The sequence below is a fragment of the Gobio gobio genome (genome assembly GCF_949357685.1).
Source record: "Gobio gobio genome assembly, chromosome: 14".
In the NCBI taxonomy this organism is placed as follows: domain Eukaryota; kingdom Metazoa; phylum Chordata; class Actinopteri; order Cypriniformes; family Gobionidae; genus Gobio; species Gobio gobio.
The window spans coordinates 51879739-51951827 of NC_137107.1; the positions used below are offsets into that span (position 1 = coordinate 51879739).

The window sequence follows — 72089 nt, forward strand, 5'->3', positions numbered from 1 at the left end:
CAGATTAACACCGTATAGTGCCCTAGGGTGACCACTTTTGAAGTGAACAACATGAACATGCCATACTAATATATTTTATATAATAATATATAATATATTTGCCTAGAAATAATAGTAAATGCCTTACCTTTAGCAGAGCATCTTTTTTCTAGACTTTGTGCATGCAAAATCGTTAATTAAATCCTCAAAGTCCATTGCCTAGTGTCGGATTCAATAGCCAGCATGGAGAGTGTAGACGGCCACATGATGAATCAGAGTTTTCTTTTTTCAGATGTGCCTGAAGACTGTTATATTTACCAGCCATGTTACTGGTGTTGTCTTAACTTTGTCCCCGGCAATTTGACATGTCTAACCCCAGACCCATGACCTATGTGTTCTCTTAAAAACGGATCAAACGGTGCAATAAGAACCTGCAATCCGAGGTAATTGTCATAACTTAATGAGCACAAAAGTAGTCTAACATTCTGGGAAAATGGTTTGAGATAAAAACTGAAAGCGTTGTCAGAAGCTTAGTGATGGTGACTTTGAAGTCGAGCGACTGTGGTGTAGTCCGTTTATAGCTTACCTTTAGCTTTATACTTCTGGCGATTGCATTTAGGCTTCAAAAATAAATAAATGTTCTGTTCATCTGTGATAAAAGATGTCTCCCTTTACAATCACTAAAACGCTGTTGCTTTGTCAGTTCATCTCACAAAGCTCAGTTATAATCAATGAAGCTGCCTACAATGCTCAATAAATCTCTTACATCGTGTCTACACTTTGTTTGTTAATGAGAGGTTTCGTGAGCCTGCTGCATAAAAACTCTAGTGTTTTGAGCATTGGGTGGATTCTGATTGGCCATTGCGTTCAAGAGATCAACAACTATGTCTGTGATTGGCTACATTCCTCACCGCTGCAAATACACATTGTAAATAATACATTTGATTTGGCTAATCTGGTGTACAAACCAAATGTCGCTCACGTGTTGCAGCAAAAGTTTCCCAGTTATCTTGAAACATATCTGGGTCAGTTTTGGCAAAGATGTGGGACAGTAATCACTGGTGACTCTGGATCAGTTTTGGCAAAGACGTGGGACAGTAATCACTGGCGACTCTGGGTCAGTTTTGGCAAAGATGTGGGACAGTAATCACTGGTGACTCTGGGTCAGTTTTGGCAAAGATGTGGGACAGTAATCACTGGCGACTCTGGGTCAGTTTTGGCAAAGACGTGGGACAGTAATCACTGGCGACTCTGGGTCAGTTTTGGCAAAGATGTGGGACAGTAATCACTGGTGACTCTGGGTCAGTTTTGGCAAAGATGTGGGACAGTAATCACTGGTGACTCTGGGTCAGTTTTGGCAAAGATGTGGGACAGTAATCACTGGCGACTCTGAATGTGAACCTAATGTGAACAACACATGGCATAGCAAATATGGCCAGAATACATTTCACCAAAATGTAGGTGGGTGTCTAAAGTGAACCACATTTGATATGGCAAATATGACCTACATAATTAATAATAATTTGGGTCACTTTTGGCAAATATATGGTACAGTTGAGCTGTTAGGGCAAATATTCCCAAATATCATAAAACAGACGTGGCCAGAATTCTGGTTTGGATTCAGCAATAATGAAGGACAAAAATGAACTCCAACTCTTTGTGTGATACAGAAATCTGATCATTTGGTTGACAATAATACTGTACATCCCAAACATATTTATTACAGTATTAAGAAAGAGTGATGAGTGACATAAGGAACTAATACACACATGATGATAACCTAGATGACGAACAGCTGTGATGATTAGTGTTCATTAAATACATCAATCAAGACAAGATGTTGTTTCTGTTTTATTTCTCATAACTGCATGTATCAAAAGACAATTTAGTACATAATTAAATGACATAAATATATCTAATTCTAGAAAGAACTATTTAGACACAATCCAATCCGACTTTATTTACACTGTGAGAGTTGTTGACTTTTGAGTGGAAAAACTTGTCATAATTCAATTAATATTTATTTGTTCAGCGCTTTTCACAATCCATATCGTTTCAGTGCAGCTTTACAGAAACTGTCTTTGTCTACATTACAATTTAGAGTGATCTGTTATCAGAGGAGACTGTGTCCAAGTTATGTATTTCAGAAATATACATATACAAATCACGCAGTTAGCTAACAATATATTTATTTAAGCCAGAAACCGTGAGCTCATTGAAGTATTTATTACAAGTTGTCAACATAATGATTACAATATATAGAAAATATAAGCACTTGAAAGGTTTTTTTCCAGTATGAATTTGAGATGTGTAACAACATTGAGTTTCGGGGAATAATTCATTCAAATGGTATAAATATTCATGAGCCTTTAATCATGTAAAAGTAACCTCTATCCAAATTGATTTCTTCATCAATTATCAATCTTACAAACTTTAAGAAACATTAATCTGCTTGATCAGGACAAATATTTCCTATGTTTGTTAAATTTGTATTACTGAAGTAGTAATACAAGAAAATCAAGCTTGATTGGTAGCTAAGATCTTACGTCTCATTGACTTCGATCTTTGTGAGCAAAACAATACGTATTCAATTCAATTATTGGGTTTTAATAAAACAACTAAAGTATACAATGCTACGAGTCACACAGGGTAAATATGCATATATAGGTAGGAGAAAACAAACAACATGGTATAAAACAAGGAAAAATCAAACTTAACGAATAATATAAAGGGGGAAAGAATGATGGACAGAGAGATTTAAGGAGGGAGAGAGAGAGAGAGAGAGAGAGAGAGAGAGAGAGAGAGAGAGAGAGAGAGAGAGAGAGACTTTTTTTGACTTTTACAGACCCTTTATTTTACATAATTAAAAAAACAACAACACATATTTAAATCACATTACCACCAAATAAGTATATTATATTCCTACATATCCAATTTTAAAAACACTCAATAAATAAATTACCTTACCAATTAAAAACCAACCCTCCAAACTCACTCACTGTAACCAGTGCTTCCTTAACACCCCATTTCCATTTAAAGAAAAGAACATTATCAATGTGCTTATAATATGTGTATTCTATAACCACTCGTGCTTCCACTAAAGATTTAAATAAAGCCACCATACAAATATCTCTTCCTATATTTTTTTCCTGATGAGATTTCAGAATTGCTAATTTAGCTTGCCCAATTACAAAATTAGCAAGTACACATTGTTCTTGTAAGGATTTCCTATAACAACAGCCCAATATAAATAAGCTATTAGTATACAGAAACCCCAATTTTGTTATTATTTTTCTCAACAGTACAAAAATAAGATCAAGTCTAGGGCAATCACAAAACATATGAAACACCGTATCCAAAACATCACAAAATGGACAATTTGATGCAACATTTTCATTCACTTTTGCAACAAACTTATTTGTGGCTAAAATACAATGGATCGATCTCCACTGAAGATCCCCACACCTCTTAGAAATAGGAGGTTTATACAAAAGTCTCCAAGATGGAAAAATATCTTCAGATACAGAAAGTTGAGATCTCCATTTAGTATAAATTCTTCCCTTCAATTGATCCAAATGTAAAGTTTTGACACATATGAGATAATATTTTTTCCCTATACAATCAAAAAACATTTTTCCATAACCCTTTAATAAGTAGGTAAAATCAGAACTTTCATCAATTTGACAATCTTTAGGAATCACCTTTAGCTTAGGAAAATTCAGCAATATAGCACCATTCTTTAAAACATGATTTACAAAATTATCAATAGATAAAGGAAAGGAGGATTTAAGACCCCTAACAACCCCTTCTATAATTCGAACAGAATTTAAGCCAACCTGATCAGCAAGTGACTGTATAGTTCTCCATTGGCCTCTGTTTATATCAATCAAATCAATAATTCTAGTAACACCAGCATTCAAGAATCTATTAATCAAAGAAAGGGATACATTTGTTGGAAGCTCAATAAGAGGATTAAAAAAAGAGGTTCCTCCACACCATAATGTTCATCAACTGTTCTTGATATTTCAAACAATTCCCATGATTTAACCACTGACGTATAAAACCTAAAAGACATATAACAAAGCCTTTTAACAAATGATCTCTGCATTAGACACAGTTGTTTATCAATACCTATTCCCCCAATATCTTTAAGTATAGACTTCCCATACACCACCCAGGGTACATCATCTGAGCTATACAATAATTTCTGCAATGTTTGCATCCTCATTGACAAGATCTTTGACTCCAGATGTATAAGCCCTTGACCTCCCTCTGCCAGTGGAAGGTAAAGGACCCCTTGAGGAAGCCAATGACAGCCATTCCAGAAAAAATTAACCAATGCTTTTTGAACACTTTTAAGCAAATCTTTGGGAGGGTCTAAAACAGTAAACTTGTGCCACAACATTGAGGCGGTTAAGTTATTTATGACTAAGCATCTTCCTCTAAAAGAAATTTGTGATAGCAGCCATCTCCACCTCTGAAGTCTACCATTTACCCGATCGACTAATCCCTCCCAGTTCTTCTTTTCATATTGATCATTTCCAAAATAAACTCCAAGCAATTTGAAACCTTCCCTGCCCCACCTACACTGGTTTGGCAATTTAGGATGTTCAAAAACTTGCCAGTCACCCAGCATAAAAGATGTACACTTTTCCCAATTAATGCAAGCAGATGATGCTTTTTGAAAATTATTTAAACATGCCATTACTGCGTTGACATCCTCAGAATTTTTTATAACTATCGTTACATCATCTGCATATGCAATAAGTTTTATGGGAATTATTTCAAGGGAGCCAGGAAGAGAAAAACCACATAACTGTTTCCTCAACATGATTAAAAGAGGTTCTAAAGACATTGCATAAAGGAGACCTGATAGAGGACAGCCTTGTCTTACACCTCTAGTCACCGAAAATGATCTAGTCAGAGATCCATTGATCTTAAGCATACTATAAATATCACTATACAGCAACTTAATACATGAAACAAAATATGGACCAAATCCAAAAGCTTCCAGAGTCCTGAACATGTAGTGGTGGTCCACTCTGTCAAAGGCCTTTTCCTGGTCCAAAGACAGTAAGCCAATGTCCAACTTATGGCATTTTGCAATTGAAATGATGTCTCTCACCAAAAATAAATTATCAAATATTGTCCGTTTAGGGATACAAAACGTTTGATCCACATGTATTATGGTTGCCATATGTTGTTTGAGTCTGTTAGTCAATGTTTTCGAAAGGATTTTAAAATCAACACATAAAAGTGAAACTGGTCACCAGTTTTTTAGGCATCCAAGGTCCCCTTTTTTTGGGATCAATGTTAATAATGCCCTCCGGCAACTCAAAGGCAGGGTCCCTTCATTAATGCATCCCAAAAGAACATCATACAAATCTTGGCCGATTAGATCCCAAAAGAATTTGTAGAATTCCACTGAGAGTCCATCTAAACCAGGTGACTTCCCGAGGCTCAACTCCTGAACAGCCTGTGAAACCTCCAAGAAAGTTATAGGATTGTCAAGCTTTGTCTGCTCATTCTCCGAAATGTTCGGCAAATCCTGTAGAAATTGGTCTGTTGTTGAATCATCACACTGGTCAGAACAATACAAGTCCTCATAGAAAGAAATGGCACAAGACTGAATCTCCTGTTGATCTGTTGTCACTCGACCATTTGGAAGTTTCAATTGATGAAATTGTTTCTGCTCCCTTGGCTTTTTTTTGTCAAGGCCAAAAAAAAATGTGGTTGAAGCATCCATTTCATTTAATTGGGAAAATCTAGTTCTTAAAAAAGCTAATTTTCCTCTTTCCTCCAACAGGTTTTTCAGAAGCAGCTTATTCTCTGTGATGTGATCAATAGAAGTCAAGTCATCATGAGAAATACTGACGCTTTGCTCAAGAATGTTTCTTTCAAGAGTCTTCATTTTTTCTTTTAGGCTTCCGATGCTTTGCGCAGTGTATTGTTGACAAAAGATCTTTATATGGACTTTTCCAATGTCCCACCATTGACTTAGAGATTTAAATCTATTTTTCTCTTCTCTCCAAGATTCCCAAAAGAGAGTAAAAGATTGAAGAAAGTTGTGATCTTGTAGAAGTCTATTATTGAAATGCCAGTGTGATTTATAGATTTTAGAAGATACAACAGAGACAGACATTGAAAAATAATGGTGATCAGACAAAAAAGAGGGAGAAATACAGCTATTAAAGAACCTATCTCTATGTCTTTTTCTAACATAGAAACGGTCCAGTCTGGCTCCTGATAAACTATTTGAATTTCTTTTTAACCAAGTATATTGTCTGATTCCAGGAAATGTCTCTCTCTATAAATCAATAAAGTCATGGCGATTAATCAGATTTTTAAAAATCCCAGCAGATAAGGGATGGGGTTCATCGTGATTTCTATCTAAATCTGAATTTGTTGTACAATTAAAATCACCCCCCATGACGACAACATTATCTTGAGGACACTGTAACAGAGCATCAGAAAGTTTTCCAAAAAAAATGACACGCTCCTGACCAACACTTGGTGCATAAACATTGAAAAAAGTGAAATCAATATCACCAAGAGTAATATCTACACGCAAAATTCTACCAGGCAAAATCTCTAACATTACTGGTTGATTACAAATACGTGACGAAAAGAGCATGGCAACACCTGCACTTAAATTCGTTCCATTACTCAAAAGTGCATTGCCTTTCCAATCTCCAAACCAGTGTGCTTGATTTTGTGAATCTGTATGGGTTTCTTGAAGCAAGATTATATCTGCTTTCTTTAAAACTAAATAATCAAATAAAGCAGCTCTCTTTGCTGTGCCCCGACAACCATTAATATTAAAGGTTACGATGTTTAAAAAAGTCATCTGATAAATAAAGATGGGGCAAAGAAAAACCCAAAAGATAAATTCATGTAGAATCATAAATGCATTAATATTTCTTGTGACCGGTTTTCAACCTTTTCTTAACAGCACTCATATATTTTTTAAGTCTGTAACGTTTAGGCTGATCAAGTTCTTCAAGTGTAGCTTTTCTCATAGCCATAGAAGCAGATTCAACGAAAAGTTGTAAGTCAGGGAAATAAGTCTCTAATTTGGGTTTTCGCTGATTAAATGTATCATCAAGAAACTTATGAATCTGTTGAACAGAATAAATAGGTTTTGATTTAAAACTGGAAGTCTTCCCTTCAGAATTTCCTTGAGAATTCATTTCATTCACATCTACTTCATCCGATGAAGCACTATCTGAATCATAATCAATCAATTGAGATTCACATTGTTCTTGTTCTAACAGTGGGTCTATAATATTTTGTGACAAATTGTCAACCAACATTTGTATCTCCCCCACAGACTTATTCTGTTCACCAGAATCATTTGATTCATTTTCCCCGGCAACAACTATTGCAGAATCATTGCAAACGTTTACTCCAGTACTCAACTGAGCATCTGTATCCACAGTATTTTCATTTGCATTCACATTGCTTACTGACTCAAGTTCAATGTGATGTTCTCTATCTTCAGACAGAGTCAACATTTCGGTTTGTTCAACATTTTCCCTATTGCTATTTTCACTCAGACTAACATTTTCTGGTGCTGGATTTACTACTTGCTGCTGTACATTAACAAGTTCACCTTCATTCTCAACTACACTATCTGCCTCAATAGTCAATGGACACGCCTGCTTTATATGTCCATATCTGCCACAACTAAAACATTTCATCGACTCGGTGCTAATAAATATTGTGTAATCCTTGCCCTGTAAAGTCAACTTCGCAGAAACATTTAGGGACTGACAATCTGCGTTCAACACCATATGTGTTTGACGCCTAAAAGACATGACGTGTTTCAATTCAGGGTTTTTAAGGCCAAGACGGATCATTTTTATCGGGCCCACCAGTTTGCCGTAACGACCAAGTAAGCGCTCCAGTGAATCATTAGAGATAAATGGGGGTACGTTAGACAACATCACTTTTTTTGCCAAGTTAGATAGCGGTAAAACTGGCAAGAAAACATCCCTTACAAACAAGCCACTCTCAACCAAAACATCTACCATCGGCTCTTCTTTAAGAAAAACCACAATGGCCTTATTCATCCTAGATGCCGATAAGATATTACGAGCACCTATTTCACCTCCGATAGCATTTAAAACATCCTCGACTGTGATTGATTCATCCGGCATGCATTTACATCCATGCCTTGCCGTTAAAGATGGAAAACCATTCGAATCGATCCCCATTTCTGCGACACTATACACACAAAAATTGTACACTTCAAACTATTAATCAATCTACAAGTAAGAAATGTAAAGAAAACTTACAAGGAGAACCCCGTCAGCACTCACTCAGACACTCACACACCTCCCGCTGTCACTCATCCACTCACGCGCAACCGGAAGGAAGGGAGAGAGAGAGAGAGAGAGAGAGAGAGAGAGAGAGAGAGAGAGAGAGAGAGAGACAGCTTCACAGCCCTTTCACAAAAGACCTCAAGAAATTAACAATCCTGTGTACAGGAATAATTCAGACAACCTTTTACACGCAGTTTGATTGTGAAATAGAATACTTGCATTACTATGGCTTCTCGTGTGTAAGTGTCTGAGTTCGATCATCAGGGAAGTTCGGTAAGGATCTTCGGGTCCAGGGAGAATTTCTCTGAAGCTTAGTAAAGTCTTTCGAGGAAGCTGCCGGTCTTTCTCTCCGTGGCAGGGATGCCTTCTCTCAGTGTGATGAAGGCCAGGGTGGTCTTCCTCTCAATGGCGAAATGCCAAGGGGTCCTTCTCTCAGTGGCGAAAATGCAAAGAGTCAATGGTCAGTTCTCGTTCTTATAGATGAGATTGGAGGGAGGGATCCAATCACGTCCGGGAGACAGAAGGCGCAAGTTTTCCTTTGTTCCTGGACCCCCCTCCTCTTGGCTAATCAAACGGGGTGCTCATTTTAAGCCTCTATTCTTAGAAAGCTGGAACTTTTGTAATAATGCATCTTGTTGTAATTTGTGAAGGAGATTCGGTACAGTCGAGTTTCTGCGATTGAGAAGATACCACACACCGTCATTCTGCGATTTGAGAGTGCAGTATTACAGGATTTCCACAGTTACTGGCGTACAAAGTTTGATTTACATACAGTAAACATCCTAGCTATTTTAATAGATTGTATAAAGACATTAAATCAACAAAATATATATATATTTAAACGTTATTGAGGCAGTTTTGGTCCACATGGTTCATATAAGGCGAATGTGTGTGAGTCACACAAACAGTCCTGTGTCTTGTCTAAGTATGTGCGTCCATTCGCACAAAGGGTGTGTGTGTGAGGGTGTAAAGGCACGTGAATGCCTTGGGGCTATAATATTCAACGCTCCAATCTCTTGCGGAGACACGGTGACGCCTGGATCTAATTAGTGTAGATAGTCACATCAACACAAAGGCCCTTTGTCTATGTATGATCTGATTAGAAAAGTCATGAGAGGCTGTGAGGAGTTCCATCCGGCCAGATGTCTAGAGCTATAATGCATTATTGTTACAGTTGACTAGATGTAGTAAAGCTCTTCCCACAGTCACAGCACATGATCTCTCACTCCACCATGCGTTTTCTGGTGCCGTTTAAAACTGCTCAGCCATGAAAAACTCTTTCCACAGAGAGAACACACATGAGGCTTCTCATCTGAATGAACTGTCAGGTGTTGATTTAGATTTGATGATGAAATAAATTCTTTCCCACACTGATCACAGCTGAATGTTTTTTCCCAGAGTGATAGAGCAGATGATCACTGAGACCTGATGCTCGAGAAAAACTCTTTCCACACTGAGTGCATGTATACGGTTTCTCTCCAGTGTGAATTCTTTGGTGCCGTTTCAGAAGATTAGTTGTAGTAAAGCTCTTCCCACAGTCACAACACACATGATCTCTCACTTCATCATGTGTTTTCTGGTGCAGTTTAAACCTGTACAGTTGTGAAAAACTCTTTCCACAGAGAGAACACACATGAGGCTTCTCACCTGAATGAACTATCAGGTGTTGTTTTAATTTTGATGATGAAATAAAATCTTTACCACAAAGATCACAGTGGTACGGCTTCTCTCCAGTATGAACTCGCTCATGTGTTTTCAGGTTTCCAGAATGAGTGAAACTCTTGTCACAGTATGAGCACTTGAAAGGTTTTTCTCCAGTGTGAATTCTTTGGTGCCGTTTCAGAAGACTAGATGTAGTAAAACTCTTTCCACAGAGAGAACACACATGAGGCTTCTCATCTGAATGAACTGTCAGGTGTTGTTTTAGATTTGATGATAAAATAAATCCTTTACCACACTGATCACAGCTGAATGATTTTTTCCCAGAGTGATGGAGCAGATGATCCCTGAGACCTGATGAGTGAGAAAAACTCTTTCCACACTGAGAGCAGGTGTGACGCTTTTTGGCTTTTGTTTCATGAGTTTTGAAGTCACAGAGTTTCTTAATGTCATTTAGTTTGTGTTGTTGCTCCTTCTCTTCCATCTGGTCTAAAATAAACATATAAAGTAGTCAGAATCAGTTCAATGAGGTTAAATGTGAAAATTAAAAACACTGAGCAGAAAACAAGACAGCCTGTGCGAGTATAAAGTATCGGTAACACAATAAGGTTTCATTAGTTAACATGAACTAATAATGAACTGCACTTCTACAGCATTTATTAATCTTAGTTCATGTTAATTTCAACATTTACAAAAGTTGTATTTGTTAACATTTGTAAAGTAACATGAACCAACAATGAACAGCTGGATTTTTATTAACTAACATTAACAAAGATTAATAAATATTGTAACAAATGTATTGTTGATTGTTAGTTAATACATTAACTAATGTTAACAAATGAGAACTTATTGTAAAGTGTTAAAGTAAGATCATTTAGATGCATTTCTCTATCATTTATCATCCATATACTGCTTATTATTTCACAGCTACTAAAGCAGTCAATAATGAAGAATCAAGAATGGACACCAACCTATTTGTTCCTCAGTATCTTCATGTTTTATTCTGGATGGTTCTGGATAACTCATGTCTTCAATCTCCTCTTTAATAAACTCCATCTTTAACAGTCACTCAGATTTCAGCAGCTACACCTGGAGTTTGTCCTTCTCTTGTAGGATGATGGGAATATTCCCAGTATTTATTGGTGAATTGTTGTGGGAGGGGCTTCACTGGTGGGAGGGGCTTCACTGCAGGTGTGAACTGTGATCACTGTGAGATACTGACGCCCACAGGACCAGATCTGGAGAAATCAAAGACAAGTTACTGAATTTATACTGAATTACCAGAGTTGACCAGACCTGGCTAAAAAAAATATTTTGTTAATTTTTTTTTCTGAAGAAAAACAAGCATATATATAAAAATTTAAGGCCAAAGTATTAAATGTCATGGATGTATATTTACTGAGTAATCCACAATTCTTTAGAGGGGGGTCAATATGACAATTTTCACCTGAGATTCGGAGCAATATGGGGGTAAATGAGACAAATGAGAGTAAAAACGACTTTAAAAAAGATGGCAGCTTTATTTTACTTTTAAACAGAGATTGGTAGGACTATTAGTAAATTCTGTCGACTTTAGCCATCTTTGTTAACAATTGTTCACATTTTCAGTGGTCAAAAACCAAACGTGGGTCACTATGCATACAGCTGATACTTTTGTCTTTTACAGAGGAATATCTGAACAACAAATTATGTTGAAACTAGAAATGGATCTCATTTTTTCTTTAAACACAATTGCATATAATATACCTGAGTGCCATAAATATTATTTTTCCAAAGTTTATGTGCCTGTCACTCTAAAAATATGAAAGATATCTTGATATCCTTCTATTCTTATTTTTTTTCAATGGGTAAAATTGTTGATTTGACATGGAATGACCATTTAAATGAAGTGAACACGTTTTCTGTCAGGAATATGGAGTATTTTGATACAAGTTAGATATTAATTGCATTTAAAACAAGGTTTGTTGAACTCCTGTCCAAAGTCTGAGAGAAACAACAGGACCATCATGTTTATCTGAGCTGCTGAAAAGCCTCTTTGTCTCCTAAAGTTCCCTGTTTTCCCCTCATTCATTATGCTGATGTCTGAGATCTTCTGTAAAGTGGCACATTAAGCACATTTTATTGGTGTAATAGAGTCAGAGTCTGTGAAAAACTCTCTGCCAACATATTATTACACTCATAATAAACCAGGACACACAACGCATTTCATTACATTGGTCCTTAAACATGTAAACTCTGGAGCTAATTAATGTTAAACTCTGTAATCTGAGAAACATCTCTCACCTGCAGACTGGAAATATAAGGCATCCGGAGAAAATATTCCACTTTTGTCCTTCATTCACGATCGTTAACAGCGTCGCTTTCAGCTTCAACTGATCTCAGCTCGTCTCTAGCACTTCTCTCTTCTGCGCATGCTCAGCGCGTCATTTTTCTTAAAGGGGCCGCATATTCTTAAACAGGCTTAAACAGTCCTGACATTCCATCCTACCCGTCAGATTATCCTACCAGGGTTTACTGCGCATGCGCACATCAATATTGCGTCAATTTTGTCACGCTGAACAATACGCCCATCATTTTTTACTACTTGCATGAAAACTTCTTAATGTGAGGTAAGTTTTTTACTATTTATGGTAATTGTTATTATACCAAAATATATAGCAGTAATGAGAACCGTTTACGGTCACATTCATACAAAGCCAGCTAGCACCATTGATCATTTTTCATGAAAACCTTAGTCTAGATATCGGCGGGGCATATGATTTGATTGTTTTAGTGTAAAATATGAATACACACATACACACATATGAATACACACAAGCCTCAATGTCTTTGTTTTTAGATTTTCAAGAGTTGTTATATTTTCCTTTGCACATACAGTACATGTATTCAACTACTGTTTTAAGGAGCTTTTCACCAATTTACTCAGTCATTTTTTTCCTTTATTTTTTAAGCTTAACCACCGGCTTTGTGATTTGTTTTGCATCAAAAGAAGTGTGACAGCAGCTTATCATCCTCAAACTAATGGCCTGGATGAAAAGACCAATGACAACATTAAACGGTAAGTTTTATTATTGTATGTACCTAGGTCAGGAAAAGTTAAGGCACCCCCCCCCCCCCCCATGACATTTTTTGACCTATCTTCCACTTCAAGGCACCAACTAAGTTATAAATGTCTTCCGTAAAAAGATTTTCATACGCCAAGTTTATATACCTTTAAAAAAAAAACTTTCCCCCTTATGTTTCATTTTAGAGCCCTCAAGAAATTGGTTAACGACCAGCAGAATGATTGGGATGTCTATCTGGATGCCACCTTGTTTTCTTTAAGATCAAATGTCCACACCACCACAAAACACTCCCCTTTTCTTTTAATGTATGGGAGAGAGGCAGTGTTCCCTGCAGAGATTCTTGTTGAAATGCCGGTGATTGTGCTTATAATTTAAAATTACCTTAAAACAGTAGTTGAATACATGTACTGTATGTGCAAAGGAAAATATAACAACTCTTGAAAATCTAAAAACAAAGACATTGAGGCTAAACCTATATCACTTTAATACTGATCATTTAAAATTATGCTAAAATGCATAAATGTAAACGCTTATGGAGTCATTAATTTCAGCAATTTTGTCATACTAGCCTATGTCAGAAGAATTGTGCTTAAAGTAAATTTAGCCTTGAAATCATTTCTAATGGGTACTGTAGTACAACCCCAAATCAGAAAAAGTTGGGACAGTATGGAAAACGCAAAAAAAAAAAAGTGATTTCTAAATTTTAATTATGTTATGCACTGTTGAATGTGAAATATCCAAATCTCTTCCTATCTTTCTTTGAGGAACATTGTTTTTAAACATTTCGATAATTTTCTCACGTATTTGTTGGCAAACTGGCGATCCTCGGCCCATCTTTGCTCCTAAAGGATTAGACCTTTCTTGGATGCTGCTTTTGTACCAAATCATAATTACAATCACCTGTTTCAAATCACATCATTATTTAACCATTTTACCTCATTACTAGCCCTAAATTGCTCCTGTCCCAACTTTTTTTGAAATGTGTTGCAGGTCTGAATGACAGGAAAGGATGCATATTTACAAATGACATGAAGTTGACCAGACAAAACATGAAATATTTTGTGTTCATATTGTCTGCAATGAAATACAAGTCAAAAGTTAATTTAGAAATCACTTTTTTTTTTTTTTGCGTTTTTCATGCTGTCCCAACTTTTTCTGATTTGGGGTTGTAGATGATGCAAAACTTTTATTATTATTTTTACAAAACTAATCATACAGTAAATATTGTTTTTATTATTGGCATGCTGGATTGATTAACTTATAAAACCTTTGATCTTAAACTGGTAATGATCATAATTGTTGGACCTTGTTCCCCAACAGTCAATAAGGGTCACTAATATTCCTAACAGTTTGTTGTGAATAGGAAACAACCATGTTTTTAGCAAAGGACCTCTTCTCATGCTACCATGGACTTTTCATTACATACATGCACATGTGAAATTTTAAATAGTTAATAATTAAGTTGGCTTGGGAGAGCCAACTTACTGAAATCCTATTTAAACTTATTTTTATTATTATTATATTTCTTACTCAAATTTACAACTCTATCTCCTCCTAGAGCTTTAACTCCACATACTCCAAACTCGGCTCAGACCTTCAAACTAGTCTGACTCGGTATGCTATATCTTTTCTAACTGATCCGACTCACGGTTTTCCTAAAAATGACGATCAAAACTCAAAAAAATCCCATTGACTTTCATTGACGGAATGTTCAGATGAGCCAAGACTGTTCAAACTCCAACTGACAAAAATTCAAATCTAAACACTGAAGCCCATTAGACTCAAAGAAGCTGCCATTCTATGAACTACTATTTCTAATCAACTGAGACTCAAACTTCCGTTCTATCTAATATTTCTAATCTAAACCAAAATAAAATCATACTAGAGCGGGGTAAACTGGGGTAAATCATACTAGAGCGGGGTAAACTGGGGTAAATCATACTAGAGCTGGGTAAACTGGGGTAAATCATACTAGAGCTGGGTAAACTGGGGTAAATCATACTAGCACAGGGTAAACTAGAGCGGGGTAAACTGGGGTAAATCATAATAGAGCGGGGTAAACTGGGGTAAATCATACTAGAACTGGGTAAACTGGGGTAAATCATACTAGCACAGGGTAAACTGGGGTAAATCATACTAGCACAGGGTAAACTAGAGCGGGGTAAACTGGGGTAAATCATAATAGAGCGGGGTAAACTGGGGTAAATCATACTAGAGCTGGGTAAACTGGGGTAAATCATACTAGCACAGGGTAAACTGGGGTAAATCATACTAGAGCTGGGTAAACTGGGGTAAATCATACTAGAGCTGGGTAAACTGGGGTAAATCATACTAGAGCTGGGTAAACTGGGGTAAATCATACTAGAGCTGGGTAAACTGGGGTAAATCATACTAGCACAGGGTAAACTGGGGTAAATCATACTAGAGCGGGGTAAACTGGGGTAAATCATACTAGAGCGGGGTAAACTGGGGTAAATCATACTAGAGCGGGGTAAACTGGGGTAAATCATACTAGCACGGGGTAAACTGGGGTAAATCATACTAGCACGGGGTAAACTGGGGCAAATCATACTAGAGCGGGGTAAACTGGGGTAAATCATACTAGAGCGGGGTAAACTGGGGTAAATCATACTAGAGCTGGGTAAACTGGGGTAAATCATACTAGAGCTGGGTAAACTGGGGTAAATCATACTAGAGCTGGGTAAACTGGGGTAAATCATACTAGAACTGGGTAAACTGGGGTAAATCATACTAGCACAGGGTAAACTAGAGCGGGGTAAACTGGGGTAAATCATAATAGAGCGGGGTAAACTGGGGTAAATCATACTAGAGCTGGGTAAACTGGGGTAAATCATACTAGCACGGGGTAAACTGGGGTAAATCATACTAGAACTGGGTAAACTGGGGTAAATCATACTAGAGCGGGGTAAACTGGGGTAAATCATACTAGCACGGGGTAAACTGTGGTAAATCATACTAGAGCGGGGTAAACTGGGGTAAATCATACTAGAGCGGGGTAAACTGGGGTAAATCATACTAGAGCGGGGTAAACTGGGGTAAATCATACTAGAGCTGGGTAAACTGGGGTAAATCATACTAGCACGGGGTAAACTGTGGTAAATCATACTAGAGCGGGGTAAACTGGGGTAAATCATACTAGAGCTGGGTAAACTGGGGTAAATCATACTAGAACTGGGTAAACTGGGGTAAATCATACTAGAACTGGGTAAACTGGGGTAAATCATACTAGAACTGGGTAAACTGGGGTAAATCATACTAGAGCGGGGTAAACTGTGGTAAATCATACTAGAGCGGGGTAAACTGGGGTAAATCATACTAGAGCTGGGTAAACTGGGGTAAATCATACTAGAGCGGGGTAAACTGGGGTAAATCATACTAGAGCTGGGTAAACTGGGGTAAATCATACTAGAGCGGGGTAAACTGGGGCAAATCATACTAGAGCGGGGTAAACTGTGTTAATCTATCTATCTATCTATCTATCTATCTATCTATCTATCTATCTATCTATCTATCTATCTATCTATCTATCTATCTATCTATCTATCTATCTATCTATCTTCTGATAGACTGTATTAACTTCAAAACAGTCAACCTTTTAAACTACTTTAAACTGAAAATTTTAAACTTTTTAAAAAGCTTTTTCAAACCTTCTGGTCAACTTCCCAAGCCAACTTAAAGTTTGTCTCGACAAACTTTTTAATCTAGTTGAATTTATATTGCTTCAATTATATTGCCTTGTTTTTTAGCTGTCCACCATCAGTCTCCCTGTGGAATCAAGTTTTAGTGATTATGTAGTTTCCGATAAAAAAAAAGAGAGATGAGGCCAAAAAACAGGCAGAAGAAAACATTGGCAAATCACAGGAGAAACAGAAGGAAGCATATGCTAAAAAGGTCCAGAAGAAGTACAAAGACTTGATTTACAATGCTGGTGATGAGGTTCTTCTGGTGAATATGAGGAAGCATGGAAGAAAAGGAGGAAGAATTGAACCTGACTTCTCAGGACCCTACATCATTGAGAGACTTAGTGGCAAACTTGTCACTTTAAACAAACCTGGAGGGATTACTTTAAAAACTAAATATAGCATTAGGCACATTAAACCATACAGAAGAGGCCAAACTGGAAAGGTGCCTGATGACTGTTCTGGTATCTCAGTCTCCAGTGGGTCTACTGAGAGTAACAGTTCTTGCAAGATGTCTCCTTGCACTGTTGCACCTACACTCAGCCCTCAGCATTCTGTGACCACCAAGGTAAATGATTCTGAGAAGCTCCAAGAAGATTCAGCGTTACAAAGACCTTCTGTTATTCAAGTTGCCCCTAAAATGCTTGACCAAACAAATGGGTACATCAAGGAGGTAAAATTAACCCCAACAGATGAAGAGCCAGCAATAAAGTTACCATCAGATGTAAACCAAATCTCAGAGGAACAAGGTTTTATATTTACAGAGATCTCAGTTCAGTTCAGATCTTAGTTGCCAGTTTGGCCTACCTGACCAGTTTGATGTTGTTGTTATAGTTGCTTGCTTGCAGTGTTTACATCATGGTGGTCATTTTGATCACCGTTATTTATAGGAAGTCGACATAATAACCAATAGATCATAAAAAAGACACAGCCCCGTAAAAAAAAAAATATATATATATATATATATATAAAATATAAATATATATAAAATATATATATATTGTTATATTTTGGTGGCATGCATTTAAATTTTTTTAGGCATTAAAAAAAAAAAAAAAAAATATATATATATATATATATATATATATATATATATATATATATATATTTTTTTTTTTTTTTTTAATGCCTAAAAAAATTTAAATGCATGCCACCAAAATATAACAATTTTCTTATTTAATATAGATACTATAAATTGTTTTAAAGTTATATCCACTTCCTCTAGCTGTCCTGTACACTTTTGATATGATGACTGTTTGCAAGGGCGTAGTTTTGCATATGGATAGTAGGGACATGTTCTTACCAATATTTTGGAAGGACAGAATTGTCCTTCCTAGTACTTCAGTGAACTCTATCACATTATTTTTTATATTATATACTACCAATGTGGGGGTAGGGGATGGATTGTTGTCTCTTCTAACGTAAAGACCAAACCTACGGCCTTGAATGTTTGGCACGTTCATTTTGCCAAGTTCATTTTATGTTGGCTCGTTGGCCCTGTAAAGTTGACAACACTTATTGACAACACTAACTTTGTCTTTTCTTTTTCAGTAATGAAGGTCTGGGCTGCAAATGTCACGGGTCAGGTTGAAGCAGTTGTTGGGCCATAAGCTCTATGACTCTTCTTTTCACTCACTGCAAGGGACCGAGTGGCTTTCTGATGAAGTAAGTTATTTATTCTTATGCTATGGGTGGCCTTTCTTTCTAATCGGCCAGTAGTCTAAATTACTTGTAAACCCAGAACATGATTTTAAGAGTCACCCATCTGAAAAAAGTTTTTCTCTCTCACAAAAACAAAGTTTAGTTTTTTTTATTAGTTAGTTTTCATTTATGTTTCTTAATTTAGGTCATTGATGCATACCTGCACCTGGTCATTGAAAAACAACAGGTATGTATAGAATGTCTACTTATCTAGGAACACTCATTTAATTTTATAAACTTAAAAAATGTTTTTTTTTTTTCTTTTTCCAGAACCACGTACACCAGCTTTGTGCAGTTGTTGCACGTTCGTTGTTTGCTGGACAGTTCAGATGCCTAGGGAAGGTATAGCTTTCCATAAAGTAATAAAGTAGATATTATTTACGTGTTTTGGAACCATAACAAAGTTATTGAACACTTTTCACAGATGTAGTTTCCCATTGAGGACATTTGGCTGTGCCCTGTGAACATTGGAGCACATTGGATTCTTGTGGTGCGTGTGTATTTTTCAAAGTATTTTGCAAGTGAGATTATAGAAAAAGATTTTTCTTCTTCTTTAGTGATCTTGGGCTATTGTCCAATAGAATACTCATATTTACTTATTTTTTTAAAAGCTAGATGGTGGGGGAGTTCGAGTTAACTAATTAACAGAGTAATTCAAGTTGTTTTGTTTGTGATATATTTCACAAATGTTTGTCATGTTATGTTTTAAAAAGTTTAAATGTCTTGCAGGGTCAAAGATGACACGGCAAGTTTTAAAGATGTGAATAGAGAAATAGGCTACACACGCACATAGGCTATATATATTCTCTGACAAAGGCAAAGAGCCTTTGTTCTCTTCACTGTATTGACACTTTTATTGACACTCTCTCACACTCTCACTCTCACTCTCTCAAAGTCTGTCACAGCCTAACAATTTTGTCCATAATCAGCAGACATTCTTTAATGCCTTAGGTCAATAATTTAAAGGCTTATTTATTCCATTTACATAAGAAGTATTTCAGAGATTGATAGTGTCTGGTGCAATGGATTAAGGACTTTTTAATGAACAGACCACAATGTGTTAGAATGTATGACCATACATCCAGTAGTATTATCATAAATACTGGGGTTCCACTTATCTCCCATCTTATTTTCCATATACACAATTGAAATTAAGTGGAATTAAGGGGATGTCACTTTTGAAATATGCGGATGACATGGCTTTGGTGGCCTGCATGATAGATAAGCAATCCCTGGCTGTATACAGGCAGTTTGTTGAATCTATGGTTGGATGGTTCCTTGACAGTTCCTTAATGCTGAATATAAGAAAGACCAAAGAGCTGTGCAGCGGGGGAGTTCGTCCATCAAAAACTACTACTTCTGCCCTTTCTGAACCACTTATGTTGGGGGTGGGCAGGAAGTGGAACAGGTTGAGTCCTTTACATATTTGGGGACTGTGATTGACAGCAAACTGTCCTTTGCACATCATGTGAACTGTATCTATAAGAAGACTCAGCAACACTTATTTCCTCTGAGAAAGCGGAAAGGATTTAATGTTAGACAGGATATTATGACAATGGTGTATAGGTCACTTGTGGAACCAGTTATGACTTTTAATATTGTTTCGTGGTATAGCTTAATTTAATTAATCGATTGACAGTCCTAGTTCATCTGTGATAAAAGATGTCTCCCTTTACAATCACTAAAACGCTGTTGCTTTGTCAGTTCATCTCACAAAGTTCTGTGATAATCAATGAAGCTGCCAACAATGCTCAATAAATCTCTTACTTACATCGTGTCTACACTTTGTTTGTTAATGAGAGGTTTCGTGAGCCTGCTGCATAAAAACTCTGGTGTTTTGAGCATTGGGTGGATTCTGATTGGCCATTGCGTTCAAGAGATCAACAACTATGTCTGTGATTGGCTACATTGCTCACCGCTGCAAAACCATACTGTATAATGCATTAATTTAAGCCAGAAACAGTGAACTCATTGAAGTATTTATTACAAGTTGTCAACATAATGATTACAATATATAGAAAATATGAGCACTTGTAAGGTTTTTCTCCAGTATGAATTCTTTGGTGCTGTTTCAGCCAGGCCCGGATTGGCTAATCGGGAGCACCGGGTCTGTTTTTTTGGCCGCGAGGGCCGTTGTTGTCATGGCACTGGGTGGAAATATGGATGCTGTCCCTAGGCTGCCTGCACTCACAGCAGCCCCACTTTTTTATTTATTATTTTACTGCAGTCCCACTCTTTTTTATTTAATATTTTCTCGCAGCCTGCAGGTTAATGATGACGTGAGTGTCTTTTGACTCCCTGGCCCCGCCCCCGACACCGCACCTTGCAAGTTGCTCAAAATAAAATAAGTCCGATAAAAATAGATGATAGGAAGCGCAAAGGCGGCGCTGAAAAGGCCAGAATAAAAAAGAAGAAAGCTTTGGAAACTGACGCGGCCAAATGTTCTAAGCTGAGCACATTTTTCCTCAAAAAAACAAAACAAATGAAGACGACGAGGCCGGTAAGTAAGCTAATGTTAAGGTAGTTAGGAGCAGTGCAAGATGCTAGCAACCGTGCAAAACAACGTTGTCTGCAAACCACGTTCATGTATCAAACTTTTTCTTGTAGCTCTTCAGCAGCAGCCGCCTCTAGTCCGGTTTGCTGCTAACAGTGAAGAGCAAGGCCCAGTAACTTTACCAAGCTCCAGTCATGAGCCCAACACACCAGAATGGGCAGGTAGGATTGTCATTCAGAAGAAATAATAGTATTAAAGAGCCCTGCTCAATGAAAAATGCCCTGAGATAATTAATGATACCTGATGATTCAGCAATAAACTTACTTGACTTGATTTGAAAGCTTTGTAAAAAGGGTATATTTGTGGTGAGAAATAAATGCAACAAATTTAATTTAGTGTCAGAAAGAGAGCCAGGACCCAGTTGTGAAGAGACTTATGCTCTCACTGTGAAAGACAGGTAAGCTGCTATTGTACCATAGTGTGTGAATAAGCAAACATTATCACTGAAAAAATGCGTTTCTTACTTAGTATCTTACTTGTTTCCAGTTCAAATATATAAATTATTCTTAATTCAAGATACATTTACTAGTGAAATGGCATAAGAAATTATGTCTTGTTTTCTGGAGAAAAAAAAAACAGCCTAAAAATGAACAGTGCAATACTTGTTTAATTCTTTAACTAATGTTCTCATATTTGTGAAAAACATTTGAAGTTGTAAAGCTGCTGTTTCCTTGAAAAAGAGATGCTACTGTCATTAGAAAGTGCAATACATTTTATTTTAATCTTTATTTTTTATATATTTATTTTTGTTAGATTTTTCTTCATTTCAATGTTTGGATATTTATGAATACTAATTCTTAAAGAAAATAGATTCTGATACTGATACTGTTATTTACTGTTCTAATAAATCTTCACTGTGAAGCAAAATTTAGGCTACTGTTTTTGCACTGAATTGGAAATGATGATATTTTTCAAAAATACAAAGAATTACAAGGCTGTAGAGAACAGTGCGCCTATTGCAGACTTATATTCTGAGGTTTTAATTACATTATTTTAATATATTCAGTCGTGAACTAAAGTGGGCCGGTCTAAGGCATGAAACTCCAGGGGCCCGTTCTTCGTACGTTGCTTATTACATCTGAGATGATTTGACAGATCCCAGATCTTTTAATCGTGATAACTGATCTCTGGCTAATTTGGTTCTTCCAACGAATTTGCGGATTGGATTAAAATATCTGGATTAAATGATCTAAGATCACAGCGCGTTCTTGTGTTCCCTGAAAAGGGCAGATGCAGCGATACTCGAAACCATGATCAGCAATGCAGCGATTGGCTGGCGTCAAGACAGCAACGTAATGACATCATATAATTAAAAAACCACCTGGCAAAAAACTTGACAAATTACACAAAAAAACCCACGAATTTCTGAACCTTTATAAGGAAACAGCCAAACGACCAAACCAACATAAAAGTTATAATTGATAAATGATAAATGTTTTTTTTTAACATGATTACCAATTATTTATATTCATGATTTTATACAGTATTTGTACACCCTTTACATTTTTATTTCAATGTTGTAATTTAATTTTTAATTCAATTTGAAGCAGATCTGTAACGTGACAGTATTCAAGTTTCTTATGGGTCAAGATCAAATTATCCTCTCTTGCGCTGCATCAAATCACTCCCATAATATCCGTGATCGCTTAAATTAATGCACGGCTCAGATTAACTGCACAACATGTGTGTAAACCAATAAAAATAAAATTATATAAAGTAATTATTCCATCACAAATAAATCGCTCAATCAAGTGTCTGTCTATAGTATTATACATTATCATATACATAGCCCATACAATATAAAATGTTTATATTATTATTTAAAATTATTATTATTGCCCCAGGTTCAGTAATGAACTCTTGTAATAAAGTAGCAGTGGCTGGGACAGATGTTAAGTATCACCTCAAGATGCAATCTAATCCTGTTTACATGAAATAAGCCGCATGAGCAGGTTTAAGCTCACGGACCTGTTGCTATGACAGCAAGTCCAGGATGAGCTTCGAAGAACCAAACAATCCAAGGTCATGCCAAATCGTCAACAATCAAGTCCAGCTAACTGAGTTAGCGAGGTACGAAGAACGGGCCCCCGGGCTGAAAGCGAGTCCCAATCCGGCCCTGGTTTCAATTGACTAGATGTAGTAAAGCTCTTCCCACAGTCACAACACATGATCTCTCACTCCTGTGTGTGTGTTTTTTGGTGCAGTTTAAAACTGCTCAGTCGTGAGAAACTCTTTCCACAGAGAGAACACACATGAGGTCTCTCACCTGAATGAACTATCAGGTGTTTTTTTAGATGTGATGATGAAATAAAATCTTTACCACAGTGATCACACTTAAATGGTTTTTCTCCAGAGTGACGGAGCAGATGAACACTGAGAGTTGATGCTTGAGTAAAACTCTTTCCACACTGAGAGCATGTATACGGTTTCTCTCCAGTGTGAATTCTCATGTGTCTGATGAGGTCTTGTTTTAGTGTGAAACTCTTTCCACACTGAGTGCATGTATACGGTTTCTCTCCAGTATGAGTTCTTTGGTGCTGTTTCAGATTACTAGATGTAGTAAAGCTCTTCCCACAGTCACAACACACATAATCTCTCACTCCTGTGTGTGTTTTCTGATGATCTTTAAAACTCTTCAGCCATGAAAAACTCTTTCCACAGAGAGAACACACATGATCTCTCACTCCTGTGTGTGTTTTCTGGTGCCGTTTAAAACTTTTCAGCCATGAAAAACTCTTTCCACAGAGAGAACACACATGATCTCTCACTCCATCATGTGTTTTCTGGTGCTGTTTAAAACTGTCCAGCCATGAGAAACTCTTTCCACAGAGAGAACACACATGAGGCTTCTCACCTGAATGAACTATCAGGTGTCTTTTTAGATGTGATGATGAAATAAAATCTTTACCACAGTGATCACACTTAAATGGTTTTTCTCCAGAGTGAATGAGCAGATGAACACTGAGAGCTGGTGCTCGAGTAAAACGCTTTCCACACTGAGTGCATGTATACGGTTTCTCTCCAGTGTGAATTCTCATGTGTGTGTTAAGGTCTTTTTTTTGTTTGAAACTCTTTCCACACTGAGTGCATGTATACGGTTTCTCTCCAGTGTGAATTCTCATGTGTGTGTTCAGTTTTTGTTTTTGTGTGAAACTCTTTCCACACCGAGTGCATGTATACGGTTTCTCTCCAGTGTGAATTCTCATGTGTCTGATGAGGTCTTGTTTTCGTGTGAAACTCTTTCCACACCGAGTGCATGTATACGGTTTCTCTCCAGTGTGAATTCTCATGTGTGTGTTAAGGTGATGTTTTTGTGTGAAACTCTTTCCACACTGAGAGCAGGTGTGCAGCTTTTTGGCTTCTGTTTCTTGAGTTTTGAAGTCACAGAGTTTCTTTACATCATTTAGTTTGTGTCTTCTCTCCTTCTCTTCCATCTGGTCTAAAATAAACATATAAAGTAGTCAGAATCAGTTCAATGAGGTTAAATGTGAAAATTAAAAAAACTCAGCAGAAAACAAGAAATCTGGGCCTGTATTTATAAAACCTTTAAGGTGAGACACAGCAGGTTAAAACATCGTTTTTTCATGCAGTGGTCAATTTTGAGATTTTGGCCCAGTTTGCTCCCTTAACATGTGAGCTTTCATGTCAAAATAAAAAAAATGTCAACATTACACATTAAGGTGTTTATTTAATTATATTTTAAGAGTTCACACGTACATCAAATTAAATGGAGTAAAGATTATGCGTATTTGGCGTGCTGTCCGGGGGAGGGCTCCGGGCTCGGAATTTTGGCCCGAACCCAGAGTATCCCCCCATGATGAAGATAGTCTAGAACTAGACTGTATTTTATTATGGATTGTGTTGACGTCTAATGAGTTTATTAAATCAAAGTGAGGAGATGGGGTGGTGGAGGGATGCTAAAAATAAAAACAGTCAACGAAAGAAGGTAAATATGCTGTATATATACACACACTCCTCTTATCGTTGATTAAATCGATTGGCTTGATATGCTCCACATGTGTTTAATTAGGTTTAATTATCTGAGGGTGCTCCACTTGGGTTTGATTAGGTTACATTATCTGGCGTGCTCCATTGTTTAGATAGGTTTAATTATCTGGACGTGCTCCTCCCGAAATTAGTTACTAAAACTTCACTTCACGAGTTCACACGTACATCAAATTAAATGGAGTAAAGATTATGCGTATTTGGCGTGCTGTCCTGGGGAGGGCTCCGGGCTCGGAAATTGGCCCGAACCCAGAGTATCCCCCAAAATGCAAATAACCGGACAGCCACCACGAAACCCCCCAAATACGCAGATAATTGGTGGCCTGACGTTTTGATAGGCCTGGTTGCTAGACCAGGAGGGCCTGTGTTGCCTCTGGTGGGAGCAACTCACAGCGTCGGGCGGAACGGGTCCTACTGGCCGATGTACTGGGAGCAACCTTGATTTGGAATGATCGATCGGGAAGGCTCTTACAACATCTGAGGGGGGCCCGGCTCACTGCAACAGACGAGAAACAACCCTACCGGCCGATAAACGAGGAGCGGTCTTAAATTAAAATTACCGATCGGGAAGGCCCTTGCAACATCTGAGGGGGGCCCGGCTCACTGCAACAGACGAGAAACAACCCTACCGGCCGATAAACGAGGAGCGGTCTTAAATTAAAATTACCGATCAGGAAGGCCCTTGCAACATCTGAGGGGGGCCCGGCTCACTGCAACAGACGAGAAAAAACCCTACCGTCCGGAAAAGACAGAGCAACGAGATTTAACGTGCGCGTAATTTTTTGAAACGGCCAATCGGGAGGGTTCAAGCCACATCTGGCGGGAGATTAGACTCTCGGCGTCAGATGGGTGAGCCCTACCAACCGATAAACGGAGCGTCTTAATTAAAGAGGAAGACTGACCGAGGGGGCCCACCCAGCCTCTGTCTGGAGCGGCTTACTGGCATCAGGTGAGTGGGTCCTATCGGTCAATGGTACAGTGAAAGAGATGTGAAACACCCGGCAGGAGAGCTCTCACAGCATCCGATGGGAGATCGAGACTCACTGCAATCGGATGGGTAAGCCTCGCTGACAGACGGGTGGAAGGTAAATGTAGAGGTTTGTCCAGGAGAGCCCTCGCTGGACAGAAAAAGAGGAAAGATAAGCATTTGACCAGGAGAGCTCTAGCAGCATCCGAAAGTTAAGTCAAGTCAACTTTATTTATATAGCGCTTTTAACAATGTAGATTGTTTCAAAGCAGCTTTACAGTTTTTTAACAGGAAAATAAAGCAGCATAATTTTATTCAGCTGTATAGCCATTATGGAAAAAACGCTGATGTAATCGGTTCATTTCAATTATCATACAGTGACAGTGTGGGCTTTAGATCAATAATTCGATCAGTAATTTAGTTTAAATGGTTAATTTAGTTTATTAATTAGATTTATTTCGATGTTTAGTTGAAAAATTTAGTGTCCCCAACTGAGCACGTCAAGCCAGAGGCAACAGTGGCAAGGAAACCAAAACCCCATTAGGTGACCTAATGGAGAAAAATAAACCTTGGGAGAAACCAGGCTCAGTCGGGGTGCCAGTTCTCCTCTGGCCAATTAACAAACAGCGTATTATTATTATTATTCTGGCAGCTTTATAGTTCAGAGGTCATAATAGATCGGAATATTCGAGGGACCGGGGCAACATGCTGGAGACGGGTTTATTGAGGATGATGTTGATTAAATAATTATTAAGGTGCAATACTTGGAGGCCCTTAACGGTATTAAGATAGGAAACGAGTTGATTGAAGGAGAGACAATTTGAGGGTATGCATGTTATAAGAGAAGTGGAATGCTTTAAACATCTCCAAGCGGTCACATAGGATTGGAAGGTTCTGGGAGAGAACAGCACTGCTGCAGAAGTGGAGAAATTAGCCAGAGAATCTGAGCTCCTGCGAGAGCAGAGGGAACAGCACTGCTGCAGAAGTGGAGAAAATATCCAGAGAAACTGATCTCCTGCGAGAGCAGAGGGAACAGCACTGCTGTGGCAGTGGAGAAAATATCCAGAGAAACTGATCTCCTGTGGGAGCAGAGGGAGAAGCACTGCTGTGGCAGTGGAGAAAATATCCAGAGAAACTGATCTCCTGTGGGAGCAGAGGGAGAAGCACTGCTGTGGCAGTGGAGAAATTAGCCAGAGAATCTGAGCTCCTGCGAGAGCAGAGGGAACAGCACTGCTGTGGCAGTGGAGAAAATAGCCAGAGGAACTCAGCTCCTGCGGGAGCAGAGGGAACAGCACTGCTGCGGCAGAGGAGAAATTAGCCAGAGAAACTCAGCTCCTGCGGGATCAGAGGAAGAAGCACTGCTGTGGCAGAGGAGAAATTAGCCAGAGAAACTCAGCTCCTGCGGGAGCAGAGGGAGAAGCACTGCTGCGGCAGAGGAGAAATTAGCCAGAGAAACTCAGCTCCTGCGGGATCAGAGGAAGAAGCACTGCTGTGGCAGAGGAGAAATTAGCCAAAGAAACTCCGCTCCTGCGGTATCAGAGGGAGAAGCACTGCTGTGGCAGAGGAGAAATTAGCCAAAGAAACAGCTCCTGCGGGATCAGAGGGAGAAGCACTGCTGCGGCAGAGGAGAAATTAGCCAAAGAAACTCAACTCCTGCGGGATCAGAGGGAGAAGCACTGCTGCGGCAGAGGAGAAATTAGCCAAAGAAACTCAACTCCTGTGGGAGCAGAGGGAGAAGCACTGCTGTGGCAGTGGAGAAATTAGCCAGAGAATCTGAGCTCCTGCGAGAGCAGAGGGAACAGCACTGCTGTGGCAGTGGAGAAAATAGCCAGAGGAACTCAGCTCCTGCGGGAGCAGAGGGAGAAGCACTGCTGCGGTAGAGGAGAAATTAGCCAGAGAAACTCAGCTCCTGCGGGATCAGAGGAAGAAGCACTGCTGTGGCAGAGGAGAAATTAGCCAGAGAAACTCAGCTCCTGCGGGATCAGAGGAAGAAGCACTGCTGTGGCAGAGGAGAAATTAGCCAAAGAAACTCCGCTCCTGCGGGATCAGAGGGAGAAGCACTGCTGTGGCAGAGGAGAAATTAGCCAAAGAAACAGCTCCTGCGGGATCAGAGGGAGAAGCACTGCTGCGGCAGAGGAGAAATTAGCCAAAGAAACTCAACTCCTGCGGGATCAGAGGGAGAAGCACTGCTGCGGCAGAGGAGAAATTAGCCAAAGAAACTCAACTCCTGCGGGATCAGAGGGAGAAGCACTGCTGTGGCAGAGGAGAAATTAGCCAAAGAAACTCAGCTCCTGCGGGATCAGAGGGAGAAGCACTGCTGCGGCAGAGGAGAAATTAGCCAAAGAAACTCCGCTCCTGCGGGATCAGAGGGAGAAGCACTGCTGTGGCAGTGGAGAAATTAGCCAGAGAATCTGAGCTCCTGCGGGATCAGAGGGAGAAGCACTGCTGTGGCAGTGGAGAAATTAGCCAGAGAATCTGAGCTCCTGCGAGAGCAGAGGGAACAGCACTGCTGTGGCAGTGGAGAAAATAGCCAGAGGAACTCAGCTCCTGCGGGAGCAGAGGGAGAAGCACTGCTGTGGCAGAGGAGAAATTAGCCAAAGAAACTCCGCTCCTGCGGGATCAGAGGAAGAAGCACTGCTGTGGCAGAGGAGAAATTAGCCAGAGAAACTCAGCTCCTGCGGGAGCAGAGGGAGAAGCACTGCTGCGGCAGAGGAGAAATTAGCCAGAGAAACTCAGCTCCTGCGGGATCAGAGGAAGAAGCACTGCTGTGGCAGAGGAGAAATTAGCCAAAGAAACTCCGCTCCTGCGGGATCAGAGGGAGAAGCACTGCTGTGGCAGAGGAGAAATTAGCCAAAGAAACAGCTCCTGCGGGATCAGAGGGAGAAGCACTGCTGCGGCAGAGGAGAAATTAGCCAAAGAAACTCAGCTCCTGCGGGATCAGAGGGAGAAGCACTGCTGCGGCAGTGGAGAAATTAGCCAAAGAAACTCAGCTCCTGCGGGATCAGAGGGAGAAGCACTGCTGCGGCAGTGGAGAAATTAGCCATAGAAACTCAGCTCCTGCGGGAGCAGAGGGAGAAGCACTGCTATGGCAGTGGAGAAATTAGCCAGAGAAACTCAGCTCCTGTGGGGGTATTCCCATCACTGCAGATTATCCTCTTCAGTAGTTCACCTACAAGCATCAACTTTTGCAGTCTAATACTGAACTATATTCTGAAGGCTTTTACAGAGGGACTTAACTCTTTTCCTGAGTTATAGGTCCTTTTACTCCAAAAAACATGGCGAAAATTGATTTTTAAAGGCTATTGTCAGTATTCTCTAATTTACTAAAGCACAAAATAAGATATCCAGAATCCCCTCTGTAAAAGCCCTCTCCTCTAATTTGTCAACAAATAGAACCAAGAATTTTAAACATGGTCATTTCCAATTTCCAGATTTTGTTTTTGGAAAAGTAGGCAAATTAGCATATATTTAAGTATATTAGGCCTCATTTGCATATTTAAACATTAATTTACACAAAACGTGTAACACATTTTTTTCTTATGTTTATGCCAGTAATAAACTGGTGAGATCTTGTAATTTAAAAAGAATCCCTATTCACCTGTAGTGTCTTGCCTTAAGAAATGCTCTAAAGAACAGTCTTAAGCTTTAACTTAAGTGTCAAAAGATTCTCAGTAAAAGTTGTCTAAGGGTGCGTTCACACTTGTCATGTTTGTTTGGATTAAAGCGAACCCTGGTGCGATTGCTGGGTTAGTGTGGTTTATTTGAACACATGTGAAGCTGCCATCAGAACCCTGGAGCCCAAACAAACGGAGCGAGACGCTAAAGAGACGGGTCTCAGTCCACTTCCATCCCAACCCTGGAGCCCGAACAAGCAGAGCGAGACGCTAAAGAGACGGGTCTCAGTCCACTTCCATCCCAACCCTGGAGCCCAAACAAGCGGAGCGAGCCGCTAAAGAGACGGGTCTCAGTCCACTTCCATCCCAACCCTGGAGCCCAAACAAGCGGAGCGAGCCGCTAAAGAGACGGGTCTCAGTCCACTTCCATCCCAACCCTGGAGCCCAAAACAAGCGGAGCGAGCCGCTAAAGAGACGGGTCTCAGTCCACTTCCATCCCAACCCTGGAGCCCAAACAAGCGGAGCGAGACGCTAAAGAGACGGGTCTCAGTCCGCTTCCAAACCAACCCTGGAGCACAAACAAGCGGACGAGACGCTAAAGAGACGGGTCTCAGTCCACTTCCATCCCAACCCTGGAGCCCAAACAAGCGGAGCAAGCCGCTAAAGAGACGGGTCTCAGTCCACTTCCATCCGGATCCTGGAGCCCAAACAAGCGGAGCGAGACGCTAAAGAGACGGGTCTCAGTCCACTTCCATCCGGACCCTGGAGCCCAAACAAGCGGAGCGAGATGCTAAAGAGACGGGTCTCAGTCCACTTCCATCCCAACCCTGGAGCCCAAACAAGCGGAGCGAACAGCTAAAGAGACGGGTCTCAGTCCACTTCCATCCCAACTAAGGAGCCCAAACAAGCGGAGCGAGCCGCTAAAGAGACGGGTCTCAGTCCACTTCTATCCGGACCCTGGAGCCCAAACAAGCGGAGCAAGCCGCTAAAGAGACGGGTCTCAGTCCACTTCCATCCGGATCCTGGAGCCCAAACAAGCGGAGCGAGACGCTAAAGAGACGGGTCTCAGTCCACTTCCATCCGGATCCTGGAGCCCAAACAAGCGGAGCGAGACGCTAAAGAGACGGGTCTCAGTCCACTTCCATCCCAACCCTGGAGCCCAAACAAGCGGAGCGAACAGCTAAAGAGACGGGTCTCAGTCCACTTCCATCCCAACTAAGGAGCCCAAACAAGCGGAGCGAGCCGCTAAAGAGACGGGTCTCAGTCCGCTTCCATCCCAACCCTGGAACCCAAACAAGCGGAGCGAGACGCTAAAAAGACGGGTCTCAGTCCACTTCCAAACCAACCCTGGAGCACAAACAAGCGGACGAGACGCTAAAGAGACGGGTCTCAGTCCACCTCCATCCCAACCCTGGAGCCCAAACAAGCGGAGCAAGCCGCTAAAGAGACGGGTCTCAGTCCACTTCCATCCGGATCCTGGAGCCCAAACAAGCGGAGTGAGACGCTAAAGAGACGGGTCTCAGTCCACTTCCATCCCAACCCTGGAGCCCAAACAAGCGGAGCGAACAGCTAAAGAGACGGGTCTCAGTCCACTTCCATCCCAACTAAGGAGCCCAAACAAGCGGAGCGAGCCGCTAAAGAGACGGGTCTCAGTCCACTTCTATCCGGACCCTGGAGCCCAAACAAGCGGAGCGAGACGCTAAAGAGACGGGTCTCAGTCCACTTCCATCCCAACCCTGGAGCCCAAACAAGCGGAGCAAGCCGCTAAAGAGACGGGTCTCAGTCCACTTCCATCCGGATCCTGGAGCCCAAACAAGCGGAGCGAGACGCTAAAGAGACGGGTCTCAGTCCACTTCCATCCGGATCCTGGAGCCCAAACAAGCGGAGCGAGACGCTAAAGAGACGGGTCTCAGTCCACTTCCATCCGGACCCTGGAGCCCAAACAAGCGGAGCGAGATGCTAAAGAGACGGGTCTCAGTCCACTTCCATCCGGATCCTGGAGCCCAAACAAGCGGAGCGAGACGCTAAAGAGACGGGTCTCAGTCCACTTCCATCCCAACCCTGGAGCCCAAACAAGCGGAGCGAACAGCTAAAGAGACGGGTCTCAGTCCACTTCCATCCCAACTAAGGAGCCCAAACAAGCGGAGCGAGCCGCTAAAGAGACGGGTCTCAGTCCGCTTCCATCCCAACCCTGGAACCCAAACAAGCGGAGCGAGACGCTAAAAAGACGGGTCTCAGTCCACTTCCAAACCAACCCTGGAGCACAAACAAGCGGACGAGACGCTAAAGAGACGGGTCTCAGTCCACCTCCATCCCAACCCTGGAGCCCAAACAAGCGGAGCAAGCCGCTAAAGAGACGGGTCTCAGTCCACTTCCATCCGGATCCTGGAGCCCAAACAAGCGGAGTGAGACGCTAAAGAGACGGGTCTCAGTCCACTTCCATCCCAACCCTGGAGCCCAAACAAGCGGAGCGAACAGCTAAAGAGACGGGTCTCAGTCCACTTCCATCCCAACTAAGGAGCCCAAACAAGCGGAGCGAGCCGCTAAAGAGACGGGTCTCAGTCCACTTCTATCCGGACCCTGGAGCCCAAACAAGCGGAGCGAGACGCTAAAGAGACGGGTCTCAGTCCACTTCCATCCCAACCCTGGAGCCCAAACAAGCGGAGCAAGCCGCTAAAGAGACGGGTCTCAGTCCACTTCCATCCGGATCCTGGAGCCCAAACAAGCGGAGCGAGACGCTAAAGAGACGGGTCTCAGTCCACTTCCATCCGGATCCTGGAGCCCAAACAAGCGGAGCGAGACGCTAAAGAGACGGGTCTCAGTCCACTTCCATCCGGACCCTGGAGCCCAAACAAGCGGAGCGAGATGCTAAAGAGACGGGTCTCAGTCCACTTCCATCCCAACTAAGGAGCCCAAACAAGCGGAGCGAGCCGCTAAAGAGACGGGTCTCAGTCCACTTCCATCCGGACCCTGGAGCCCAAACAAGCGGAGCGAGCAGCTAAAGAGACGGCTCTCAGTCCACTTCCATCCCAACCCTGGAGCCCAAACAAGCGGAGCGAGACGTTAAAGAGACGGGTCTCAGTCCATTTCCATCCCAACCCTGCAGCCCAAACAAGCGGAGCGAGACGCTAAAGAGACGGGTCTCAGTCCGCTTCCATCCCAACCCTGGAGCCCAAACAAGCGGAGCGAGCCGCTAAAGAGACGGCTCTCAGTCCGCTTCCATCCCAACCCTGGAGCCCAAACAAGCGGAGCGAGACGCTAAAGAGACGGGTCTCAGTCCGCTTCCATCCCAACCCTGGAGCCCAAACAAGCAGAGCGAGACGCTAAAGATCGTTGTATCCACAATGAGTAGAGGGCAAATGTGGAGCAGCGAGAGGTGAAGAGCCTCATCAATATATGCAGATCTGCGTTTCTGCACACCGGAGGAAATCCTGCTGCTGTTCTGAATGTGTTGAGCATTTGATGAGCTCCTTGTGAGTTCTCAGCTGGTAAAGATAAAACCACACGCATGAGATGATGGTGTTTAGTCCAGCACACAGCATTGTTCTGAATGTTCGGTGAGCAACTCTATCGCGAAATACACGTCATAAAAGCCGACCAATCAGGTTGTGAGCGTTTCCCTATGCCTTTGGTTCGGTAACTTTAGGTTCGCTGTTAAAAATGCCAGTGTGAACGCTAAGCGGACCAGGACTATATGTTTTGTTCTTGTTTTTTGGTCAGGACCAAACGAACCAAACTACAAGTGTGAACGCACCCTAAGAGACTTTTATAAAGTATTCTGAAATCCACTACCGCTTCAATATATTTATATATATCCTAATTAAATGTATAATCAATGCCTCAATCAATATTCATCCTCCTATATGATTATGATTTTAATGATTCTTTCCAATTATGAGTTCGCTTATATCAATAGGACCCATGATTGTTTCTTCCTTTATAATTTCTAACGTGTGTATTTGGTCTCTGAGTGGTGACTGAGGGTCTGTCCTGGTGTGTGATGTTTGGCAAAAACACTTGATTTTAACATCAAGTACACACCTCCAACTCGACAGGAATGCAGTAACAGAGATTGCTCATTTAGCCTGGCTTCCAGAGATGAATTATGGATTTTATTTTCCTTTTATTGAAACCCTAAAGAATCAAGATGAATATGGTCTGTACTATTGTCTGTATCTCTCACTGAGAGAAAAGCACATGTTATCAATATGTTTTGGAAAACTTTCTCTGGTTGGGACCTGGGGCCTATACCATGAAGCCGGTTTAGCTAGCTAGCCAGATATGTTTAAGCTTAGTTTGTGCCAATCCTGGGTTTTAGGTACCATTAAAGTGGTTTGGCTTTTAGCAGTGTTCATCTCCATAGTAACTTACGCTCCACAGCTAACCTGCTCCAGGGCAGGTTATGTTCTGGATAAGAGATCTCAAACTGAAATTGGACCAATCAGCTGTGAGCAAAGTGACACACCTCTGATGCAGGAAAGACACTCCTTCTGTTTCTACTCCAAATTAAAGGTCACTAGCTAATGGCTATTAAAGACTTAAGCCTCTGGCTTTTAACAATGCTTATTTAAAATAATAATAATTTGGAATTATTTAAATACAATTTATGAAATTATTATACCCTTAACCAATTACACATGTATCATTTGAGTAAATCAGTCATTAATAGGCATTTTGTTAATATTAAACTAAATAGCCTATATACTGTAAAGGTCATACAAATAAGCTTTAAATTCAACAACTAAATCTATAAAAAATTACATGTGAGCATAAATGTTCAATTCTCTCTATATATCAACTATACTAACTTCATAACTTTTACTTGCATTGACGTATAAGATTTTTCTTAAAGTTGTCCTCGACAGCTCTTTTCTTCTGTGTAAATTTGTTTAAATTCTTAATATTTTTCAATCATGTAATATTCTGTAGAAGAGAGAAATCAATCTCACTGCTTCTCCCGCGAGAAGTGAATCTCAGTTTCACTGATCCACAGCCTGTGATTGGCTGTTCACTGCTGATGTCACAGCTAAACTCCTAAACTCAGGATCAAAGCCTGAGTTGACAGAGAAAGTTGATGATCAGCATCATGGGACCAACAAAGCCTGAATAGATTGGTTTGGTTTTGTCAACTCGAAACTAATCCTGTAACCCTGAGTTTGTTAAACTACCATCATGGTACAGGCCCCAGATCTCACCAACTCCAACCTTGGAGAGACTGTGTATGTGTGTATGTGAACAGTATTCTGTGTTACAGATCAGTATTGGAGGTGGATTACAGACATCCTAAAAGATGAGGGGCTTGTTGTTCTGGTCAAGCTGGCACCTGCTCCAGAATCTGGAAGGTCATTACGTGCCTAATTGACCTATCGTTAAGCCCCTCCCCTCGAACGCAGATGAGCCAATAGCAGTTGAGTATCAGTTGCGCTGGGACCGGAACTCGGACATCTTTAGGTGTCAGCGCCATAGAGATGCATTGGAAAATCCGAAGTTCTCATCGGTTTGATGGTGTTTATGCTACAAAAATGCTAAAATGTCGTGCCTGAGGAACTGTAACACTGACTCCAGAGATCCTGAGAGGATTTTCTGTTTGTCATACTCTCGTTAAATTACGATTAAAGTCCCTGCTAACATACAAACCGAAATAACTAACTGTTCTCACGTCATGTAACACTGTAGGTCAAAAACAAGAAGGTCTACATTTCAGTGCCTCTCCATATTAAACTGCTTATATGTAAATTAATTTCATTTTAGTAGGGCTGTAATCTCCCAGTCGATTAGTCGATTATTAGTCGATACGTTCTGGCTCGACCAAAATTCTGATTGGTCGATTTTTGCCGCGTTCATTTCATTAGTTTTGCCGCGCCGCGTCCATTTCATCAGTTTTGCCGCGCCGTGTTCATTTCATCAGGTGGAAAGCACTAATTGCTAATGGAGGTGTTTTAAGAGCACCCGTTTCACAGGTAACAGTCAGAACACCCCTCTTGTTTTCACTTCTTTTGGATTAGTCCAATCCACTGGCGAAGATAAGTCTCTCGCGGGTCCTTTGTTTTTCATTCCCCTCTGGCTCAAACGCACGCCCATAGCGGTAAACTTGAGGAACGCCCATCAACATACACATGAGGGGAAGCGTCACAACACCACGCTTCAATCGTGCCGCAAAAGTGGATCTGTATCATCAGTCGTGCCGCAAAAGTGGATCTGTACTGTCAGTTTTGCCGCGTTCATTTCGTCAGGTGGAAAGCACCAATTGCTAATGGGGGTGTTTTCAGAGCACCCCTGTTTCACAGGTAACAGTGTGTCTTCAGAACACTCCCTTATTTTCATTTCTTTTGGATTAGTCCAACGCACTGGAGAAGAGAGACAGATTGAAGAAGGCTAGTTTGCTGTTTATTATTTATTTAATTGTGAGAGTGTTTCTTCTCTTGATCTTGTTTAATAAATATTCCTTTTTTATTAAAGTGGACGTGCCTTTTGTGTTTAAGAGTAAAAGCTTTAAGTTAATAGTCTATTCGTGTCTCAGCCGCGAAGCTGAGCTGAGCTGATCCTATGTTCACGGAGCGGCTGAAATGATGGTGTCTGTCAGTTAGTATAATACATATGACAAAAACAATTGTCTAAATTATGTTGCATATTACTCAAAAGTTCTTGTGATGATATCACTAGTTGACAACATAGTACTATATTTTCGGAAATCATAGGCTTCTATGATATTGCGCAGGTGCACGTGATGCAATGCTGTCAGAGCCAAAAGACTCGTGTGTCAGACTCATTTCAGTGCAAAATAATCAGGTCAAAAACAATTTAATATACTGCAAATAGCCTACTAGTTTTTTATGTTTATTTGTAATTCATTTAGGCAGACAACAAGGCTACCAAGTACTGCGCACAGTGTGCAGCTAATTAATTTAACGTTTTTTTCCCTAACTTCATTTTTAGTCGATTTTTAGTCGAAAATTTCAGGACTTCAGTTGACCAAGATTTTCTTTGGTTGATTACAGCCCTACATTTTAGATATGTTTAAGGTCTACATTATCTGTCCTACTAAGGAGGACTCCTATTTTGATGGGTATTATAGTCTCCGGGTAACGAAAGGAAGAGCTTGCTCGCAGTTTATCGGAGTTGTTTTGCAGATACAAAGTTTACCAGTTATTAACTGCACCCTCGAAAAGGCATACGGTCTGTGTATATGTTTGTTTACTGTTAGTTGTATATAGTTGAGTGTTTTTGTGTAATTTGCACTTCTTATGCTTTGTTTGTTCAGCTCTTACGATGATTTTCTGCGACGTGTACCTATTTCCTCTGCTACATTAATGTCCATTCCAATTGGTCTGTGGAATTGCCAGTCTGCTGTAAACAAAGCAGACTTTATTCCATCTATTTCCGCTCATTCACATCTGTCTCATGGCTCTAACTGAAACCTGGATCAAACCAGAAGACACTGCCACTCCTGCTGCTCTCTCAAATAATTTCACTTTTTCACACACCCCACGCCCGATTGGGAGGGGTGGAGGTACTGGTTTGCTCATCTCAAATGATTGGAAATTTGAGCCCATTCCTTCTCTATCTGGCAACTGCTCATTTGAATCACACTCAATCACTATCACTCACCCGGCTAAAATCCATGTTGTAGTTATTTATCGCCCTCCAGGTCAACTGGGTAACTTCTTGGAGGAATTGGATATTTTACTCTCTCACTTCCCTGAGGATGGCACTCCTCTGGTACTGCTTGGTGACTTCAAAATCCACCTTGATAAACCCCAGGCTGCAGACTTCACCACTCTTCTGACCTCGTTTGATCTTAAGCGAGTATCTACTACAGCTACTCACAAATCAGGTAACCATCTGGACCTGATCTACACACGCTACTGCTCCACAGACAACACTTTAGTTACTCCACTGCACACCTCAGATCACCTTCTCATCACTCTTAACCTCATACTGACTCCGGACACAACACGCACTCCTCCGCAGATCACCTTTCAGCGTAATCTACGCTCGCTCTCTCCCTCCCGTCTATCCACTATGGTTTCATCCTCACTCCCTCCACCTGCTCAGTTCTCAGCACTAGACACTAACAGTGCTACTGACACTCTTTGCTCCACTCTAACATCCTGCTTAGACAACCTCTGTCCCCTTTCATCCAGGCCAGCCCACACCACCCCCTCTGCCCCCTGGCTGTCCGATGTTCTCCATTAACATCGCTCTGGCCTCCGGGCAGCAGAGAGGAAGTGGCGCAAAACTAAAAATGCTACTGAACTAACCCTGTATCAGTCTCTTCTCGCTTCTTTCTCTACTAATGTCTCCACTGCTAAAACTACATACTACCACAACAAAATCAACAACTGCTCCAACTCTCGTGCAATTTTCAAAACATTCTCTTCGCTCCTTTGTCCCCCCCCCCCCCCCCCCTCCTTCGTCAACTCTTACAGCTGATGACTTTGCATCATTTTTCACAAACAAAACCTCTTCCATCAGCAGCCAATTCTCCACACCACAAACTGACACGCACATCTCAACAACCATCACACACACGCTCCCCTCCTTCTCTCTGCTCTCTGAAGCAGATGTCTCCAAACTCATCCTATCCAATCATCCCACTACCTGTCCGCTTGATCCTATCCCCACCCACCTCCTTCAGGCCATTTCTTCTTTGGTTACTCCTGCACTCACTCACATTGTCAACACCTCTCTTCACACCGGGACTTTCCCACCAGCATTTAAGCTGGCTCGGGTAACCCCACTGCTTAAAAAACCCTCTCTAAACCCAGCACTTTTAGAAAACTACAGACCGGTATCCCTTCTACCTTTCATTGCAAAGACACTTGAGCGGGTTGTGTTTAATCAGCTCTCTACGTTTCTTGAACAGAACAATCTCCTGGACATCAACCAATCCGGTTTCAAAAGCGGCCACTCAACTGAGACTGCCCTGCTCTCAGTTACGGAGGCACTGAGACAGGCAAGAGCAGCCTCCAAATCCACAGTACTTATCTTACTGGATTTGTCTGCTGCTTTTGACACAGTTAATCACCAGATCCTCCTGTCAACTCTCATGAAGATGGGCATCTCAGGAACAGCTCTCCAGTGGCTCAAGTCTTATCTCTCAGGTAGGTCCTTCAGGGTGTCATGGAGTGGTGAAGTGTCTAAGTCACATCATCTGGCCACTGGCGTTCCCCAGGGCTCAGTGCTTGAACCACTTCTCTTCTCCATCTACATGTCATCATTGGGATCGGTCATTCAGAAACATGGCTTTTCCTATCACTGCTATGCCGACGACACTCAACTCTACTTCTCATTTCAACCTGATGATCCATCGGTTGGTGTTCGTATTGCGGCCTGTCTAACAGACATTTCAGCCTGGATGAAGGAAAATCACCTGCAACTCAACCTTGCAAAGACAGAACTGCTTGTGGTCTCAGCCAAACCAGCACTGCATCACAATCTCTCCATTCAGCTAGGATCATCAACCATAACTCCGTCCAGGACAGCCAGGAACCTTGGGGTTGTGATTGATGATCAGCTAAAATTCACTGACCACATTACTGCAACAACCCGGTCCTGCAGATTTGCACTATTCAACATTAGGAAGATTAGACCCTTCCTATCAGATCATGCCACACAACTGCTGGTACAAGCTCTTGTTCTCTCCAGACTGGACTACTGTAATGCTCTTCTAGCAGGCCTTCCGGCATGCACTATCAAACCCTTGCAACTGATCCAGAATGCAGCGGCGAGGTTGGTCTTTAATGAGCCGAAGAGAGCACACGTCACGCCTGTCTTCATCAGTCTGCACTGGCTGCCAATAGCCGCTCGCATTAAATTCAAGGCACTGGTGCTCGCCTTCAAAACATCCACTGGCTCTGCACCAATATACCTAAACTCGCTCGTTCAGACTTACACACCCTCCAGGAACTTGCATTCTGCCAGTGAACAACGCCTTGTGGTGCCATACCAGAGAGGCATGAAATCGCTGTCACTGACCTTTTCCTGGACCGTTTCCACCTGGTGGAATGACCTGCCGATCTCAATTCGTGCGGCCGAGTCTGTAGCCATTTTCAAAAAACGTCTAAAGACACATCTTTTCCAGCAACACCTGACCAATCGAGAATAGCACTTATCATTCTATTCATTGTCTGTCTGTCTAATTTATTTATAAAAAAATAAATTAAAAAAATTCTGTTCTGTGCTAGATTAACTGAGACTTGTTACAGCACTTGCATATTGTTGATATTGTTGCCCTTGACTGCTCTAGCTGCTTCTATTGCCCTCATTTGTAAGTCGCTTTGGATAAAAGCGTCTGCTAAATGACTAAATGTAATGTAATGATTTTTTGGAGTGAATAACGATGCAATAAACTTGATAAACCATCAGTTAAGTTTGGCCATCATTCGGACGGGATATACGCTACAATCTGTGTCCAAAAACATCTTGGGATAAGGTTTTCACACTGACAGCTGTACATTGTAAGATATAGCAACTCCGTTTGTTTGTCCGAGTTAGCAACAGTAACTAAGGGGGGCAGGGCTTACCGATAGGTCAATTCCGGGGTGAAAGCGTCAACAAGTGATATCTGTGCACGTGAATCTGATTAACTGACAATGTGTGGAAATTTACTAAGACTGTCCATTTTCTCTGAGCCAATCAGAATCATTCCACATGGCAATAATGACGAGGTTAGACCTTGAAAACAGTAGAACTGTTCAGAAATTGTATGTAGGATAGGTGGAGGTGGGGAGACTGTTAGAGGGAGCGCGGCCTTCGAACTCCTCGTGAGACTTGACGCTGCTTCTCCTGATGAAACTGCAAACTAGGGATGCACTGATCCACATTTTTTCACTTCCGATCCGATCCCGATACCTGAATTTGGATATCGGCCGATGCCGATACTATTGCGATACTAGAGCTGTGATTACTTTAATATTATTATTATTGTTGATTTTATATGATGCTGAAATAAACTCCTCTCAAAAGGCAAGTATGATATGTACCTATTAGGGATGAAATGGTATGGAAATTTCACGATTATAGTGACCCAAATTATCACGGTTATCAATATCATCACGGTTTTGTTCAAATAAGATGAAAGTGTTCAAAAAGTGCACACAAACATTTCAACAAGTTTTATATTTGAAAATCAACAAACAACAAATAAATTAAGCAGCTCTAAGCACTTTTTTTTAAGCTAGATTCTATTCTGTGGGATTTCCTTCCTTATAATGGCCGTCGTCAATGGCAACACAATGCATAAATCTTTATTATATATCTAATCTCTAATATTATCTCTGTAATATTCTCAAGCAATATTCTCATCAGTGTTCTATCAGCTATGACCACTGATCAGTGGCTATGACACATTTAAGTCTAGCATATTTTGTGTAAGAGCCCAAACAGTACACTAGTGAAATAAAGCATATATTGTCATATGATTTGAGTTTATTTTATTAAATATCAAAAATCCAAAAGGTGTGCGTCATACCTGACACCTATACACTTTACAGTCAGTTTTGACTAAGTCATTCTCTTCAAATGCCATTTAAGTTAGCAACTTGTAAAGCCTATACCAATGTTTTATGTAACTTTAGAGACGGTCCCTAATTCGCGAACGTCAAGCCGACTTTATGGCAGTCATGTCAGATGCGCTGTGGTTCTGCTGTGTTTGTTTGAAACTATTTTCGCTGCTGAAATAGAACAAAAACTGTCAATCACTGTGGATGAATCAATCTCCTGCGTACATCGCACGTTTATCTCTGCTTTGAGTGTAGATTTCAGCTGATTAAAGTGGCACTTAAGTGTTACAAACTCAGGACTATAATGTAAACACAAAATGGCCGCCCTTAACCACTGAATCAGCCAATAGTGAGCCTGAAAGGGTGAAGTCACAGCAGCATGACACCAATCATTTAATCCAATTATAGTAAAATAATTTATTTAAGATTGAAACTTTAATATTTAAATGTCACGCTTCAAGTTACGTCAAGCGTGAACTCAACCCTCTCATGCTCGTGCTGATGACCGTTGGTCAGAGACGATAGTCTACAGTTTAAAATATTGGTATTTTTCATACAAGCACGTATCGTTTCACTTCAGAAGACATTGATTCCTCCATTGGGGTCGTGTGGATTACTGTAGTTATTGCTGTACGTGCGGTTTGATGCGTCAACTTTTAGGAACACAAATGAGTTTACATAAGCAGAGAATATTTATTTTTCGGTGTTCATCTGAAGAAAGAAAGTCGTATACATCTCACATGGCATGAGGGTAAAAAACTAGTTAAACGGTAAGGACATTTCTGGCTGTACTGCATTTTCTTTTAATGCATAATACAGAATAGCAGATGTCACACTTACCCTGTAAAAACATGGAACAAGAGTATATTTCCCCAGAATTAAAAAAAAATTACTTGACTTGAAACACGAAAGCCCAAACTAAAAAAAGATGCACTTTTACTGCTTATTATTTCACAGCTACTAAAGCAGTCAATAATGAAGAATCAAGAATGGACACCAACCTATTTGTTCCTCAGTATCTTCATGTTTCATTCTGGATGGTTCAGGATAACTCATGTCTTCAATCTCCTCTTTAATAAACTCCATCTTTAACGGTCACACAGATTTCAGCTGCTACACCTGGAGTTTGTCCTTCTCTTGTAGGATGATGGGAATATTCCCAGTATTTATTGGTGAATTGTTGTGGGAGGGGCTTCAGTGGTGGGAGGGGCTTCACTGCAGGTGTGAACTGTGATCACTGTGAGATACTGACGCCCACAGGACCAGATCTGGAAAAATCAAGACAAGTTACTGAATTTATACTGAATTACCAGACCTGGCTTAATTTTTATTTTGTTAATATTTTTTATGAAGAAAGAAAAACATAAATATTTATTAAAGCTGCAAGCAGCATTTATCGGGGTTCAAGCATTTTAAGGCCTTTAAGCACATATGCATAAAAAGATAAATATACGCCATCTGCAGAGGCGTAACAAGCTTTTCAAAAGTGTGGGGGATGGATGTGGTTTATTGTTAACAATAAAAACGATGAATACAATGACAGAAGGGTACAAAAGGTATAACATACAAGATATATAATATACATACCTCAGGTTTTTTTTAACCACAGTGTTCGGTTCAGTTCGGTTCGGTTCTGATGGCTTGTCACATCAGTTTTTTGCTATTCTATTCTTAGGCGACGGGAACAGAAAGAAGTTAAGGAGAAATAAAATGCTTATAAGACTTGAAAAACCTGTACACATTCCTAGTGTATAGTATAATATAAAATAAATATATATAAAGACTTACACTGGCAGCTCAGAGCTCAGCAGCATTTAAGTATGAAATTTAATGAATAAATGTAAAAATAAAACACTACATAGACTTCACTATAAAATATACATTGATTCTTATTAAAGCTACTGTATTAATGTTTTTCAGTCAAGAACAGAGAGTGCTTTTCTATGTCTTTTGTAGTTTTATTAACATTAAAGTCCCCATAGTAGGAAATAATATGGAAGCCAATGGCTACCATCAATTGTCTGTGTTCAAGAGAATACATTTATACAGGTTTGGAACAACATTAGATGAGTAAATAATTACAGAATTTTAGAGGTGAACTGTCCCTTTAAGAACAGTGGCATCCCTAAAGCGTTTGTGCAAAACTGCGGGAAAACTGCAGAAAAACCCGCGGGTGCGACGCCCCTGGCCATCTGTATATTTATTGCCATCTGTATATTTACTCACTGTACATATTCACCTGTAAATTCTGTTTATAGTAATAACCATCTCTCTATTTATAGATATATTTATATATATTCTGGTTAGACCTAAACTTCATTTCGTTGCCTTGTACTTAGTGCTGGGCGGTATGACCAAAAATGTATATCACGGTATTTTTCTAAATTATATCGGTTTCACGGTATATTACGGTATTTTTTCCCCTATGCATGACCGGGTGTTAATCACATTTTCTACTGATTGAGAGAGGAAATACTGCAGGAGATTGACTAGAATGCCCTGTTTTACTGTCATGACGAGTGAATATTGTAGAAAAATTCCACACTAGAGTTAATAGGTCTACAGGTTTACAAAATGATGCTGTGGAGAGACAACAACCAATAAAACACAGACATGCAACACGCTCAGAATCATACTTACAGACACCTGAATATTAAAAGTTGAGTTGAGGGCACCTTAAGCATTTTAAAAATCTAATCCTATATAACAACAAACTGCCAAAACGAGGAGAAACGCGGATATTTGCAATACATTTAAGAGCACTCTATGAACGAATCACACACGTCAGTTTAACACAGAAAGAATAAAGCAGTTACTTTTTGCCCATTCTTCTTTGAATTGTCAGTTTATTTATTAACTTACATCATTGTCTTTTGTGTAGCAGAATAATCCATCGTGTCAGCGCGTTCGTGATCAGACATAGGTTATCAGTGTAATCAGTGCATACATTTCATTTTAATAAGACGTGATGAAATATGCGCGCATACACGCTTCTGGTTCATGTCTAGAGCACTAGAGTTTATGAAATATGTCCATAAAAAATTTAAACGCGCTCGCTCCGGTCTATATCAGTGCTATATGACCCATGTGGTGAGCGTTGTTAAACTCATCGCAGCGCTACGTGCAGAAACCGCTCTCTCTCGCGCGCCGCGTGTAGTTTGAATTCTCCACTATAATCAAGGGCTGAATCCGACATCGCTCCCATAACCTCAAATATAGCATTATTTGGAGGGCACAGCGCTTTTTAGTGGTGTCTGAAACCCTAGTGGACGTTATTGAGTGCACTCATTCTATCCCATTGCACCGCAATAACGAGTGTACAGCCGATGTACACACAACGGTTGTCCGACTTCACGCACGTTTTCATTCACTCCTTCAAATAAAGTGATAGCGTAGGGAATAGTGAATGAGAGTATAGGATACAGCCATAGGCTGTGCTGTAATGCGATCTCAACTGTGCTCTGACTGCTCTTACTACAGTGCATCAATGAAATGCGTCCCCTCTCAAACAATGACGCGCTGCGCCGCGTTCCGAACGTTGTTTAAGCGACATACCGGTATTGCGGTATCATCAAAATTCATATCATAAAAAAAATAAATACCGGTATTCGGTATGAACCGGTATACCGCCCAGCACTACTTGTACTTGTACTTGTGTAATGACAATAAAGTTGAATCTAATCTAATCTAATATTATGTTTTATTTAGCAAGCATGTAACCCCTTCAAAAACCAAAAGTAACTTATAAACAATCATATAAGAGATTCAAAGGGTACAGCCAACAGAACTGGGAGCAAGGAGGACTGGGAGGTCAATTGCAAAATAAGAATTTAAGCAAGGAAAATTAATAGGAAAAAGAAAATAATGTTTTAAGTTACATTAAAATAAATGGACGTAAATATGATCAATAAGTATGCTAATGGTTCTTAGCAAAGTATTGGAAACAATAGTTTGTGAGCAAATGTAAGTGTTTAATAATTTTCAGCATGCACATTGAGAAGGAAACTCAACAGGCACAGCATTAACACAGATGACAGACGATTGCTTGGCACAGATTGATGAAAATAAATTAGGCACAGTATTGTTAGATTTTATTTTACAATTACTTTTCATACTGTATATTGGTTTAAAAGTCATCTGTTTAATAGGGGACATTGTGTATTTTATATTGGACGTTGAGGTTATAGCCATTTTCATGACATTTTTTCCTCTTACAGCGCCACCAAGTGACCAATTATCAAGATATTTTTCAAGTGACCGAAGTTTGAGGTCATAGACATGTGACCCGAATTTTGCGAAAATATCTTGTTCAGTTTCCTAAAGTTATAGTCATTTTAGTAAAAGTGGCCCCTGACACATTGAACTTTTTCTTTCTCCTTAGCGACCATGAATTGAAAAATTTAAATTTTTTCATAATTATTAATAGTCTCTCTCCAAAAAACATTTCTACAGTGGTTTGGTTCCAATCAGGGAAAAATTGTGGGAGTAGTTCACAAAAGTAAGTTTTTCAAAAAACCCAAAATTTCCCAAAATTGTCGCCTAAAGGGCAAGCCAATCCAGTTTTAGATGGAGAATGATGCATCATGGGAAAATTAACGAATACAATAGGGTTTCAGCACTTCGTGCTTGAACCCCTAAAAAGCCAAAATATTAAATGTCATGGATGTATATTTACTGAGTAATCTACAATTCTTTAGAGGGGGGTCAATATGACAATTTTCACCTGAGATTCAGAGCCAAATTACAGGAGGGTAAAATGACTTTAAAAAATATGGCAGCTTTATTTTACTTTTAAACAGAGATTGGTAGGACTATTAGTCAAATCTGTTGACTTTAGCCATCTTTGTTGCATTATATGCCAACAGTGACTGTTCAAAAAAAATGTGTTTTTTGCCCCAAGTTTGCATGCCTGTAACTCAAGAAGTATTAATGATATCCTAAAATCATCTTATATTCTGATTCTTATCAAGCATTTATTTTGGTTTCTTCATTTTAAAGTTAGAGATATGGAGATCTTAATGTGGTTTCATGAGTAAATTGTTCACATTTTCAGTGGCCAAAAACCAAACGTGGGTCACTTTACACACAGCTGATACTTTTGTCTTTTACAGAGGAATATCTGAACAACAAATAATGTTGAAACTAGAAATGCATCTCGTTTTTTCTATAAACACAATTGCATAGAATATACCTGAGTGCCATAAAATTTGTTAAAGTTTGTGTGCCTGTTATTCTAAAATTATTAAAGATATCTTGATATCCTTCTATTCTTAATTCTTTTCAATGGGTAAAATGGTTGATTTGACATGGAATGACCCTTTAATTACATTTAAATTAAGTGAAAATATGTTTTCTGTCAGGAATATGGAGTATTTTGATACAAGTTAGATATTAATTGCATTAAAACAAGGTTTGTTCAACTCCTGTCCAAAGTCTGAGAGAAACAACAGGACCATCATGTTTATCTGAGCTGCTGAAAAGCCTCTTTGTCTCCTAAAGTTCCCTGTTTTCCCCTCATTCATTATGCTGATGTCTGAGATCTTCAGTAAAGTGGCACATTAAGCACATTTTATTGGTGTAATAGAGTCAGAGTCTGTGAAAAACTCTCTGCCAACATATTATTACACTCATAATAAACCAGGACACACAACGCATTTCATTACATTGGTCCTTAAACATGTAAACTCTGGAGCTAATTAATGTTAAACTCTGTAATCTGAGAAACATCTCTCACCTGCAGACTGGAAATATAAGGCATCCGGAGAAAATATTACACTTTTGTCCTTCATTCACGATCGTTAACAGCGTCGCTTTCAGCTTCAACTGATCTCAGCTCGTCTCTCGCGCTTCTCTCTTCTGCGCATGCTCTTCTTCTTCTTCTTCTTCTTCTTCTTCTTCTTCTTCTTCTTCTTCTTCTTCTTCTTCTTCTACGGCGGATCGCAAACAAATACGTGCATTACCGCCACCTATAGCAGAAATGGACCATTGACACTTCCTATATCTTTATACCCAACATAAATTCCCCTTATTTACCCGCATAGAGACATCATCGAATTTCATCCGGCGCTGCGTGTTCAGCTCCTCCGTCCACTCTCAGCCCCCATGACAGGAAAAAAACAAAAACAAACACCTATTTTAAATACGCTTATTTAACCCAGTACTTCCCAAATAATCTACCAATAAATGTATTATAGTCCTATCTGATTTTAATACATTTTGAATAGTCAACTTAAGTCCTATATTATTTAATTCCTCCTTCAACTCTCTCCTTTCAACCTTATATCTCCTACAGTGCATTATTACATGTTCAACTGTTTCACTAACTTCACATACCTCACATAAACCTGTTGGATGCTTACTTATTAAGTGCAATGTGCTATTCAATCTTGTATGCCCCAATCTTAGTCTTGTAATCATATTCTCTTCATTCCTATTCCCACCTGATATTCTTCCTTTACCCACTGTTGACTGTATTTGATGCATATGTCTACCTTTTAGTTCATTGTCCCAATACTGCTGCCATAATTTCAGAATATTCTTTTTAATAATTGATTTAATTTCTGACCTACTAAATAAAATCTGTATATCTACTATTTCTCGTTCTATTGCCTTTTTTGCTAATGCATCCGCCTCCTCATTACCTCTCAACCCAATGTGAGCTGGAACCCACAAAAACTGTACCTCTAAATTAGCTTGTGTGATTGAACATAATTCTTGAACTATCTCTATTACCATATCCTGTCTTGTTTCTGACTTCATCTCCTTCAAACTTATTAGAGCTGAACTACAATCTGAACATATTACTGCCTTGGATATTTTAACTTCCCTTTATTATTCCCTTCCCTATATTCCCTATATTATTGCCATAATTATTGCAAACATCTCTCCGGTATACACCGATAAACAATCTGATATCCTTTTATTCTTATACACTTTAACCTTTGGAATAATGAATGCAGAACCCACATTACCAGTTTTTGAATCTTTTGAAGCATCTGTAAAAATGTGCATATATTCCCCATATCTTGACCCAATATACTCCCTTACATTATATACTTCTGTTTCATATGAACCTTCCTTTTGTCTTTTTTCTAATAAACTTAAATATACTTCTGGTTGGGGCATGATCCATAATGGTACTCGAGATAAAGGAATTATTGGAGCATATCCAACCTCCTCCAATCTCATATCTCTAACCAATTTCCTCAGACTCCATCCAAAACTATTACACTCTCTCTTCTCATATTCCCAACTAGGACTCATTACTTTCCTTGTCGGATGTTACTCACTCTGACCTTTTAAATTTGCCCAATAAGATGCCATTAATTGCTGTCTTCTTATATGCAAAGGCATTTCACCCATCTCTACCTGAAGAGCCGAAACTGGAGAAGTTGGATATGCTCTGCAGCAAATTCTTAGTGCTTGAGACTGAATTCTCTCTAATTTAATTAAATGAGATTTATTTGCAGTACCATATACAATACAACCATAATCAATTATAGATCTTATCATAGATATATATATATAGTTTTTAAAGCCAATCTATCTGCTCCCCATTCCTGACCTGAAATACATCTCATTACATTCACTACACGCTTACATCTTCCCACCATTTTTTCAACATGCTCTCTCCAAGTTAATCTACTATCAAACCAAACTCCTAGAAATCTTACTATACTTACACGCTCTAATTCTTTTTTGTATAATTTTAACTTAACATCCACATTCCTCCTCGTTTTAGTAAAAAGTATTATTTTTGTTTTTTCCACTGAAAACTTAAAACCATTTTCCCCTTCCACTTTTCAACTTCATTTAGCGCACTTTGCAATTTCTTTATGTTATAATCTATATTCTTTCCTCTAAACCAGATAGCCCCATCATCAGCAAACAATGATTTCCCCATACTTCTATCAATCCTCGAGAAAACATTGTTAATCATGATAATAAATAAAAGTGGACTTATTACACTGCCCTGAGGTGTACCATTATCAATTGCTCCACTTAAAGATATAGCTCCACCCACCTTTACTCAAATACTTCTTCCAATTAAAAACTCTTTTATCCAATTATACATTCTTCCTTTTATACTCATTTTAAATATTTTCTCATTTACTCATTTATACTCAATGCTTCCTTCCAACTTTGAGGAATTATACCTTCTATCCATATTCTATTATAAAATGTTAAAATCACTTCCATTGATGTTTCACTAAAATGCTTCATCATACAGTAACTAATCCCATCCACTCCTGGAGTAGATTGTTTCATTCTTCTTACTGCATTCTTTAACTCACTCATAGAAAATCGTACATCTAACAAATTATCTTCAGGCTCTTTTTTCTTCTTTATATCAGGATATTCCTTCATCACACTCTCCCTCATTTCCCTACTCTGTTCAGTCAAATTCTCTGAACTATTTACTTTTATAAATGCCTTTAAAAACATTTCCACTTTATCTCCATCCTCCACAGCTACTTCTCCCTCCATACTTAAAACTGGATACCCATTACACTTTTGAATCCCTTTCATTTTCTTAATCATACCCCATACTTCCTCTACTGGTGTATTCTTCCCAATTTCATCACAATAAGCCATCCAATACTGTTTTCTGGCTTTCCTTATTATCCTCCTTACCTCAGCTTGTGCTTGTTTATACTCTATTAAATCTTGAAAATTATGTGTTTTCTTAACTATCCTAAATGCTTTCCTTTTCCTTCTAATTGCACTAGTACATTCTTCAGTCCATCATGGAACTATCTTATTCTTCCTACGTCCTTTCTTTTTTGGTATATATTTATTTGCTGCTACTTGAATTGCATAAACAACATCATCACTAATCATTTCTACAGATCTATCTGGTTCTATTATAATATTCTTTAATCCCTCTTCACTCAGACTCATGAATTCTTCCCAATTCGCTTTATCAAACCTCCAGCTACCAATATTTCATTGACTCGCCTTACTTCCTCTCACATTTACACTAACAGATATCATTATTGGATAATGATCACTCTCAATAGTATCTTGTCGCATTATTTCCCACTCAGCACTTCCTGCAATTGAATCAGACACCATTGTTAGATTTAACACAGACTCTTTACCTGTAGCCACATCTATTCTTGTATTACCCCTATCATTCAGAAACACCAAATTTATCCGATCTATCAAATCTTCCACCACCATTCCATTACAATCTGTCACTAAACCTCCCCATAACATGCTCTGTGCATTAAAATCCCCACACCAAATTACCCTATCTTCATTAAAACCCTCTATTTGTTCTAACTCACTCAACACTAATTTCTTACAAGGATTATAAAAGTTTATTATTACATACTTTATTCCATTCACCCATACCTCTACTACAACATACTCTTGTGTTACACCTTTGCCTAATGATCTATATTGCATGCCTTCCTTAATCAGAGTAATACACCCTCCACCATTTCCCTCCTCTCTATCTCTTCTCTCACTCACATATCCTTTAATAACAAAATCAAATCTAGGTTTAAGCCATGACTCTTGAATACATATCAGATCCGGTTTAACTTCCATCTCATTAATAACACCTTTAAACTCCAATCCATTAGCCACAAGACTTCTCGCATTCCATTGTAAAATTAAAATCATCCTGCTATCCAAACCATGCTTCCTGGCTGGATTGTATCTCACTAATCAGCCCATCCCTAACCATTTCCCATGATATGTCCTTTTTTCCCCAAGAATCTCTCTGCTGCCTTGACTATAATTTGAATCTTAGTTGTCTTCTTTTCAGTTTGTGCAGTACAATTAATTACTTCAGCTATGAACAACAAGAAATTTACTTTACTTACAATCATTGTCTCTTCTGTGATCCTACCTTCCATCTCTGATATTTCCTCAATTCTCCTCTCTTTTTGCACATCCCTCTCTTTTCCTTTCTCACTATTCCTTGTATCAACCACTTTAACAGCTTCTGCATATGTTATATTCCTCTTAGCTCTCTCATTCTGTACTTCAATTGCTTTCTTCCTCACCTCACATCCTCCAAACGCAACACTATGCTCCCCTCCACAGTTGCAGCATTTTGGTCCTGCTCCTTCACATTTGCCATAATCATGTTCTCCCCCACATCTTGCACATCGTTTCTTAGCTTTACACACCATAGCCACATGCCCGTATTTTTGACAATTATAACATCTTAAAGGAGGAGGCACAAAAGGCCTCACTGAATAACTGATAAATCCAAGCTTGACCTTATCTGGCAATATAACTCCTTCAAACCTAAGCTCAACAGAGAGACTTTCCATTCTGTTCCCTTCTCTACTCATAAACAATCGCCTAGCACCAACTATTTTCCCTCCACTGATGTTATTTTTAAGCTCTTCCATAGTCACTCCTAATGGCACTCCAGATATTACTCCACTTACCCACTGCCTCTGTCCTACAATCTTACTACTCACCACTTCCTGTTTACACATTACTTTAATCTTCATCACTTTCCTTCTTTGCTCTTCACTATTACAAACAATCATCAAATCTCCATTACTTAACACTTTTGCAATCTTAATTTCTCCAACTACTTTCCTCAACTCTTTTGTTAATACAATTGGACTTACCTTCTGTATTCCACCATCCTCTTTAAATTTCAATATTACCTTCAACTCATCCAAATTTACATTCCTCACCTCCTGTTCATTTCCACTCTCCCCTGAACTTCTTACCTCTATCTGATGTTTTTTCTTTCTTTTCTTTGTACCTACATCTTCCCTTATATCTAAATTCCTCTCTTCTCCCGTCTTTCCTAAATCCATTTGATCATCTTCCACATCCGTATCATCAACACTAACTAGTGTCTCTGGTCCATTTCCACTATAATTTTTCTTATATTTAGACATGATCGATTTCGCTGCACTTGCCGCCATCCACCAAACACCTCAGACAAGTCATCAACGTCCCTGCGCATGCTCAGTGCGCGTCATTTTTCTTAAAGGGGCCGCATATTCTCAAACAGGCCCGGTTCCAAAATCAAATCACGCGTCCGAAAACCCCAATAGGTTGTTTGCACGTGACGTCACTGCTGTAGCGGGGAGCGATTTTCTATATAGGAATCACTAACACAAACTCAAAATGCCTATGTTTTGTGTGGTTTATTGTTGCTCAAATGGATCAAACCGAGAAACCACAAAGAGCTTTTACTGTTTACGTAACTTTTATCACTTTTTTTTACTTTAAAATGTGCCGCCTTTAATGGCGTTTTGCATCTGCTGATACTGGACTTAATACGGATATCGGCTTACCTTTGTTTTTGACTTGGTTAAATATTCACATTCTTCTTGGTATCGTTTTCAGGGAAGAACATATTTTATTTTATTGCATGTTCATTTGATGTTTTCACTGACGTTTTGAAGAACTTGGTTCACAATGTTGATCTGGTTAATGTTACCGTGAAAACAGTGTCACATGCTGTGCTCTCGCTGCTGCTTCAATTATATGGTAGAAATAAAAATGTGTTCAACAAGCTGATAGAAGTCGATCTATTTCTTTGTTGGAAAGGTGTCAATGTAACTGAAGCTTATTGTTGTCATTGTAAATATTCACTTTCCCATATGGCCGCGCAGGAAAATCTGAGAGGATCACATTCAGCGGACAGACACAAAAACTGTATTCTTTTGTAAATATTTATTTAAACAAATTACAACCAAAATCACATCTATGGAAGCTTCTGAACAGTTTTGAAGTGGCTGTGGCAAGTTTTGTTAATTCAAAAGCCGAGTGACAATCATACTCGCAAATGTAATGTTAATTAAACCAAATAAAATACAGACCTTTCAAAAGCAATGTGATTTTTTATTGAGTGACTGGCAGTGGGTTTAATCAGTGACATTATTACTAGATTTGCTATCCAGCATCTTACTGTCACCTCCTCACGCTGTTTTCCACCTGAACGATGGTGTGAGTTCATATGGAAATAGTCGATGCAGCATGAATGACCTACAATTTCACAATTACGAGTCGACAGAAAATCAAAATAACCTAAACTCACTTGCAGAAAGGCAGCGCGATATAAACAAACCAGCCCAGAACTCAACACGGCGTGGCAGCAGCTTCACATTCTCTATATCAGCCGTCTAGATGGCAGGCAAGTAGAAAAACTGGTCCTCTTCATAACATAAGGATCACGTCCAACATATGTTGTGATTTTCTGTTTATAGCTTTCTAAACCAGCACAATACGGACTTTCCTCCATCTCGTCCATTCTGTTTTTCACTTCCTGCCCTTCATCTGAATTTTGCACGTCATCAGAACCACGTGATTACAAACAACCTATAGTATCCAGCAGCAGCCAGTTTCAGAACCACATTTCCAGAACCGCGTCCACAGAACAGGAAGTGAGCGACCCATATACGTTATTTCAGACGATTCCAGGCGATGAATAAGGGTCTTATCTAGCGAAAACAATCAGTTTCTGCGAGAAACCGAGCAGTATTTATGCTATCATTTTACCTCTTATTCCACTGATGTGCATTAAATCCACTAAATCCAGAGGCAATTTTCCGAGGAATCCTCCCTACATCCTGAGGCACCTTCAAAGAGTCTATTCTTCTTTGTATTTCATCAAGTTTTTGGGTGCTCAATCGACAACCTGAATATGTGCCTGGCTGTTCCAAGAAGCAGATTATGCATTGGATCAATAACTACAAATCGTATAGCGTCGTAGTACTTGAGGTGAAAAATTTCAGACCATCTTGCACCATCTTTTCTGGGCTGCCTTGGTTGTGGCCTTCTCGGTCATTAGTGCCTTCAGTAATAGATGATAAATCAAGAAGATCTGCTGAATCTTGGTCCTCATGTAAATGCATGGCTTCTTCAAATATGCAGAAATCCCCTTGCTCTTGGTCTCCAATGTCCTCAGTAACAATTAAAGAGCAATACAATGATTTTTAGCAACACACTTATTTGCATACGCAAGCTCAATACAAATATTTAATTTAAACAGTGAAACATCACAATACCAATTTGATCAATAACTGCAGCTGTGCATAACTTTGTCTAGCATATCTTAAGGTTATCAGCTTTTCACTAAAATCACCTGTTAAGTATCATGCACTTTACACTTCATCATCACGTGTATGGGTCATGATGGGCCATGTAAACGTTAATGGGCCATTCATAACGGTTTATCCAAATACCATTAGTTATTGTTATGAATGGCCCCTCATGCATTAATGTTCAGAAAATACAGCTATGACCAAATTTGCAATAAATAAAAGTTACAATGTATTAACAAGACTCATACTAAAAAAAACACACATAAACTTACTACATTCTGCAAACAAGCAAATCACTAAATGAGTTGAACGTTTATTTTGTGTGACCAAAGCAGATCATGGACAAAGACATGAACATCTGTGTAAAATGCAGCTGCTAGAGTTCTTACTAGGTCAAGAAAATATGATCATATAACACCAATTTTATCATCTCTACACTGGTTACCTATTAAGTTCCATATCAATTACAAAGTATTGCTACTGACCTATAAAGCCCTAAATGGTTTAGCTCCAGTGTATTTAACGGATCTTCTATCACCCTACAATCCATCGCGCTCTTTAAGATCACTAAACTCGAGGCTTCTGGTCATTCCTAGGATATCTAAGTCCACTAAAGGAGGGAGGGCATTTTCACATTTAGCTCCTGAACTCTGGAATAGTCTTCCTGATATTGTTTGAGGTTCAGACTCGCTGTCCCAGTTTAAAACTAGATTAAAGACGCATCTCTTTAGCCAAGCATTCACATTATAATTACCTTTTATAATACAGTTAAATCAGATCAAAAGCATTAATATTCTAAACAGCAGCTATGCTAATTATTTCCAATCTGCTTTTCTGTTGTTATCTCGGGACACTAGCTCCAGTTTGTATCCAGCCTCTCATGGAGACTTCAGATGCCCCAACACCTGTGATGAGACGAATCGACGCCTGTGAAGAGACGACTCAACGCCAGCGTTGTTATGGCCTAAATTAATACATGACTGATTAACTTTTTCTAACATTTTTCAATGTACATTTATGAAATCCACTTTCTGTAAAGCTGCTTTGAAACAATGTGTATTGTGAAAAGCGCTATACAAATAATATAGATAGATAGAGATAGATAAATACTTTATCCATCCACTAGGGAAATTCAGGTTTCCAGTAGTTACAATTAAAACAGTAAAACAAACATAAACAAGACAAGCAGCCCAAAATGTGCTCTGTTACTCTCGAAACCTCGGGTCCCTGAGAGAGGTCTCTCATATTGCGTATGGGAAAACTCCTTTTCTCGAGAATATGAAGCAAAACTTTTATTCATATAAGTATATATGTAAAACGCAGTGCCGCTGCACAGCAATACAACAGAGCGAGGTGCGCGCTGATTGGTCATGCTGCAGCAACTGCAGGAACCTTTGGCGAGGCGGCTGAGAGAGCGGGCCAATGGGGGTCCCTAGAAAAACCCTCCGAAAAGGGTCTCCTAAATTAACATATTGAGGCTATAAAAGACCGTGCTTCGACAAAGGAATCAGATTTTAAAAATCGACTGAAGCGATACCTGAGAAGCAGCAATACCCGGAATGCAATACTCGTTCCCTCTCTCAGGGAACCGAGGTTAAGAGAGTAACCGAGTACATTCCCTTTTGAGAGGTCTCTCATATTGCGTATGGGACCCCAATTTAAACGCTGTGCGTGCTGACGGACCCAACCTGGTCCGAGGAACCAGAGACACGTGAAATGGGTAGTAATGAAATCCCTGCCGACGAGAGTGGGCCTATAAAGGGAATGATAAAGGCCAGATAGTATCGGGCCGTATGAAAACCTGACCGGACATAGTCGGGCCTTATGGTATAATGTAAACATGCTTGTGAAAACAATTTGTACATGAATATTGGGACACGATACTGGCCCACAGGATTGTGATAGAGCCTCTAGATGGAGAAAACTCCCACTTGCAAAGCAGGAACTTCCAAATTATAGAATCTGATAAAAGTGGACGGAGTGGAGATGGTGGTCCAATGGCTGAAACCACTGAACTGATGTTGCTGGTTCGATCCCAGCGGTCCCCACCAGTGTGCCCTTGAGCAAGGCACTTTACTCCATATTGCTCCAGGGGGATTGTCCCTGTAATAAGGGCACTGTAAGTCACTTTGGATAAAAGCGTCTGCCAAATGCATGTCAAGTCAAGAGCCCCAGCCTACCGCCGCACAGATATCTTCCATAGAAACGCCACATGACCATGCCCATGACGAGGCCATGCCTCTAGTGGAATGGGCTTTGATGCCTATAGGGCAAACAAGATTTTTAGACTTAAAAGGCAGTGAGATAGCGTCCACCATCCAGTGTAACAGTCTTTGTTTCATGACAGCACAACCTTTAGTGCGGCCACCGAAGCATATGAAAAGCTGATCTGACAGCCTGAAAGGGGCGGAGCGCTCTAGGTATATTCTCAATGCTCTGACTGGGCAGAGCAGGCTAGCGTCTTTTTCTCCCTGCGACTCGGGCAAGGCCAGCAGTGAAATGACCTGTGCTCTGAAGGGAGTGGAAAGCACTTTGGGTACATAACCATGTCTCAGTTTGAGGACAACCTTGGAGTTGTTAGGCCCGAACTCAAGACAGGAAGCACTTATGGAGAGTGCGTGTAGATCACCCACCCGCCTAACTGAGGCCAGTGCCAGAAGAAATGCGGTTTTGAGTGAGAGGTGCTTTATGCTCGCAGACTGAAGCGGTTCGAAGGGGGAGCCCTTCATAACCTCTAATACTGTGGCAAGGTCCCATATAGGGACTGAGGGGGGGCGAGGTGGGTACATTCTCCTGGCCACTTTAAGAAAGCGTACGATAAGCTCACTTTTCCCCAGTGATTGTCCCGCGACTTGAGTGTGATAAGCTGCTAGGGCGGCAACGTATACTTTGAGCGTGGAGGGGGAACGACACGCATCCATTAGCTCTTGAAGGAAGACGAGCACTTCTGCCACCTCGCACAAATGTGCGTCGAGGTTTCGTGCTGTACACCAGTTAGAAAATACTGACCATTTCAGAGCATAGAGCCGCCTGGTTGCGGGGGCTCTGGCTTCAGAAATAGTATTCAGAACTCTTTGAGAGAGGTTCCCGGGTATCTGTTGATGGGCCATACGTGGAGGGCCCATAGTTCCGGACTTGGATGCCAGATTTTTCCTCTCGCCTGCATGAGGAGGTCCCTCCTCAGCGGAATAGGCCATGGGGCTGTGTCTGACAGCTGAATCAGCTCGGAGAACCAAATCCGGTTCTTCCATAGCGGGGCTATTAAAAGCACTGTGGAAACTGTCTCTCTGATCTTTTTGATGGCCTGTGGCAGCATCGCGATGGGAGGAAAGGCATACAGAGGGAGTCTGGGCCAAACGTGGGCATCCCTGCGTTTGGAGAAAAATATTGGGCAGTGAGCATTGTCTTCTGAGGCGAAGAGGTCTACTTCCGCTTTGCCCAAAGTGCTCCGTATCAACTGAATCGTTTGTGGGTGTAGGGACCATTCCCCTGGGGGAATCCTGCCCCTGGATAACATATCCGGGCCCTGATTCAGAATACCTGGCACGTGAGCCGCTCTAATAATAATAATAATAATAATAATAACTTTAATTTATATAGCGCCTTTCACAAGACCCAAGGACGCTTAACAAATAGCAAGGGAAGGGATGGACAGGGGGGGGGGGGGGGTAAGGATAAGAAGGAGAGAAACCAGAGCATCTATGGCCCATAGGCCTCAGTGAAGAGGTGTGTTTTAAGCTGGTTTTTAAAGGTTGCTAAAGATGTTGCAGAGCGGATGGCATGGGGAAGCTTGTTCCAGAGTGATGGTGCACCCACACAGAAAGCTCTATCGCCAAATGTCCGTAGCCTGGACTTAGGGACAGCGAGCAGGTCCCTGTCTGAGGACTGCAGGGACCGAGCTTGACAGTACAGATGGAGTAAATCCGTCAGATACTGAGGTGCAAGTCCATGTAGAGATTTGTACGTCAGAAGTAAGAATTTATATTTGATCCGTGATTTAACTGGCAGCCAATGAAGCTTCTTTAGGATTGGACTAATGTGAGAACCGAGTTTTGTGTAGGTTAGCATCCTAGCCGCAGAGTTCTGTACATACTGGAGTCTGTCGGTAGCTTTGCTGGGCAGACCAAACAGGATACCATTACAGTAATCGAGTCTGGAGGTGATGAAGGAGTGGATAAGGGTCTCAGCTACAGAGTCGGTGAGGCATGGTCGGAGTCTAGAGATGTTCTTGAGATGGTAAAACGCCGTTTTAGTAGTGTGTTTAATGTGTTGCTGGAAGGAGAGAGTAGGGTCCATAATGACGCCCAGATTGCGTACTTGAGGAGATGCTGATATTGAGCAGCCATCCACATCCAGTACGAAGTCATCAACTTTTTAAAGAAGTGACTGAGGAGCAAACACTATGAGTTCTGTTTTATCTTTGTTGAGTTTAAGAAGGTTACTGACCAGCCATAGCTTTATGTCCTTCAGGCAGTTGATGAGTGTCAGTGGTGGAAGAGGTGTGGAAGGCTTAGTACTGATGTAGAGCTGGGTATCATCAGCGTAGCAGTAGAAATGTAATCCATGTTTCCGGATAATCATCCCAAGAGGCAACAAATAGATATTGAACAGTAGAGGGCCAAGTACTGATCCTTGTGGCACACCATGTAAAACTGGCGCCAATTCAGAGCAAATATCCTTAAGGGTGATGTATTGTTGCCTGTTGGTGAGATAGGATTTAAACCAGGAATATACAGTACCAGTGACGCCAATGAGATTTGAGAGGCGAGTGAGCAGAATCGTGTGGGATACCGTATCGAAGGCAGCTGAGAGGTCAAGAAGTATTAAGATGCTGACATGCCCAGAATCTGCTGCCATGAGAAGATCATTTGTGATTTTGATTAGGGCCGTTTCAGTACTGTGCTGTGTCCTGAACCCTGATTGAAATGGCTCATAGAGGTTGTGCTGTAGCATATGATGGTTAAGTTGGGCAGCCACAGCCCTTTCCAATAGCTTGCAGATGAAAGGTTAGTTGGAGATCGGGCGGTAGTGACTTGGATCATCGTGGTTTAAGCCAGGCTTTTTAAGTGTAGGGATCACCGCAGCAATTTTAAAGCTGGTGGGGACCACCCCGGAAGACAACGAGGTATTGATGATGTTGACAAGGGTGGGACCCAGAGTTGGAAGACATGCCTTAACCAGTGCAGTCGGCATTGGATCCTGTTTGCAGGTCGTAGCCTTTGCCTTTGACACTAGCTCCCAAACTTGAGCTGTGTTGAGCATGTGGAAAGAGGAAAGATAGTCTTCCGGCGTGAAGACTGTTGTGAAATTTGTGTCAAGCAGCAGTAGGGTCGTTGGATGAGAGGTGCTTGGCTGCTGTAGTTGCTGGTGGATAGATTCAACCTTTTCCTGGAAGTAATCCTGGAATCTGGAGCATAGGCCAAGAACGTCAAGTGGCAAAGGGTTGTCAGGTGGGCGGAGTAGGCGGTTGATAGTGGAAAAAAGCTGTTTTGGTTGATGTTGTTGGTTACCAATAAGTGTTGAATAATAGTTATTTTTGGACTTGGACAGAGCATCTTTGTAGCTCTTAACATGGTCGTTGTAGGCTTCCCGGTGAACAGTAAGGCCAGTTTTTTTATAATACCTCTCCAGCCTCCGTCCTGTGGCCTTCATGAGGCGGAGTTCAGCAGTATACCAAGGAGCAGGACAGGAGAAGGAGACAGATCGAGTTATGAGGGGAGCAACAGAGTCCAGACTACGCAACAAGGCCCGGTTATAGTCATTAACCAAGTCATCGACTATACGATTTGGAGGATAGCTGATCAGATGGCCTTCTAGAGTGTTTGACAAGTTTTGTATGGATACTTGTTTAATGTTACGATATGCAATGATCCTTTTCTCACACTTCCTATGTGTGTTCTGCACAGTAACAGAGAACGTAACTGCAAGGTGATCAGAAACAGCCAGGTCAATAGTTTGTAGATTGGTTGGGGTAATACCTGAGGAGCATACCAGGTCCAGTGTATGACCTTTAGCATGTGTGGGGCCATTGACATTTTGTGTAAAATTAAAGCAGTCCAATAATGACAAGAAGTCAGTAGCATAGACAGTACTGGTGTCAACATGAATGTTGAAGTCACCAAGTAGGATAGTAGCTGGAGAGGTTGGGCAGATCAGAGCAAGAAGGTCAGAGAGCTCAGCCAGGAAGCTAGCAGATGCCTTAGGCGGGCGATAGATAAGGACCACTTGTAGCTGCTGAGGCCCAGACAGAGCAAGATGAATGCACTCAAAAGAAGTGGCATGTACTGGAAGTTCTTTTATTTTGAAATCTGCATTATGTATGACAGCCAGTCCCCCACTAGTCCAGAACTACGAGGTCTTTGAATGTATCTGTAGCCTTGGGGGGTAGCTTGGTTAAGTGCAAGAAAGTCCATTTGGTTCTGCCAGGTCTCAGTTAGACACAGAAAATCCAGTTTCCTGTCAGTTATAATGTCATGAATGAGTGGTGCTTTATTATTTAGTGAGCGAGTGTTCAGAAGCATAAATGAGACAGACTTCAGAGCAGAAGTATTGGAATGGGAGATGACATCATCAACAGCCCGTTCTATGGGCCGCAGGTTGAAAAAGTGTGGGCGTGGCTCGTTCTGATGACGTCGTCGCTGAGCAGTGAGAGACCGAAGAACAGGAATAGCCTGGAATGTGTCCATGTAAACAAACTTATGCCGCGCAGCCCTGTGCACATAGCGGGGGCGACGTAAGAGATGGAGAGATTTAATCACCTCAAAGTCAACGGCCCTCGGTACGATGTGAGAGTTGAGATTTTTGAGTTCCATAATGCAGTATCTGAGGAAAGCCATGATGCCCGAGGAGACCGCTAGCAAGCCGCTAGCGTTAGTTTACAAGCCGCAGAACAACCACCAGAGAGAAACACGTCCGAGCTTCAACAGAGAATTGAGGGGGATTGAGCCATACCCAGAGGTAAAATACTGCTAATGTCAGAGGAGAATGACTGCAGTTAGCAGTTTAGGAATTTATAAAGTAGCCTGTCCAATGTAGCAGCAGTTGGTTTGACTGCAATTAGCAGTTTAGAAATTTATAAAGTAGCCTGTCCAATGTAGCAGCCTGTCCAATGTTTGTTGGTCTGTTGTTGGTTTGTTTATTCGAGAGCATGAGAAGCGGCGACATGCACGCCAGCGTCCTCTCAGTGTCCTCTAAACGGTCAATCTTCAAAATAAGTAATAAGGGAGCTCAAGTTGCTCTCTGCCCATAAAAGGAGATGTTTCGCCATGGAGTGCAGATCGTCTGATTTCAGACTGCCCTGGCGATTTATATGTGATACCACTGACATATTGTCTGATCGGACCAAGACGTGGTGACCCCTTATGTGTGGAAGGAAAGCTCTCAGCGATAGAATAACCGCTCTCATCTCTAGACAGTTTATGTGCAGCTGTTTCTCTGATTCTGCCCACCTTCCAGAGATTGGCTTGCCCTCGTGTAGGGCACCCCACCCCAGGGTGGAGGCATCTGTCGAGACCACTTTCAACTTCGTGACTGTGCCCATAGACACACACTTCTGGTACCAGGCGGTCGCCTTCCAAGGAGCCAGAGCTTTGACACAGCTGTGGTTCACTTTGATGCGAAGTTGGCCAGATTTCCATGCATGAGCCGGAACGCGGGAATACAGCCAACGTTGAAGGGGGCGCATGTGTAACAGACCCAGTTTGAGTACTGCCGATGCCGAGGCCATAAGGCCCAGCATCCTCTGAAAACGCTTTAGGGGAGCGCAAGCCCTGGCCTTGAATGACGCTGCCATGCTCCAGACAGAGAGCGCTGTGACGTAAGTGTATGTGTATTGAGTCTATAACTATACCCAGAAAGGAGACATTCTGGGTGGGACACGTGAAAGTAGGCATCTTGTGAAAGTAGGCATCTTGTGAAAGTAGGCATCTTTCAGGTCGATCGTGAAAAACCAATCCGCCAGGCGAATGTACGCAAGGATTTGTTTCACCGTCAGCATCTTGAATGAATGAAACATGAGTGCTTTGTTCAGATGTCTCAGATCTAGGATTGGCCTGAGGCCTCCGTCCTTTTTTTGGGTGAGGAAGTAGCGACTGTAAAAGCCTGACTCGCTTAGTAACGGGTGAACGGATTCCACCGCTCCCTTCTCTAACAGTTTCGACACCTCGGTGCGAAGCTCGTGAATGACGCTGCTTTTCACAGAGATCTCGACCACGGCGCAAAAGCGCGGGGGTCTGCAAGCGAACTGTAGCGAGTATCCTTGTTTTATTATGTTCAAAACCCAATTTGATATACTGGGTGTCATGATCGGCATGAGCAAAAGGGACGAGGACTCAAGTGCAGGAGAAAATTAGTGTTTAATAAATACAAAATAAAAATAAGCACAAAACAAAGCCCTCAATGGGGAAAACCAAACATAACAAAGACAGATTACCAGGGTCGGGAACAGGGAGCCAGAGAACAGGAAAACATACCAACGACTAAAGACAACGATCAAGCACTGGACTGTGGAAACACCAAGAATATAAAGGGTGACAAATCAGGCAGGTAATGGGAAAAAAGCTGGTGTGACAAATTAACCAATAATTGGATAACGAGGGGTGGGGTCAAGACAGATGACAGGCACCCACAGGACACAGAAATAAACCAAAACACCATGTGCTACACAGGACAAGACAGACATGTGACAATGGGGATGGCCTGCCAGGCTGGGCCCGAGAAGCTAGGGGTTGGATATGATACAAGGGAGGGTACCCGGCGGCCCAGATGCTTTGTGCTTGTAACACTGAGGGGATAGTGTTTATGCTTGGCACTGTATAACACAGTGCACGCTACATTTATAGCACAAGACAGCGCGCGCTGCCGTGTCCTGGAAGTAGAGTGGGTCCGTAAAGTCGGCGGCGGCTCCGCTGTGTGAGAAGTGTTTGAGTGTAGAAGTGCATACTGAGGGGCGGGCACATTCACTACAGAGAAAAAGCTCTTTTTGAGATTTATTTGGGTCACCGTGAAAACGGCGTTTATGTGCAGGCGAGCGAGTTTGGCAGTCACCTGTTTGCAGGGAACTGGGAGACCGAGAGGGTGAGGTGGGGGTCCGGCCGAGGGACCTAACCACCTTCTTTTTCTCCCTATGACTAGGACGGCTTCAGGGGCTCGGGGTTCAACACAGCCTTGGGTCGAGGTCCCAGGCACTCAGGCTGTCTGCTGCGGTTAGTTGAACGAGAGCGCTGCTGTGTCCTGGAAGTAGAGTGGGTCCGTAAAGTCGTCGGTGCCGCCTTAGCAGGCTGAGGGGGCGGAGCTTTGGCTTGACGACCAGAGGAAGAGCTGGAGCATTTAGGCAAAAAGTGCCTCATAGCTTGCGACGCCTTCTGCGCTTCTGTGAAACGCTCAGCAAATCCCACTACTGCTGGACTGAAAAGACCAGTGGTGGAGATGGGGGCATCCAGGAAGGAGGCCTTGTCCATGCTCTTTCCTATGGACTGCGCGGTGGACTTAGTAGCGCGAAGGGCTAGGTCCTTGGTGCTGCGCAGGTCCCTCAGAGTCTCGGAGTCAGGAACAGACTCATCCATAGAACGGAGAAGTCTGGCCTGAAACACTTGAAGAACGGCCATGGTGTGGAGCGCCGAGGCAGCCTGGCCGGCGGAGGCATATTCTCGGCCAGTGAGAGCTGAAGTGGCGCGGCAAGGTTTCGAGGGGTGTTGCGCCCTGGCCTGCCATCCTCTGGAATTGGGCAGGAAGAGGTGTGCAGCGACGGCCTCTTCAAGGGGAGGAAGACTCTCGTAGCCTTTTTCCTTTGCGCCGTCAACAGTTGAAAATGCAGACTTGACGCAAGCTGAGTAGGGCAATTTCCACAAGTTCGTCAGCTCATCGTGCACCTCGGGGAAGAAGGGGGCGGGCTTCTGAGGACAGGAAAGGTGGCGGCTTTCCAGGAACCACTCATCCAGCCTACTCCGTGCTGGCTCCTGGGGCTGGGACCACTCGAGCCCGAGGTCTCCTATGGCCCTGGTGAGCAAGCGAACCAGCTCCGTGTCAATGCTTGTGGAGGTCTGCGTCAAAGCGGGGGGCTCCGAGACAGCATCTGACCACTCGCTGCCAGATACAGCCACAGAAAGGCATTCTCCGTCCTCCTCTCGTGCTGGTCCACCGAAGAAAACGGAACAGGCTGCTGCAAGGGAGGGGAGCTGTTCTTCCTGGGTGAACATGACCGGCCAGCCGCTCAAACGCTCAGGTGGCCTCTGGGCGTGACGCTTTTTCCTGCGTGGTCCAAGAGGCGCGGGCGGGGCGGTAATCTGGTCGAAGGTGGCGAGGCGAGTCCTCAGGGTCTGCAGCGCCATCTCATCACACTCGGGGCAGACGAGTAGCTGGAACGGCAGGTGTTGAAGGCAGAGACGGGGAAGGAATCCGACATCCTCAATGCTGCAGGGTTCCGCTGGTTGCTTGTCGACAGCGGTTGCTTTATTCTGGAGGTCAGCGATGGTGTCGCTGAAGGAGATAAAATCTGATTCCTATGGCGAAGCACGGTCTTTTATAGCCTCAATATGCTAATTTAGGAGACCCTTTTCGGCGGGTTTTTCTAGCGATCCCCATTGGCTCGCTCTCTCAGCCGCCTCGCCATAGGTTCCTGCAGTTGCCGCAGCACAGCCAATCAGCAGCGGCACCGTGTTTTACATTGATACTTATATCAATAAAAATTTTGCTTCATATTCTAGAGAAAAGGAGTTTTCCCATATGCAATTTGAGAGACCTCTCGAAAGGGAAACGATATTATGCCCTGCTCACAAGGATGAATTAAAAAGATGTCCTCGTCTGTCTGTAGAACAGGACAGGGACAGCATCCTGTAGCTGAAGGTGCTCTTCTGCTTAGAGATGGTACTATGCAGTGGGTGATGGACATTGTCCACAATGGACAAAATCTTGCTAAGGGTCCTCCTCTCTGCCACAGTTGTTAAGGAGTCAAGTTCAACACCCATCACAGAACCAGCCTTCTTCACCAGCTTGTCAAGCTGTGCGGCGTCCCTCTTCTTAATGCTGCCCCCCCAGCATACCACAGAATAGAAGAGGACGCTAGCGATGACCGTCTGGTAAAACATCTGCTGCAGTTTTTTACAGATATTAAAGGTACCCCAGCCTTCTAAGGAAACAGAGTCGACTCTGTCCCTTCCTGTACAGGGCATCAGTGTTCATGGACCAAGACCCTCTGTAAAGAGTGTGTTTAAATAAAAGTGTTTTGGCTAATTATATGTCATGACTTCTCCTCGTTTAGAATAAAACTTTAACACAGAATCAGTTGCAATTTTTTTAATCACAATGAAACTACTCTCATGATTTACTTTTAACATTTACAGTAAATGTGCAAATGTTGTGTTGCAGCAAACATGGCTTATCTGGGCTTAAAACATATCTGGGTCAGTTTTGGCAAAGATGTGGGACAGTAATCACTGGTGACTCTGGGTCAGTTTTGGCAAAGATGTGGGACAGTAATCACTGGTGACTCTGGGTCAGTTTTGGCAAAGATGTGGGACAGTAATCACTGGCGACTCTGAATGTGAACTTAATGTGAACAACACATGGCATAGCAAATATGGCCAGAGTACATTACACCAAAATGTAGGTGGGTGTCTAAAGTGACCCACATTTGATATGGCAAATATGACCTACATAATTAATAATAATTTGCGTCACTTTTGGCAAATATATGGTACAGTTGAGCTGTTAGGGCAAATATGCCCAAATATCATAAAACAGACGTGGCCAGAATTCTGGTTTGGATGCAGTAATAATGAAGGACAAAAATGAACTCCAACTCTTTGTGTGATACAGAAATCTGATCATTTGGTTGACAATAATACTGTACATCCCAAACATATTTATTACATTATTAAGAAAGAGTGATGAGTGACGTGAGGAACTAATACACACATGATGATAACCTAGATGACAAAAAGCTGTGATGATTAGTGTTCATTAAATACATCAATCAAGACAAGATGTTCTTTCTGTTTTATTTCTCATAACTGCATGTATCAAAAGACAATTTAGTACACAATTAAATGACATGAATATATCTAATTCTAGAAAGAACTATTTACACACAATCCAATCCAACTTTATTTACACTGTGAGAGTTGTTGACTGTTGAGTTGAAAAACTTAATATTCAATTAATATTTATTTGTACAGCGCTTTTCACAATCCATATCGTTTCAGTGCAGCTTTACAGAAACTGCATTTGTCGACATTACAATTTAGAGTGATCTGTTATCAGAGGAGACTGTGTCCAAGTTATGTATTTATACATATACAAATCGCGCAGTTAGCTAACAATGAATTAATTTAAGCCAGAAACCGTGAGCTCATTGTAGTATTTATTACAAGTTGTCAACATAATGATTACAATATATAGAAAATATAAGCACTTGTGAGGTTTTTCTCCAGTATGAATTCTTTGGAGCTGTTTCCATTCACAGGATGCAGTAAAGCTCATCCCACAGTCACAAACACACATGATCTCTCACACACCTGTGTGTGTTTTCTGCCTTATACAGTGATCAGAATCAGATCACAAACAGAAGTTATTCAAACACTCGCTGCTGTCTGAAAGTGAGTTTCGAGCTAAAATGATTTTAAAAGTCTTTAATGCTGATGATTTTGTGCTTTCAGGAAAAACTGTTTTATTTTATCTCAGTCTACTTGTGAGGTATTTGACATGAAACACATGCTGCTCACTTGCAACATTTTCTCATATGAGCATGAAGGCTTGATAACTGTCTGAAACTCTTCTCACACTGAGTACAGTGGTACGACTTCTCTCCAGTATGAACTTGCTCATGTGTTTTCAGGTTTCCAGAACGAGTGAATCTCTTGTCACAGTATGAGCACTTGTAAGGTTTTTCTCCAGTGTGAATTCTTTGGTGCTGTTTCAGATGACTAGATGTAGTAAAGCTCATCCCACAGTCACAACACACATGATCTCTCACTCCATCATGTGTTTTCTGGTGCAGTTTAAAACTGTTCAGTCGTGAAAAACTCTTTCCACAGAGAGAACACACATGAGGCTTCTCATCTGAATGAACTGTCAGGTGTTATTTTAGTTCTGATGATGAAATAAAATCTTTACCACACTGATCACAGCTGAATGGTTTTTCTCCAGACTCAGAGTGAATGAGCAGATGAACATTGACATCTGATGTTTGAGTAAAACTCTTTCCACACTGAGTGCATGTATACAGTTTCTCTCCAGTGTGAACTCTCGTGTGTGTTAAGGTTTCCTTTTCTCCTGAAACTAGGGTGACCACCTGTCCCGCTTTGCGTTGTACCGCACAGCATTTTCACCCCTTGTCCCGCATGTCGCATATTGAGAAAATGTCCCGCATTTTCACCAGTCTGTTGATTTTTAATGATCATATTGAGAAAACATGCATGCGTTCTTTTGCCTTTTTAAGAAAGCATTTATATTATTTTCGCGACATCGTTTTTCACCTATATTTAATCAGAAGTAACATCCCGCCTTACACAAATATACAAAAGCCGTTTTTTAAACCATATCAAATGGTTGAAAAGAAAGGAGTAAACACGGTCACTAGTAGGTTGTGACGGCTGTCAATCAAAATGTGGAGCGGTGATTCGTTCCATGTGTTCCCTGTCAGAAAACGAATGGATAGTTCTGTATATAAATGAATATTTATATAAAAAATAAAAACTACAATCCCCCCCAAAAAAATGTGATTTATATATATACATTTATACATATATACATTTATATACAGAACTGTATTATATATATATATATATATATATATATATATATATATATATATATATATATATATATATATATAAGATTAACTAATTTAATGTTGTTTTATTTGTTTCATTATTTATTTAGTTGGATTTTAGTTGCACTTGGTCAGAACTGTTTCAAAAGTAGTTATCTGCATGATGCCTGTTGCCTTTGGGCTCAGTTATGTTGAATTTAAGATTATACAACAGTTTCAGGTTATGTTTTAGTGTTGGTAACATGTCCCACATTGTCCCACACAAACTTAGTAATCGTCCCACATTTGGTTTGTTTGATGGTGGTCACCCTACCTGAAACTCTTTCCACACTGAGAGCATGTGTGCAGCTTTTTGGCTTTTGTTTCTTGAGTTTTGAAGTCACAGAGTTTCTTTACATCATTTAGTTTGTGTCTTCTCTCCTTCTCTTCCATCTGGTCTAAAATAAACATATAAAGTAGTCAGATTCAGTTCAATGAGGTTAAATGTGAAAATTAAAAAACACTTAACAGAAAACAAGACAGTCTGTGTGAGTAAGGGAGTCGAAACCATTTTATGTGGACAAGACCCACCCACTTTTTACTACCAATGATATTGGACCCACTCACTTTTATCATCACTAATTCAGCACGTCTGTTTAATTACTCCTACCCGATAAACACTTATTATTAAAGGGGTGATGAATTGAGAAATCAACTTTCCCTTGAGCCTTTGATATATAAAAGTTCATCGTGATATAAGAATATCCTGTAAGTTTCGGAGCTGAAAACTTCCTTGTAAGTCAAAGAAAAGCTTTTATTGACACCAGGCCCAGAAAACGAGAGATCTCAGAAAATGTCGACCACTGACGTCATAGAATTCAGAAGCGCCGCCTCAAGCCTGCCCACCGACTCGTGGAGCTAAACGGGTCGCGCTATCACGTGACCTTATGAAAGTTATTTAGTCAAGAGTAGTGAGCGATTTTTTGGTTGGTTTTTTGTTGTTTGATTAACATTAAAACGCAGACAGCAGCGCAATAGGAATATTACATTATGATCTTGGAAATTATGCAGCAGACATTATACAGCTCAGTGCCTTCACGCAGTTCATTAATAAACCATCGGTTTGTTATATCGGCCCTTTTCATTTTTATCCTATAGCCGATATGCCGATGGTTGTAAATCGATCAAAAATCATACATTGGTGCATCTCTAAATCTTAATTATTGTTAATTTCATCATTTGTAAAAGTTGTATTTGTTAACATTTGTTAAGTAACCTGAACCAACAATGAACAGCAGGACTTTTATTAACTAACATTAACTAAGATTAATAAATATTGTAACAAATGTATTGTTGATTTTTAGTTAATACACTAACTAATGTTAACAAATGAGACCTTATTGTAAAGTGTTAAAGTATCTTTCATGTGCAAAGGTCAGTTCTGTCTTTCACTACGATTAAAACTGATAAAATATGATAATTTATATGCATTTCTCTATCATTTATCATCCATATACTGGTTATTAATTCAAAGCTACTAAAGCAGTCAATAATGAAGAATCAAGAATGGACACCAACCTATTTGTTCCTCAGTATCTTCATGTTTTATTCTGGATGGTTCTGGAGAACTCATGTCTTCAATCTCCTCTTTAATAAACTCCATCTTTAACAGTCACACAGATTTCAGCTGCTACACCTGGAGTTTGTCCTTCTCTTGTAGGATGATGGGAATATTCCCAGTATTTATTGGTGAATTGTTGAGGGAGGGGCTTCACTGGTGGGAGGGGCTTCACTTGTGGGCGGGGCTTCACTTGTGGGAGGGGCTTCACTTCCGGTGTGAACTGCGATCACTGTGAGATACTGACGCCCACAGGACCAGATCTGGAAAAATCAAAGAGAAGTTACTGAATTTATACTGATTTACCAGAGTTGACCAGACCTGGCTAAAAAAATATTTTAATTTTTTTTCTGAAGAAAGACAAATATAAATACTGATTTGTTGCATTATATGCCAACTGTTACGTCCACCTGGCTCAAGGTGAAGCAACATAAGACAGTGGTTCTCAAACTTTTTATACCAAGTACCACCTCAGAAAATATTTGGCACTCCAAGTACCACCATAATCACCAACATTAAAATAGAGTAGCGTAGTAGGCCTAACTATTCAGCTACAGTCTGCACAGTTAAAAATCGAGGCAGTTTATTCCTAAAAAGAATATTTTTTTGTTGTTTAACATTGTAAATACAGTTTGTACATTAACACTGCACTGTGCTTTACATACAGGTAAATAAAATAATAAACGAATGATTAAATGATTAAATTAAAATGTGTTGTATCTAAAAGTTAAATTAAAACTGTAATGTACTTAAATGTAAAAAAAAACTTTATTCAAATAAAGATGAAAATAAAAGGTATTGTTTTAACATTCATTTATATTTAAAGTCAAAATTAAATATATTTAAAGAGTTTCTCACACCACAGAAAAATGTGTTATTTAATGTGTGGCAAATTTAAATTATATGAAAAAAAAGCCAAGCAAAATCTTGAAAAAATAAGCAGCATTCTCTGCTCTCAAACTCTGTCTGCGCTGAAACCACGCCCACTAGCGGGAAAGCAGCAGTAAACACACAAGACAACTGGGCAGTGGCACGTTCTGCAACGATGGCACCAGATGTTGGCGGGACGGGGGGATGAAGTCCTGTGTCGGTCGGGCAGTGGATTATCAGTGAATCCCAGTTGTCTCTGATGAATGTTTGTAAAACTATCCGGTGTAAAACGATCACTGCAGATGCAGGTGTTGGTGGTGTTCAAGGTAGCTGTTCACACAATTAATCCACCTCTTCTTGATATCAGCAATTTTGTTTTATAAGCGTTTTAAATGTTTTACAATTAGGTAATATGCATTTACGTGATGAAGGCATAAATAGCTAGCTAACTGTAGGCTGTAGTAACTAATGGTATTGACAGCGACGCGCGATTGAACGGGCGAACTGATGCGAATCATTATAGGGTTAGGGGAGGGGCCAGGCTCAGTGGCTCCAGTGCGTCATCGAGCCACCATTTTAGAACAACACAGTTCACAGTGTTTGTAACGTGTTTCAGCAATACATTTTTAACATTTAGAATATGTTTAGAATAGAAACAAATTTTAGAATCGCCTTTACAGCGACTTTAATTTAGTGATTCCTCTGCGTACCACTAGAGGGAGCCTGAGTACCACTAGTGGTACGCGTACCACACTTTGAGAACCACTGACAACAGACAAGGGGAGGCCACACATGGAACTCAATTTGACAAATAAACATTTCATAGAAAAATAAGTCAAAGTAATAATACAACAACCCAATTAAATAAAGAAAACAATCTGGAACTGAAGAGGAAAAGATGAACTACCACAGTCCGACTCCGCCATTCCTTTTGTACTTGCGGTCTCTTGACTCAAAAGAGTGCGGTTCCACTGAACTGTTTCAGAGGCTCCTGGGGCATATAGCATCTGCAGCCGGGTACGCCACTCGGATTGCTTCATATGAGACCGCTTCAGCACTGGCTTCGCGATCGAGTCCCGAGATGGGCATGGCAGTCTGGCACGCTCCGGGTTCAAGTGACCCGGCCCTGCCTACAGACGCTCACCCCGTGGTCGAACCTCAGTTTTCTACGGGCAGGTGTCCCCTTAGAACGAGTTTCCAGGCATGTTGTCGTATTGACGGATGCCTCTGCCACGGGTTGGGGTGCCATGTGCAATGGACAAGCAGCCGTGGGCTCCTGGACAGGACCCCAGCGCCTTCTGCATGTCAATTGCCTCGAGTTGCTGGCAGTACGGTTCGCCCTGCACCGCTTCCGAGTGTTGCTGAAGGGTCAACACGTGCTTGTCCGGACAGACAACACGGCCGTAGTAGCGTACATCAACCACCAGGTCAGTCTACGCTCCCGCCGTATGTCTCAACTCGCCCGCCATCTCGTCCTATGGAGTCAGAAGCGCCTGAGGTCCCTTCGTGCTGTCCATATTCCGGGAGTCCTGAACCACGCAGCCGACGAGCTCTCACGGTTTCAGCCTCTCCCGGGAGAATGGAGACTCCATCCCCAGACGGTCCAGCTGATTTGGGAACAGTTCGGCGACGCACAGGTAGATCTGTTTGCCTCCCACGACTCTTCCCACTGCAGCCTGTTTTATTCCCTGACCGAGGGCACGCTCGGCTCGGATGCACTGGCGCACAGCTGGCCGCGGGGCCTACGCAA

At 41.0% G+C, this 72089-nt stretch overlaps 1 protein-coding gene across 1 annotated transcript; it reads right to left on the reverse strand.

The window, feature by feature from the left end:
- Nucleotides 1-21740: 21740 nt before the first annotated feature.
- Nucleotides 21741-46925, reverse strand: LOC307137196 (uncharacterized protein). Its single transcript, XM_079834696.1, has 4 exons — nucleotides 46808-46925; nucleotides 42661-42738; nucleotides 42075-42341; nucleotides 21741-24422 (listed from the first exon to the last, which is right to left on the reverse strand). Exons 3-4 carry the CDS (start codon nucleotides 42157-42159, stop codon nucleotides 23158-23160), a joined length of 1350 nt encoding a protein of 449 aa, XP_079690822.1. The 5' UTR covers nucleotides 42160-42341; nucleotides 42661-42738; nucleotides 46808-46925; the 3' UTR covers nucleotides 21741-23157.
- Nucleotides 46926-72089: the final 25164 nt, after the last annotated feature.

What these genes read in the sequence shown, in the direction of transcription:
- LOC307137196 (XM_079834696.1), bottom strand. Translation starts at nt 42,159, where the DNA reads ATGGAGTTTATTAAAGAGGAGATTGAAGACATGAGTTATCCTGAACCA. An exon ending in AGATACTGAGGAACAAATAG is followed by an intron (nt 24,423 to 42,074) that starts GTTGGTGTCCAT and finishes TGTTTATTTTAG; the next exon opens with ACCAGATGGAAGAGAAGGAG.